Here is a 72,089-nt window from a genome sequence, read left to right as displayed (position 1 = left end):
GTTTCATTTTTTGGGGGGGTTTTGGGTTCAAAATGCGCCCCTCGGCGGACGCAGGTGCCCTTCGGGTGAGCCGCGTCCCCCGACTTTTTCTCACACGGGAAAAAGGTCTGGGGACGCAGTCCGCCTTCAGGCGAGCTGCGTCCGGACGCCCTGTGCTAAAAAGCCGGGGTGCGTCTTCCGCAAAGGGCGCATTTCAAAACCCTAACTCTCTCAAAAAACCACCAAATTTTCTCAAATTAATTTCTAATTGACTCTTTTGATGTGCAGGGGCCAAAACATGTTAGACTGGAGAGAGAGAGAGCACGTAGAAGACGATGAAGCTGCGATTAACCACCAACCCTCTCTGGATGCCTTAAGAACATGTGGATTGTACAAATATTGGACCATACCGGGCATGAGGGGCCAGGTAAGATTTTTGGAATGGCTAGTTGAGCGATGGAACGTTCAAGATCAATGCTTTTACATTGGAGGGCACCAGCTCGAGATAGAGCCCTCGGATGTATACTTTCTCACTGGCTTGCCAAACAGAGGTGAGCAACTCAACCTTGCGGGGACCAGGCCGGGTGGCCAATCCCTTGATGATCTCCGCGAGGAGTGGTGCAGACCAGGGACTCGCCATAAAAAGGGCGTAGAGATAAAGCACATCGCTCTGGCGGAACTTAGAGTTATTGCATTTACGGTCACTAGGATTTGTGGCGCGGCCGCCTTGCACATTGCTTCCGGATCCCAAATGCGGATGGCAGTTGACTGTTACCAAGGCACCATCTTCAACTGGTGCGAAGCTGTGTCGGCTCATATGAAGAGCCAACTAACCAAGGCAAAGAACGGACGACTAAAGACTTTTGGATATGGGCCTCTAGTCGTGAGCTTTGCCTTGGAGAGAGTTCCTATGCTGATCCCTCAGCAACTCACAGTTGATGACTTGGGTCCTCGGGAGCCAAAGCTTGTTCGATGGGTTGCGGTGATGGCCCGGCATCCTGACGAGGGTGCTGCAGTGGTTCGATTCTCTGACAGTTACTTCGACTGGCTAGAGGGCCAGCTTTTTGTGATACAAGACTTTCCATATGCCGGAATGGATTTCAGAGGTGATCCGGACATGGTTCTTCCACAGGGAGAACAATGGGATGACAGAGGTACTTTCATTTTCACAAGTTTTCTAATTATGTATTTTTTATTTTTCATATATATCGTCTCAACGTAACAGTAAAATTTTAAAAATGCAGATGTTGGACCACAGCGTCCAGCCAATCTCCGGCCTTACGACAGACGACATCCAGCTGCACCGGCACCGGCCTTACAGGATGCGACAGCAGAAGTACTAGCCGATTTGGAGCATGATCTAGAGCGTCTCACGGCAGATATACCTGAGACTACTATGGACGACATTCCAATGAGGCTTCAGCGCTTCGTGGTTGCAGTCCCTGGACCGTTTAGGAGATTTCTGCGCAAGATAGCCCGCGCAGTGGTGTCGTACAGAGAGCACCACCAGTGATTGACTAGTCACTTTTGTAGTCACATGTGACATTTTTGACTTTTTGCACTATCATTTTGCCGATCATAAGGTGTGTTAAACCTATGATCGAAGACGATGTATATATTTTTGGACACACTTCTATCTATATCTATATATCACTATTATCGGCTTATCTTGTTTAACATGTATGATGAAATGTCTTTAAATTTACTTGCATGATTATTATAAATGTCTGTCCAACACTTGAGAAGCAATTGCATCTGCTAATGTATTCAAAGACCTTGGAATATGTTGATATTCAATGTAATCAAATTCACGTTCCAAGAGACGCACTCTCAAAAACAACCTTAATAACACAGGATTTCTAATGGCATAAACTCTATTAAGCTGTAATACAACAAGTTCAGAATCTAACCTCACTATCAAACGTCGAATTCCAAATGAAATAGATTCGGATAATAATTCAACCACTGCACTGTATTCTGCAATGTTATTCGTTGTTTGACCGAGGCTTACCCCATGCATAGAAACTAACTCGTCAGAGGGCGAATAGATAACCCAAGCTGCGGAAGAGATATTCCGTGTACTACGACAAGCACCATCAGCAAATCCAATGTATGTTTGGAGAGGCGTCGACATCTACAATATCAAGAGTAAAACCAAGATGAGCCAAAATAATGACGAAAAACCACACTTGCTAAGCTAAGCACACTGACTAAACTAACACACTTGCTAGCTAGAAAGGAAATCTAACCTATCTAAAAATTTCTCCATCCACCATTTTAAGCATAATACCTCTTTAGGTAAAGTCCATTTCTGGGTTTGCCCAAAGAGTCCCCATCAAAATCAACTAACTCATAAGCCCCTTTTGCTAGCTTTCGCTTTACAATGTAGGGCCCATGCCACATGGGAACGAATTTTCCAGCACCTAGCTTATCGTTTGCTTGATCATATAATAGTACTAGGTCTCCTTCCGAAAAACTTCGAGGGGTTACATTTTTATCGTACTGAGCTTTCATTCGTTTCGCGTGAGTCTCGATAGCTAAAGTAGCGTCACGTCGAGTCTCATCTAATTTAGCTAAGTATAACAACCGTTTCTCCTCTTCGGAAGTAGCTGGAAGTAATTCGACAGCCATTTGAAGTGATGGGATTTCGCACTCAATAGGTAACACAGCTTCTAAGCCATAAACTAGCTGAAAAGGGGTGAAACCTGTTGAATTTTTCACTGAAGTTCGATATGCCCATAGTGCCGAAAATAACATGTTATGCCAATTCGTTCGATGGATACCAATGATCCGTCGAATCATGACGACTAGAACTTTGTTGATTGACTCAACCAAACCGTTGGCTTGCGGATAATAAGGTGTAGAGCTATCGTGGCGCAAACCAAGCTGGCTTGTAAGTTCAGTCATCATGACATTTCGAAAATGGCTTCCATGGTCCGTAATGATTGCTTGTGGGACACCAAACCTAGTTATGATATGATTGAATACGAAAAGTGCAGCTGTCTTGCCGCTTGCGTCGAATGTAGGCATCGCCTCGGCCCACTTAGTAAAATAATCAACCGCAAGGATGATATACGCATGCCCCCCGGCCGAGTGAGGGTTACAAGTAATAAAGTCAATGCCCCATTTGGCGAATGGACCAGCGGCAATTATAGGGTGGAGAGGAGCAGGTGGAGCGCGCATCTTGCGATCAAACACTTGACAGTTGTGGCATTTTCTGACGGCAAGGATACAATCTTTAAACATAGACGGCCAGAAATAGCCAGCGCGCAACACCTTCTGAGCTGTGGCATACCCAGACATATGACCGCCACATGCTCCAGAGTGACAATCATTCAAAACTCTCTCAGCCTCATCGTGAGTTAAACAACGTCGAAAAACTAAGTCTGCCCCCAGGCGATAAAGTGTATCTCCAATAATTCTGTATTGCTGGGATTGAAACCGAATTTTTCGACGGTTTTCCTTGGAAGCTTCAGGCCGAAAGGTTTGGGTTTGGAGATAGATGATTATATCCCCATACCACGGATCTACAGTGCTAATAAGAAACAAAGATTCGTCCGCAATGGACTCCTCTGCCACAGTCTCTGTGTCAGCACTCGGGAAATCACACATCAATTCCGCGAAGACTAAAGATTTCTTAGACTTGGACTTCTCAAACTCCAAGTCGAACTCTTGCAGGATGACGATCCATTTAGAGTACTTGCCCCCTAGCAGTTGTTTTGTCAAGATATAAATCATAGGGTTGCAATCCGAAATAACAGTAGTTTTGCGGAGAAGAATGTAGTGACGAAAACGCTGGACAGCTTGAACGGCTGCCAGGGCCAATTTCTCCACATGCGAATATTTTAACTCAGTTGGATTTAAGGTTCTGCTAAGGTAATATATCACATGCTCTGCCTTGAATTCATCTTCTTGAACTAACACCATTCCAATGGTGGAATGCGAAGCTGCGAGGTATAAGAAGTAGTCCTGGTTGTAGTTGGGAGGATGCAATAACGGTGCATGGGTCAACGCGTGTTTCAGTGCATCAAAAGATTGTTGAGCAATCTCGTCCCAAAAGAATTGTACATTCTGTTTCAACAACCGTGTAAAACCTTTAGTGACCTCGGCGTAGTTAGGGATGAATCGGCGTAAAAAGTTTGCTTTCCCTTGCAAGCTTTGGAGTTGGCGCAAACTCGAAGGAGGAGGCAATTGGATGATAGCCTCGACTTTCGAGGGATCGACGCGAATGCCGGTTTTGGAAACAACAAATCCCAGCAATCGACCTGTTTCTATACAGAAAACACACTTGTGGGGATTCAACCGAATTCGATAATGCCTACACCTCATAAAGATTGCTCGTAAATGGACAAGGTGATCAGCTCGGTGTAAAGAATGAGCAGGCAAATCATCGAGATAGGGTTGCACAATGTGCTTGATGTCATGAAATGCATAAGACATGGCCCGTTGAAAAGTAGCACCGGCATTCTTAAGGCCAAAAGGTAATTTGCAATAAGCAAATGTCCCCCATGGACAAATGAATGCCGTTTTTGGTTGATCGGCAGGTAGAATATTGATTTGATTATAACCTGAGAAACCATCCATGAAGGAAAACATCTCACTTCCGGCACAATCATCAATAATTTGATCGATATAAGGCGTAGGATAGTTGTCTTTTGGACAAGCTCGATTGATATCCCTATAATCGATACAGATTCTTATTGTTCCTTGTTTTTTATTGACGGGAACAATATTCGATACCCAATCCGTTAACGGGATCGGATAAATGAAACCTGCTTTCAACAGCTTTTCGACTTCGGCTTTGATTGCAGCTGCTTTTCGAGGGTGAATCTGACGCAACCGTTGCCGAATGGGTTTAGCATCCGGGTAGGTTTTGATTTCATGAACAACAATGGCAGGATCGATTCCTGGCATTTCTTCGTAGGACCAGGCAAACACGTCGCGGAATTCTTGGAATAGGGCCTTGTAAGTTTCAATTTCTTCGTCAGTACATGCGGCACCTATATGAATGTTCTCCTTGATTCCGGGCTTCACTGAAATATCAATGGGAATAGTACGAGAAATATTCCCTAAATTCAGCTCTGAATCAGAATGTTTCGTTGGATCCTGAGCGTCTTTGACATATTCAGCGGTAAAGATAGATGAAAAATCATTTTCAAAGCATCATCCTTAGGTAAAAACGAAGATCTGTGATGGAGATCGTCCCATGGTAGATCATCTACACTTAGGATTTCGCGAAGTTGTTCGTCAGATGACACTTCTTCGGGAAACGTTATCCGTTCTAAGGGTGAGGTGAAAAGTGACTCTTCACTGACCACATTCATTTGGTCGGTTGAATGAAAGTCGGTAAAAGACATAAGAGCTTCATAAGCAATCTCATACGGACTCAACGGCATAACATCACCGAGTGAGTCTAGCTCAGAGTCAGAGGGAACATACCAAGGATCATCATAAATAATGTTTTCTGACGTGATCATATGAATTGTTGCGAACGAAGGGTCTGCATTGAGTGGAGGGAGAGGAAAAGTTCCCAGTAAACCGGAATCCTTAACTAAACCTACACCAATGTCCCTATAAGGGATTGTCGTTTTACCAACATGCTGGATAGTTTCTAAAGAGGTTGGGTCGGATGAAAAGTATGTCAGCTGATCAATAGTCACGATCTTACCGTTATGTGGAAACTTAATGACTCTGAAGACCGATGAAACGACCGCTGTCATAGCATATGACCAACTTCGACCCAAAAGAAGGTTGTAGTCTAGAGGGGCATCAACCACTTCCACATCCAGACTAACGGTTTTACCTTCGACCCCTATAGGCAATTCTTGTAGAATACCAAACGGACGGAACCCACGGCCATCAAAGGCCTTAAGGATGGTGGGGGATTGGTTCAACGAAGGAGAACCAAGCGATCTCCAACATTGAATCGACATAATACACGTAGAAGCTCCCTCATCAATCACAGTCCGATGAATAGGCCTGTTTTTGACTATCACTGGAATTTGGAAAGCCATTTGATGGGGGAGACGCGGTGTACTACTTTCTAGATCAAAGATCATTAGGTTCGGGTCCTGAACATCGACAGCTCCAATAGCCGACAAAAGCAATTTTCGTTGCGCTGGACATGATTGCAGCACTTCGAGTGCCGACATTGCTGAAGGTGAAACAGCTAAATCTTCAACAATGTTGTAATTCTGGGCTGCTCTCGCATGTGGATTGAAAGCAGACCTTCGAAGTACACCCTTGGCGGGCGGCTTAATCACTAAGTCTGGGTTAGGTTTTTCGATCTGTAGTGGATCGGAACCAGGAGCTGAGGTTGATGGGTTAGAGTTAGAAGATTCTGCTTCTTTACCATCAACAGGAGCCTTACTACCATAATCTTGCGATCGAGTCGCAATCCTGACATGAGACATCATCAAAATGGGTTCTTCACTGGCATTCGAAGAAGAACCTATCATCTTATTTTCCTGCTCGGGGAATGGATTCTTTAACACAGCAGGAGTCGGAGAACCTTTAACTATTTTCACTACCTCGGCCCGATGAGGGCAGTCTCTCGTAAAATGATCTTCTTCACAAATGAGACAAGGATAACGAGGTTTGCGCTTTTCGTCATTAGTTTCCGACTTTTCCGTTTTCTCCTTTGGAGCCTTGTCTGCTTTAGCCTTCTTCTTTCCTTTCTTCTTTCCACCGTTTTTGGATTTGGCCGTAGATGACTCTACAGCGTGAATGTCGGCGGTAAGTTCAGGAGGAGAAGACTCTCCTGTCGGAGAATCAGGCAAAGTGATAATTGGAGTATTGGAGGTCTTGGAAGACTTCTTCTTACTCTTCGTAGTCACGATACCGATCATACCATCAGCGGCATGAGATCCCGAAGGAGCAGCAGCGATTTGGTTTGACTTTGGAAGATCCGGAATTTTCTCGTGTAACGTACCCGACTGAGTGTAAACTAAGTCAAGGTATTGTGCCTGAGCAATGACTTGCTCCTCAGTAACTACGCCGGCCTTAGCTACATCTTCAGTAATTCTTGGTAATAATGATTTTACAAACCATTCAGCTAAAATTTGGTCCGGGATAAAAACTTTCACTAATCTCCTTCGACGTCTCCACTCATGGATGTGATCAGAAATGTACGTGGATGTCGATTGTTTTAGCGAAGTTAATAATTCCGTACCATTATCGTATCTGACTGGTAACTGAAAATGAGTTAAGAATGAAGTAGCTAACTGGCTAAAGTTGTAAAAAGAAGCCCGTGGCAACTCAATGTACCACTTGGCTGCGAGACCAATGAGTGTACGCTGGAAAAGACGTAAGCGGATAGAATCATCTGAGATGGAATTTGATGCACACCAGAGGTGGTAAGTCATCACGTGATTAGACGGATCCTCTCCAGACTTACCTTCGAACTTGGGTATATCGCTGGGCAACTTATTTGGCATTGGCGGCCAGAACGGAAGATATTGAATTGGATCGTTCGTTAGGCGCGTCAAGTCGGGTAAATCTAAAGTCGCAATAAATGGTAACTGCCGGTTAGGATCTCTGAAACTCTGAGTCACAATACCAGCCCCAGGAGGAGGATATCCAGGATAACTAGGAACAGGATTCGCATTGGGGATATTATATCCTCCTGGAAAACCAGGATTAACCGGACCGTACTGGGGTGGTTGAGGTGGTTGATAATTGTACCCAGGATACGGTTGATACTGGTAAACCGGTTGTTGGGCAGCTTGCCCAGGTTGATACTGTCCCTGGTACGGAGGTTGAACAAATTGTGGTTGAGTAGTAACAACCGTACTTGTACCAGGTTGACCTGCAGGCATCTGGACTGTGGTTTGAACCGTGGGTCCAGACAACGGTACAGATGTCTGAGGAGCGGTTACAGGGACAGTAGAAAACGGAGCTGCCGATACTCCAGATGTAAGCATGGTAGATGAAGCGGTAGCTGCTGCAGCCGTGTGAGGTGGAGTACTCGGTGCAATTGGCGGCTGAGTAACTACAGAAGTTACAGGGGTCTGAACACTTGACTGGACAAGTTGCGGTTGCTGGGGTGGACCAGGAACTGCAGGTTGTCCTGCTTGAGGTACCGACTGTATACTTGGTTGCGACATCTGTTGACCCTGTGACGGATCCCATGTTAACATTCCAGGGTATTGACTCGTAACAGGTTGAGGATACTGAGATCCATAGCCGTATTGAGGATAGGGTTGATAACTGTAAGGTGTAGTCCCATATGATTGCCCTTGAGGTGGTTGATAACCTTGACCAGGGTATTGACCCGTAGGTTGATAACCTTGAGGTAAATACGAATACTGGGGTTGACCTTGACCTTGAGGTTGGTATCCTTGAGGTTGATACCCTTGGGGTTGATACCCTTGGGGTTGCCATCCTTGAGGTTGCCATCCTTGAGGTTGATACTGATACTGAGGTTGACTTTGGGGTACGTATTGAGGCTGGGGTTGATACCCTTGGGGTTGATACCCTTGAGGTTGCCCCCCAGTCACAAATGAAGTACCTTGAGGTTGCCCCCCAGGCATTAACGAAGGTTGCCCCCCAGGCGGTAATTGGCCACCTTGAGGTTGGTTAATGGGAGTTGAACCTGACATCATATAAACTTCACCTATACTCAATGGTACATTACCACTGTTTCCAACTAATAACCCATGATCAACAGGTTGAGGAGATGCTCCCGCAAAGGTACCAGAAAGTGACTGATACCCAGTAGGAACAGAAGGACCGCCATGTAAAAATGATTCAGGACTTTGCGAAAACACAGACGACTGACCAGACATATTTACAGGAGAATGAATTCCTCTAGGTGGAACCGGAGTACGAGGTGTAGAAAAACCTACTGAGTTGTCTAAAAAATTGGTTAATGCAAGGTACCAAGACTCACTTCTAGGAGGACTGTAAAAGATGGATTCACGCTCCCTTAGATCAAGGGTAATTAGATCTTCAGAATCAGAAACGCCTATTTCTTCCTCTGGAACAAGTTCTTCTATAGCAATTAATCCAACAGGAAGATTTTCGGTGATAATTCTTTCTATTCTTGGTGAATCAGGAACACTAGGAGTTGGAGTAACAGGTTCTGAAATTTCAGGTTCTTCGCCTGTTTCACTGGCAGATGAAAAACTACCAGCAAGCTCGGAAACTGTAACAGCTTCGGGATTGTAACCTGTTTCTAATCTTTGGTAATCTGGATGGACTACCAAAGAAGATTCTCCTTCTTCAGGTGAACCTACTCTACTGCCACTAGGAGGAGTTACAAGGACCTTTAACCCTTCTAAATGACCCGGAATGTTTTCAGGAGATTCACCCCGCGATTTACGGAGTTTTCTTAACAAATCTATCCCGGTAACAATCTCAGGAGACTTGCCCCGAAGTCTACGGGACTGTCTCGGTAATTCCGCCACAATTAAAGATTTTAACTACAACACACGAAATCAAAGTAAAAAATTTCAAATCAAACCACCTAAAGTCTTCTAAAGAACCAATCAAATTTGAAGCACACGCCTAAATAATCTAGAGCGTCAAACCACACACAAACAGTAGTCTTCCGGACCAAAAGCGCTAGTTGGTGATTAGGCCCAACCTCGCAGGATTCAGTACAGAAATAGTGGGTGGAACAGTTACCCCGGCAACCTGCTTAATGAATAGACTGGACCAAGTTCCTCCACTTTAACCGTCTCGAAGTGAAGCGAACCCCCCAGAAAATCCAAGTGAGTATAACCGACGTCTGCTCCAGGTACAGTGGGACCTTCCCTCCACCGTCACCTTGGGTAGAATCCTAGATATTATGGCCACTAAGGTTACCAATCACAACAATTACACCTGGGGGAACAGTCTAAACTCCGACAGCACGCAAGGGCAGAGTAGCAAGCTCCAATCCCCTTACCGGCTCCTTGACAACAATCCAAGGTTTACCGATAAGTGACCCCTGGCTCCTCGACAATGGTTAATCCGAGGTTTACCGTTTGTAATACGTACTGCCTGGCGTCGTTCCCAACGAGGGAGGAATGATCCCCTCACTGGTTCGGACACGAGCTCGTGTTTCTCCTTTAAGAGGAGCTTTCCCAGAATGTAACTGAAACAATTGGATTTGTTCTACTCAAGATAGACTATCTGTTTGGTTTTGTAGTCTTGGAGAGTTAAGTACTCACCTACTCCAAGACCCTAGCCTAAGCTATGTTGGTGCTTCAGAGCCCTAGAAAAATAAAGATTACTAGATTGATTTTAATTTAAGCGTTACTTTTAAGGTTGTTTCTTAAGTCAAAAGGTGATGGAAGTGAAACTAGTGGTGTGTTGACTCGACTCGAAACCACTACAAAATGCACCTAAAATGATTTATCCACTACTTTACTTTTTCGATGAATTGCTTAACTAAAAAGTTGAGAGAATGCAATCCTTATAAAAGCAACTTCTTAATTGAAGACAATCAAAGAAACAATTCGTTTTTCTTTTCCAAGCATAAAAACATAACTTCTCTTTACATGCACGAAAAAACTCTTTTCTTCTTTTGAAAACAAAAAGCTACTTGAAACAAGACTTTTAAGAAGATGTTTTTGTATTTTTCTTTTAATAAAGCAAATAAATCTAATATAACCAAAAATCAATCTTAACAACTCTTAAAATCTATGAAAATGCACTCATAAGCAAACTAAAGGCAAATTTACTCTAAGCAATCTTAACGAGGCCAAAACTAACAATGATTATTTCTAAGGTGTTTTACTTGATCACAATCAAATCAAGGACTAGCTTATTGCAGAACCAAAAACTAGTCAAAACAAAATTCTAATCTTTTTGTCCTTTTTGAAAATGGAAATCAATACTTTAAAAACAAGCAATTCGAAATTTGACCCAAAACAACTCAAATGACAAGTTGCTCAAACAAGGAGACTTTACGGCAGGCTCAACTTCTAAGAAGGTTGACTAACCAGAGATATCTAAGGCTGGACAACTTTCTAAGCTCAAAGTCACTACAAAGCCTTACCAAAAATCAAACCCTAGGTCTAAACTTCGTTGAAAACCACTAAAACACTCAAAGCTCACAAAACGAGTTCAGGTGAGAATTCTTGACAGGGTACTAAAGGATCTGGGCGGAAAACACTAAGAAAAACAAAATCTAAAAGTAATTTAAGGCAAAAATGGAATTTTCTTAACTTTTACAGGAAGACGCAGGCCAGCCGTTTTCACAGGTGCGGCCCCGCACTGTGCAGTCGACAACAGCGCGTCCAAGGACGCACTGTGCAGCACACAGAGACTGCGTCTTTCTGGAAAAAGGAAGAAAAACTAAAGCCAACTAAAGCTACAGCTAAGCCACCCAAATACTAATTCTCACAGTCAAAAACCAGAAAATAAAAATGATTTTCTCAAAGCAAAGTTCATATAAAGGAAAAGACTCTCTCATTAATGGATTCCCCAGCGGAGTCGCCAATTTGTCACACGGAATCTGTCAAGGGTGCGGACACGACTGACCTTCCTAGAAGTCTAAGACATTCTAATGACAAACAAGACAAAATGGAGTGATCTTTCTCTAAATACACCTTTTACAACATGAAAACTACAAGTGTTTAGGCTTACCTTATTCCAAAACGCTGTTGTTGAAGTCCGTTCTTGACGATCCGGATGAGCTCCTCCTTCAAGTCAATTCCTGCAACCACAAACAATCAAACAATTACCAAGCACTTGCATTTCATATAATAAAACATATATTCAACATGCAGACCAAGGAACACATGAAATAACTCATTAACACAAGCTATTGAGAAAAATAAACCAGTTTGTATTAATAACGAAACAAAGAAACTCTTACAACCTGGCCTTGGTGTTGTGCAAATTCCTCCCAGGGTCCATCAAGGGTTTTCTTCTACTTTGACAAAGCTCACCCTCTCCCAAGTAGAATCAAGTGAAGACAATCTCTCCTCACAAAGGCTCTAATGGAAGACCTAAATCCTGCAGCATTTACCCAAAGAAAATGTATAGCTCCAACCTCCTCTCCTTCTGGCTCAATGCCTTCATTTATAGTGCTGTAAAGAGGTTATTCAGGTCCACTATCAATGGGATCATCCCCCTCTATGGGTGGGATAGCTCCCTTATTGATGGGATAAGTTCCCCCTTAATAGAGATACATGAACCAACTGGAGGCGCATCCATTTCATCAAACCGACCTCTAGAATGTTCTAGAAGTAACCACAAGTAACTTTTTCAAGATAAAACTCGCGCATTTTGCCTTTTACAGAGGGACGCACCTGTCCCTTAACATACAGAGCGTCTATGGACGCGGATTTTGTGAACATGGTCAGCGTCCCCGCAGGTAAGGCTAGAGAGAACTTGCGACCCCAGAGATAAACATGATTTTTACAAGACTTTCTCTCTTCTTTGAGTTTGAGATGGATAACAGAGGCATGAGACTTGCCTAAGAGGGTAGCATGACTTGTTGATTGGAGCCATACTAACTGTAAGTAGTCAAGGTGACATTTTTTAGTGTAACAATCTGCTCATCAGTATGAACAAGATCAGGAAATGTTGTTGTAGTTGAGCTAGATATAGAAAGTGATTCCCCTTGGACCACATTCATTGGATCAATTTCGGTTGAATAGGGATCAGAAAACAACTGTACAGCCTGATATGTAATTTCAAAGGGACTCAGAGGCATCGCGCCACCAAACGAATCCACCTCAGAATCGGAAGGTACGATCCAAGGATCATCAAAAGTAAGAGTATTCGATGAAATCATATGAATAGTCGCAATAGAAGGCGATACGTTAGGAGGAGGGAAGGAAAAAGTTCCTAGTAAACCGGAATCTTTGATCAAACCTACGCCAACATCCTTGTAAGGGATAGTCATTTTACTGATGTGTTGAATACTATCTATAGAGGTTGGGTCGGATGAAAAATAAGTCAGCTGGTCTATCGTAATGATCTTTCCGTTATGAGGAAACTTGATAAGCCAAAAGACCGATGAAACAATAGCGGTCATAGCATAAGACCAACTGCGACCTAGGAGAAGGTTGTAATCTAGAGGGGCATCAACCACTTCCACATCTAGATTCACGTTTTTGCCTTCAACCCCTATAGGTAAATCCTGCAAAATATCAAAAGGATGGAACCCGCGGTCATCAAAAGCCTTTAGAATTGTCAGAGACTGATTGAGTGTGGGAGAACCAAGCGATTTCCAACACTGGATTGACATAATACACGTAGAAGCCCCTTCATCAATCACAGTCCTAAAGCAGGGTCTGTTTTTACTAAAATTGGAATCTGGAAAGCCATTTGATGAGGGAGGCAGGGTGTACTATTCTCTAAATTGAAGATTATTGGGTTCAAATCCTAAATATCGACAGCTCCTATAGCAGACGATAGTAATTTACGCTGTGCTGGGCACGATTGCAGCACTTCCAAAGCCGACATTGCTGAAGGGGAAATAGCTAAGTCTTCAACAATGTTATAATTCTTAGCAGCTCTCGCATGTGGATTGAAAGCTGATTTCCGAAGTATATCTTTAGCAGGCGATTTGATTACTAAGTCAGGTTTTGGTTTCTCGATCTGTAGTGGACCGGAACCATTAGGAGGTGTAGTTGATGTGTTTGAATTAGAAGATTCTGCTTCTTTACCACCAACAGGATTTTTACTACCATAATCTTGCGATTGCGTCGCAATCCTAACATGAGACATCATCATAATGGGTTCTTCTAAGGCATTCGAGGAAGCACCAATCATCTTACTATCTTGAGTAGGAAAAGGATCCTTCAAGACAGCAGGCGTTTGAGAACCTTTAACGATTTTCGAAACCTTTGCTCGATGTGGGCAGTCTTTGGTAAAATGATCCTCGTCGCATATGAAACAAGGATAACGAGGTTTGCATTTTTCGTCAGTAGATTCATTTTTATCTGTTTTATCTTTTGAATCTTGTTTGTTTTTCTTCTTCCTCTTATTTTTACTACCGGATTTTGTTTTGGCCGTAGATGATTCTACGACATGGATGTTGGCAGAAATTTCAGCGGAAGACTCTCCTGTCGGGGAATGAGGTAAATTTATTATAGGAGAAGAATTCTTTAAAGATTTCTTTCTACTTTTAGTGCTAACTGAACCAATCATACCATCAGCGGCATGAGATCCTGAAGGAGATGCAGTTATTTGACCGTGTTTTGGAAGATCAGGGATTTTTTCATGTAAAGTACCTAACTGCATATAGACGAGGTCAAGGTACTGAGCTTGAGCAATGACTTGCTCTTCAGTAACAACTCCTCTCTTAGCTACATCTTCAGTGATTTTAGGTAACAATGATTTAATGAACCATTCCACTAAAATTTGATCCGGAATGAAAAATTTCACTAAACGCCTCCTACGTCACCATTCATGAATATGATCAGAAATATATGTGGACGTGGATTGTTTCAGTGAAGTTAATAGTTTCGTGCCATTGTCATATCTGACAGGCAATTGAAAATGAGTTAAGAAAGCAATTGCTAACTGATTGAAATTATAAAAAGAGGCTTGTGGTAACTCAATGTACCATTTGGCAGCAAGACCAATAAGAGTTCGTTGAAAAAGACGCAAACGAATTGAATCATCAATGGTTGAATTAGATGCACACCAGAGGTGATAATTCATAACATGATTTGATGGATCCTCTACTGACTTACCCTCAAATTTCGGGATATCACTAGGCAACTTACTAGGCATTGGCGGCCAATATGGAAGATAGTAAATCAGATCGTTCGTAAGGCGCGACAAATCAGGTAAATCCAAAGTTGCTATAAATGGTAGTTGACGGTTAGGGTCGCGAAAAACTTTGAGTTGCGAGACCAGTTCCAGGAGGAGGATATCCAGGATAACCTGGAATCGGATTTGCATTAGGAATGTTATAACCTCTTGGAAAACCAGGATTAACCAGACCAAACTGAGGTTGTTGAGGCTGTTGATAAGTATAACCAGGATATGGTTGATACTGATAAACTGGGTTTTGTACAGTAGGACCGAATTGATACTGTCCCTGGTACGGTTGATACGTAAATTGTGGTTGACTTGTGGCAATTGTAGCAATCGTACTAGCTTGTCCTGCAGGCATTTCGATTGAAGTCTGAACCGTAGGTCCTGACTGAGGCACAGAGACTTGAGGAATTTGCACTAATGCAGGGGTAGTAGAAACCAGAGCTGTTGATACTCCAGAAATAGGTGTTGTAGGTTGAACAAAGGTTGCAGTAGTTGCAACAGTTTGAGGCAGAGTACGAGGTGAGCTAGGCCCAGGCTGTTGAACTATACCAGATGCAGGGGTTTGAATAGTAGGTTGGACAGGTTGCTGGGTTGGACCAGAAACCAAAGGTTGTCCAGGTTGATTAATTAACTACACATTAGGTTGCAAAGTCTGTTGAGTTTGAGACGGATCCCACACCATGTTCATTCTGGAGTATGGACCCACAAAAGGTTGTGCATATGGAGGACCATAACCTAGTTGAATGTAGGGCTAATAATTAGACGGTACATTTCCAGCTCCTTGAAAATATGGTTGACCAGAAGGCAGTTGGAAACCTTGAGTTGGGTACTGACCTTGGGGTTGATAACCTTGAGGCATGTACTGAAACTGGGGTTGACCTTGAGGTATGTACTGAAATTGGGGTTGACCTTGGGGTATGTACTGAGTCTGAGGTTGACCTTGGGGTATGTACTGTCCTAAAGGTTGATAAACTTGAGGAAGCCCTTCAGGCAGTAACTGACTACCTTGGGGTTGCCCCCCAGGCGGTAACTAACTACCTTGGGGTTGCCCCCCAGGCGGTAACTGACTACCTTGAGGTTGCCCCCCAGGCGGTAACTAACTACCTTGAGGTTGAGGATTTGGAATACTACCAGACATCATAAGGATTTGTTCTGCGTTCAACACTTGAGTTCCATTACTTCCAGATGATAACACTTGTTCAATCAGTCGAGGAGATGCTCCTGAAAAAGTACCAGAGAGTGACTGGTACCCCGAAGGAATAGAAGGACCACCAGATAAAAATGTTTCCAGTGTTTGGGAAAACATAGATGACTGTCTTGACATAATCGATGAAGGATAATAACCTCTTGGTGTAGGATGAAAAGGAATTCGAGGTGGTGAAAAACTAAGACCCGGGTTTTCTAAAAAAATTGTCAATGAAACATACCAAGCGTCACTCCTAAAAGGACTATAGAATATTGATTCACGCTCCCTAAGATTTAGAATCTGTTGGTTTTCGGGAAGAGTTACGTCTTCTTCTGGATTAACAAGTTCTTCAATAGAAATGAGGCCAGAAGGAAGATTTTGAGTAATGATATTGCTTACCCTAGGTGAATCAGGATTACTAGAAGTTGGAGAGGCAAATCCTGAAGTTGGAGTAACAGCAGGTTTAGTGTCAGGCTCAGAAATTTCAGGTTCTTCAGCTAATTCACTAGAAGGAGAAATACTACCAGTAACTTCGGAAAATGAAATTGGCTCGTGAATAGACTCTGTTGTTTGTATTTGATAATTAGGATGAATAATTAAAGATGACTCTTCGGCTTCTGGTGATCCAACTTTACTGTCACTAGGTGATACAAGAGCTCGTAGCCCTTCAAGCTGGCTTGGTGAATACTCAGGAGGTTTCCCCTGAAGTCTACAAGATTGTCTCGGTAATTCAGCCACGATTAAATTAATTAATCACACGCAAACAAAGAAAATTTCAATAAAACCACCTAAAGTCTCTAAAGAAACAAACAATTGAATCACACGCCTAAAAAATCTAAGAGTTCAAACCACACACAAACAGTAACTTCCCGTACTAAAAACACTAGTTGGTGATGAAATCCAACTTAGTAGAAGTTTAATACAGAAAGGGCAATTGGAACAGTTACCCCGACAACCTGCTTAATGAAACAGACTGGCACAAGTTTCTTCACAAAACCATCTCGAGTGAAGAGAACCCCCTAGAGAGTCCAAGTGAGTCTAGTCGACATCTGCTCCAGGTACAGTGAGACCCGTCCTTCACCGTCACCTTAGGAAATAATCTTAAGTTTATGGACACTAAGGTTACCAACAACAACAAATACAGTTGGGGGAATAGTCTACTATCCGATCTACGCACAAGGGCAGAGTAACAAAGCTCAATCCCCTTGAGGGCTCCTCGACATGATCAATCCGAGGTTTACCAACAAGTGACCCCAGGCTCCTTGACAATGGTTAATCCGAGGTTTACCATTTACAATACGTGCAAATCTTTTATCTTTCCCGATGAAACAGACTTGATTGTCTCAAAGGTTCTGACATGATCTCGTGATTGACTCCTTTAAGAGAAGCTTCCCAGAATGTATCAATTACAATTGGATTTATTTCATACCGCAAGATATATCTACTTGTTTGTTTTAACTATCTTGGAGAGTTAATTACTCCCTACTCCAAGATACTAGCTTAAGCTATATTGGTGATAAGAGCCCTAGAAATAAAAAAGATTACTAGATCAATTTTAATTAAGCGTTGCTTTTATGGGTTGTTCCTTAAGTCAATAGGTATGGAAATGCAACTTTAATGGTGTGAAGACTCGACTCCAAACACTAAAAATGCACCTAAAATGATAAGCAATTTGTTTTTCTTTCAATGAAATTCTAGCTAAAAGAAAGAGTTCGAGAATGCAATTCTTTAAGAAACAATTCCTTCTTTCAACATGGAAATGAAAAGAAAATCTTTTTGTCTTTTTCAATAAGAACTCATAACGAGACTAATAATTAATGCCCACAATAAATCCGTTTCCTCTTCAAAACTCGAAACTACAAGAAAAACAATTTTCCTTTCAAAAGAGATCTACAAGTTCTAGAAAAGCACTCAAAACTACAAAAACTAATTTTGAGATCTAAAAACTTAAAAAATCTAATTAAATGAAAGCTTCAATTCTTTTTTAGGACATTTTACTTAGTTGCTCAGTAAACTAAGGATTCATTTGTTCAGAATAACAAACCAATAAAAAAACATGCAGATATGTTTTCTTTTGTAAAAATGAAATTCAAAACTTATAACAAAGTTTGTTCAAAGATTTGCAATGAGAAAACTGAATCTATTTCTCACAAAGGATATATTTCACAACGAAGTTAGACTCATCAAGAAGACAAAAAGACACCAGGATGATCTAAAGTTTCTCAAGCTTCTGATCTTTGAGTCACTACAAAGACCAAGTGAAAACCACTCCAAGCATGCAAACTTCTAGAAAATCATCTAAAACAAAAATACTATCGGAACTCACTCACAAGAGGTTTTTGACAGGAAAAATACAAATCTGAGTAGACACTAAAACTTATAAATCAAACCTAAACCTAACTGGAAAAAGGTATATTAGATTTTTCAAAAAAAATTACAAGGTCCACAGGTTCCAGAAGTAACAGGTGTGGTCCCGCTCTGTTTACTAAAGGAAAAGTGCGAAGATGCCCGCACTGTCTGTGAAGAGAAAGTGCGGTCCCCTAAAAACTTCGAAAAAAACAAAAAATACTCCCAGATTTAAAAACTACCCAAGCCAGTATACATCAATTAAAAACCAGAAATGAAAACAATTTTCTCAAATCAAAAACAAAGGAAAACCAAAAAACCAAATTCAATCCCCAGTATGGTTGCCAATTTGTTGGCCAAATAAATCGATCTTGCGGACAAGGACGATCTCCCTAGTATCAAAAGATAATCTAGCAACAAACAGACAAACAAACCTATCTTTCTCTAGACATATGTGATTTACAAATAAATACTACAAAGGTGTTAAGATCCTACCTTAGATCCAACGCTTGTTCGTTGTAGTCATCCTTCAATCGTTTGAAAGAGTTATCTTTAAAGACCTACAATCACAAAAAAACACACATTAAATAGCACCTGCATAGTAAATATCATAAATCATGTCTATTATGGTGATCAAGGAATCCATAAAATAAACCATAAATGAACAGCTTATTGAGAAAAACAAACTTATTTGTATTAACTTTGAAGTAGAAGAACCTTACAACCTTTTCAACCTTGATGTTGAACAAGCTCTTCCTGGGGTCCGAAACAGGAATTTCCTTTACTTTGACAAGCCTTGCACTCTTCCAAATGAGATCTTAAAGGTATGTAATATATCCTCATAAAAACTCAACTAAAGAAGACTAAGTTCAAGCAGCATTTCACCTCAAAAATATTCAGCTTTCAACCTCCCTAGTAACCAGCCCAATGCTTCATATTATAGTGCAGAGGAGGAGGTTACATGTCCATCTATGAAGGGATAGAATCCTCCTTCAAAAGGATAAGCTCCTCACATCAAGGGGTTAGCTCCTTAAGGTATGGGATGCATGAACCTTAAGAGAGCGAACTTGCCACGTCAAGATTCCTTCCAGAAGCTTCTAGAAATGACTGAAAGTGAGTTTTTTAGAATGTACTCGCACCTTTTTAACTTTTACAGGGGTCTGCACCCATAACACAGATACAGAGTGGTTAGGTGCGTAGGGGACATGACCATTAGGTGCGGGACCGCAAGTAATGCAAAGAGAAAGTGCGGAACTAGAGCTTTAAAGACTTTTAGGGCTTTTCTCTTACTTTCAAGGCTTGATATGAAGAACTGAGGCTTTAGACTTGCAAAGGAGGAAAGTATGAGTGGTAATGGACTCACACAGATTGCAAAATGTCAAGGTGACAATTTTTAGTGCAACAATGACCCCGGGCGCGTCGCTACCCAATGGACTGATCTATCGACACTCTATTATAGAGAACGATGAGATTAAGAAGCATATTTAAGAGTTGTTGTAGAAAGGGCACATCAAGCCAAGATCATCACCCTGTGGGAGCTTGATTGTATTGGTACAGAAGAAGGATGGGACCTGGAGACTCTGTATTGACTATCAAGCGCTGAACAAGATCATTGTCCAAAATATTTACCCAATCCCACAAATTGACGACCTTTTGGACCAGCACAAGGGGGCCAAATATTTCAGCAAGATTGACTTGAAGTCTGGTTATCACCAGGTACCTATCGAACCCTTCAATGTGTGGAAGAATACCTTCAAATCCAAGGAGGGCCTTTTCGAATGGTTGGTCATGCCTTTCGGGTTGACTAATGCCCTCACAATCTTCATGAGATTGATGGACGACATCTTGCGACCCTTCATCAATGCATTTGCGGTGGTGTATTTAGATGGCATCTTGATCTTCAGCGAGAGTTGGAAAGAGCACCTCCACCATATTCGATAGGTCCTTCAAACCTTGCAACAACACAAGTTGTGTATTTGGAGAAATGTTATTTTGGCATGACCCAGGTTCAATATCTGGGATACATCATTGATGAGTAGGGTGTGCATGTGGAACCAGCCAAGATACAAGTCATTCAGGACTGGCCAGCCCCAACCACTCTAACATAGCTCCACAGCTTTCTAGTTCTTGCCAATTTCTACTGCAGGTTCGTGTTGGGGTTCTCTCATATTACTTGGCCTTTAAGTTAAGTCACCAAGGGTGGAGTGAAAGCAATGTTTTTTTGGTCTAAAATCCAATAGAAGGAATTTTTCGAGTTGAAGCATCGCCTCTACTTTGCACTGGTGCTCACATTACTAGACCTGCAATAAGCATTTGAGATTGAGACAAAAGCCTATGACTAAGCTATTGTTGCAATTCTTACTCAACAAGGGAATCCAATGGCTTACCATAGTGAGACACTTTCAGATACAGTTTGAAAGTATCCCACTTACGACAAATAAATGTATTCTAGTGTGCAGGTCTACCGTCAATGGAAGCATTACATTTTGGGGAAGGAAATGATCATCCACATAGACAATCGACCCATGTAGTTCATACAAACACAAGGGAGGTTGCAGAATGATCGCCATCAGAAATGGTCCACATACCTACAAAAATTCCATTTGAACATTAAGTAAAAGAAGGGTAGCACCAATAATATTGCAGATTGCCTCAACCAACCACTAATCATGGCATTGATCACTATCTCGACTCCTTTGGGCATGAGACTTTGGGGTGGCTGCATCTTTACAAGAGTGATCTAGAATTTGACAACACATACTAGACACTTCTGGAAGGTAAACAAGTTCCAATTTTTCACCTCCAAGATGCACTGTTATGCCACCTGGGACACATCTATGTTCCTTCAAGCGAGCGTGCCAAGATGACTTTGGAGGGCTACTACAGTTGGGTCGCTCGACATTTCAAGGTAAACAAAATAGTGGTAGTCCTACAGAAGTATTTTTATTGGCCGAACCTTCATCAAGATGTTGGGAGGTACATTAAATACTGCACTGCCTACGCCATTGCCAAACCAACCATCAAGAAGCTGGAGCTGTACCCTCACCTCTTTAACAGGTAGTTGAAGGCTTTTGGGGTCCAAAAGCTTCCCAATGGAGAGGCGTGATCAGGTGCTCAAGTCCTAGGTGTTGTAAAAATGCTCAAAATTCAAAGTGCTCAGAACTGGTTCACAGCTGAACAACTGGAAAGTGCTCGTCCTCCCGATTCCGGCGCCGCAAACGGTTCGGAAAACGGTCGCCGTATGAGGGAGATATGGCCAAAACAATATCTTGCCCAAAACATTAGAAAATTGATTTTTAAAAAAAAAATTTAAAAAAGAATATTCCTTGGAATATTCCTGGGAATATTCTTTCTGTAGCAGCCAATGACAGGCCCGGAGGGCGCCACGTGGCCCCATGATGACGTCAGCAAGATTGTTTGGGCGCATGTTAAAAGTTCATTTGGTGGCAGAGGGGTTTGAACCCATGACCTCTGCCCGGTCATTACAATGGCTTACCAATGCACCACAGAGGGCGGACTTGGTCAAAGGGCGGAGCACTCTTGTTTTAAATTTCAAAAGTTGCTGAGCGGGAAAATGAAGGGGGCCAGCCCCCCAACTCCATGTGACCTCGGCCCGGGAACCAGGGGCTTAAACCCAACCGCCAGCCTCAAACGGTCAGCACGAAATCCGAGGCAAACAATTAATATGACTGCAGTTTTGGCGGAAAATCTGGCAGGAGCGCCAAAATTGGTGGGCCTAACTGGCCTCCACTAAAGTTAGCTGGAGTTCTTTTAGGGGAAACTGGCAGTATGGAGTAAATGGCCATAACTTTGGCCCAGAAAGTCGGTTTTGGACGAATTTTTTTTTGATTTTGGATGATTTCGACCTTCTGAAGCCATTGGTGCAGGTCTTACAGCCATCAGAGGTCATTTGCATACGTTTTGGAGCCGTGAAAGTTCTAGGAGCCACCAGGGGCCAGTATTGGGAAGACTGTACAGGGTTGCAGGTATCCATTGGAGGTGATCCAATAGTCAATTCTGAAGGATTCATGTGTTCTGAATCCATTTCTACCATCTATTTCTCCTGTAGATGCTTCTATTCAGCTGTATTTTCAATTTGAGCATTTAATAAAAACAAGGACAAGCCCATTTGGAGGCTTTGGACCCAGCAGACGTAGCCCTGGAGGGGGTGAACTGCTTTATCAACTTCTTGTGCATATGTGGTTGGTTTATTTTGCAGAACAAATTCGTTTTTATGTGTTAAACAGTAAAAAGAAATAATTCTGCTATGCTTAAATGGGTTGTAATCAGCTGAAAAGTTCATGTGTTTCATTTCTGCAAGACATGGGAAGCTTTTAAATATGTTTATTTCTGAATTGAATACCTTGCAAACAAATTTCAAGTAGTTTCATATTCAGATCAAGTTGGTATCAGAGCTCAGGGTTTTTGTGCAAAGATCTTCTAATTGTCTTGCAAGTATTGATGCTTACCAGGTTGAAGCTTAAAAGAGGGGAAGGACAGTTGACTAGAGAAAGAGAGAATCCTCAATCAAGGAAGGCCAGAGAGCCATCACCTACACCTTCAATTTCACCCTCAAGAGTCTCAGCAGAAGCTTCAAGGATGTCTGAACATGGAGGAGAAATTCCTCTAGAGACAGATTCAAGAGAAGAAGAAAGAGTCTTCAGAAAAGCTTTCTTAGATCTCACTGAAATGGTGAGGATATTGTACCAAGAAAGAAATGAGAAATTGGCTGGAGAAGGGTCCAAACATCCACCTGAAGGAGAAGGCTCTTCAGGAGGTAAGAAGGATGATGATCATTCCAAGAAAGGACATGGAGGAAATGGTGATCCACCACCCCCATCTTCACCTTCTTCCTCTTCATCTTCGTCTTCTTCTGTTCATAAGCATAGATCCTCTGGAAAAAGTCCTTTTTTAAAGCTTGATGTAAAATTCGAATTACCTATGTTTAATGGTGAAGTGAATGCAGAAAAGCTTGACAATTGGATTAGGCAGTTGGAAGTTTACTTGAGGATCCAAAATATGCATGATGATGCCACAAAGATTCAGTTGGCTTCTTTGAGAATGGATGGAGCAGCCTTAGTCTGGTGGGAAGCCAAGACTAAAGAGGAGATCAAGAAATTTGGTAAGGTTACCTTAACATGGCCTGAATTTCTGTTAGCCATTAAAAAGCAATTTTATCCTCTTGCTCACATGCAGAAAGCCATTATGAACTGGCAAAATTTCAGACAACTGAAGGGTCAGAGTGTCCAAGACTACACCCAAGAATTCAGGAGAAGAGCTCTCTTGTTAGGGGTAGATTTACAGTCCCAAGACACCTTGCTGAAATACATTGGTGGCTTGCATAGCTACCTTAGACACACCATCTTGATGTTTAACCCTACTAGTCTGGACGAGGTTTGTGTCCAAGCTACCCATTTAGAGGCAAGGGGAAAAAACACATTTGAAGAGGGTAGAAACAAGCCCCCCAAGGGGAAAAGCAAAGAGAAAACCTCCAAGGGAAAAGGAAAAAAGAATGCATCTGTCAAACAGGAGAGTGAAAAAGTGATCTGTAAACACTGTTCTAAACCAGGCCATGAGGAGAAAAACTGTTGGAAATTATATCCTGAAAAAAGACCTCAATTTAACAAATCCAAAGGGAAACAGAAAACTGCTGCTACTACATCTACACCACAAGATTTAGGGGAAGATTCAGGTGATGAAACCAAAATTGCAGCCATGGGTTTGAAAAACTTGAAGGGAAAAGAAATTGAAACTCAAGCCAGCACTAGTACCTCAAACTGCCATGTACAAGCTCCTAATGAGGAAGAAAGAATTGAACTGTTTCATGTGAGGGTGATTTCAAAACATACTAAGATTGACACACTTTTTGATAGTGGGTCACAAGCAAACCTTATATCAGAGGACTTGGTCAAGCAGCTGAAACTTGAGACCGTTCCACATCCGAAGCCATATCCACTTGGATGGATTTGCAAGGATGCAAATTTACAAGTTTCAAGAAAGTGCACATTGCGCTTTGCAATTACTGCACACTTTATTGATACAGTTGAACTTGATGTGGTACCTTTTGATATAGCAGGAATTGTTTTGGGAAGTCCTTACTTGTTTGATAGGAAAGCTATCTTTCATCGCCATGAAAACAAGTATCATTTGTTCAAAGATGGCAAGGAGTTCATTGTTAGAGCTCATCGCAAGAAGACAAATATAGCGATGGTGAATGCAGGACAGGTAAAAAGGCTGGTCAATTCAAGTAAGAATTTTGTTCTTCTTATGATTAAGCCCAAGGTTGATGTGAATCATGAGTCATTTGACAATTGTGATCCAAAACTTAAATCAGATCTGTATGATGTAGTTGATGTATATCATGAGATGTTTCAGGAGCCTACAGGTTTGCCTCCTAAGAGGGATATTCAGCATGAAATCCATTTGCATCCAGATTGTCCTCTTCCAAACATTGGCATGTACCGCATGTCTATTATGGAGAATGCTGAAATAAAGAAGCAAATCAAGGACTTGTTGGACAAGGGTTTCATAAGGCCAAGTACTTCGCCATGTGGGTCACCGATTGTATTGATTCCAAAGAAAGATGGCACTTGGCGTATGTGTGTTGATTTCAGGGCCTTGAACAAGATAACGGTAAAGAATCGTTACCCACTCCCAAGGATAGATGATTTGCTAGACCAGCTGAAAGATGCTCGATATTTCACTAAGTTAGACTTGCGTAGTGGATATCATCAAGTAAGAATTGAAGAAAGTGACATTTGGAAGACAGCATTTAAAACCAAACAAGGACTCTTTGAGTGGCTTGTGATGCCATTTGGTTTGTGCAATGCACCTGCAACTTTCATGCGGGTAATGGATGATGTCTTGCGTCCTTTTCTTGATGATTTCGTTATTGTCTACTTAGATGACATCTTAATTTTCAGCAAGTCTAGAGAAGATCATGTCATGCATGTTAGAAAAGTACTTGATGTTTTGAAGAAGAATCAGTTATTTCTTAAAATGTCAAAGTGTGAATTTGGAAAGACTTCTTTGGTTTATTTGGGACACATAGTAGGAGGAGGTGCTTTGAGAATTGATCCTGCTAAGATTGAGGCTATTGTGAAGTGGCCTACTCCCAAATCCATAACAGAGGTAAGAAGTTTTTTGGGTGCAGCTCAATATTGGAGGAAGTTCATCTCTAACTTCTCTTCTATAGCAGCTCCTATGCATGCAGTGACAAGTGTGAAGCATGCTTTCCAATGGGGAGGCAAGCAGCAAAAAGCTTTCGAATCTTTGAAAGAGAAGATTAGTTCAGCTCCAGTCCTTGCATTACCGGATTTGAGACAGCCATTTGAGATACAAACTGATGCTAGTGATTATGCTATGGGTGCAGTTCTTCTACAGCATGGTAAGCCTATTGCATTTCATTCTGAAACTTTTAATGGTGCTGTTGTAAATTATCCTACATATGATAAGGAGTTGTATGCGTTGGTACAAAGCGTCAAAAAGTGGAAACACTATTTGATGGGCAAAGAAACTGTTATACATACCGACCATCAACCCTTACAGTACTTGCAATCACAAAGCAAGTTACAACAGTCACGACACTTCAGATGGATGGGCTTCTTGCAACAGTTCCATTTGGTAATAAGGTACAAGAAAGGTACTTTGAATAAGGTTGTTGATATGCTTTCAAGGCCTATTATTGGTGCTGTTACTTTACTTAAGAATGATTCCATTGTACATGATAGTTACATAGAACAATATGCATCTGATGATGACTTTAAAGATGTGTATGCTAACTTGAGTAAAGGGAATCATGTAGAGGAAAATGATTATCACATGCATAACAATTTGCTGTTTCAGTTGGGCAAGTTGTGTATACCACAGGGGGAGAGGATAAATGTCATGAGAGAAGCTCATTCTTCTCTTATTGCTGGCCACTTTGGTGTGAGCAAAACAGTTGCACATCTACAGAGGTATTGCTATTGGCCTCGCATGGTAGATTCTGTTTCAAGGTTCATAAGAGGTTGTTCATTATGTGCTACAAGCAAGCCTAGCAATAGGAAGCTTGGTTTGTATACTCCTTTGCCGGTACCTTCTAGACCATGGGAGAGCATCTCTATGGATTTTGTAGGAGGTTTGCCAACATCTAGAAAGCAGCATGATTATTTATATGTAGTAGTTGACCGCTTCAGCAAAATGTGTATACTTATGCCTTGTAAGAAAACTATAACTGCTGAACAAACTGCTGGATTATTTTTTCATCATGTATGGATTCACTTTGGTTTGCCTACTTCCATTATTAGTGACAAGGATTCCAGATTTGTGGGGAATTTTTGGTCCAATCTATGGGAGATGATGGACACCAAGTTGAAGAAAAGCACTGCTTTCCATCCGCAAACAGATGGACAAACCGAGGTTGTGAACAGAACCATTGTGCACCTCTTGAGAGGTTATTGCAGCAAGCATCCCAAGCTTTGGGATGAACATTTGCACTACATACAGCATGCTTACAATCGCGCCAAGCACTCCTCCACCAACACCTCACCGTTTGAAGCTTGTTTTGGTTACTTGCCAAAATCACCTCTTGATTTCATTCTTGAGAAAGATGTTGCCATTGAGGGACATAGTGATATTGACAAAGCTCGTTCATTCATTGAAAGAATTCAGCAAATACATCAGCAAATTCAAGAACAGCTTGAGAAAAGTCAAAGCAAGTACAAGGAAAGACACGACAAGCATAGAGTCGATCACAAGTTTCAAGAAGGGGATGAGGTATGGCTGTACATTAGTAAGGAAAGAATGCAAGGAGAAGGTAAAAAGCTGAAGCCTATTCGTTATGGTCCATTCAAAATCCTCAAGAAGGTTGGAAATAATGCTTTTCAATTAGATTTGCCTTCCTACATGCAAATGTATTCTGTTGTCAATGTGGAGAACTTACGTTTGTATGAACCTCCTTTGATTGCTGATCATGAAAGTGCTGTTCAGCTGCCATCTATAGAAGATTTCTCGCCAGAATTCTTAGATGAGCTGAAAGAAGATACAATCCTTGACAGAAGGACACGTACTTCAAGGAGGGGCAGTGTAGATTATGTTCGGGTTGGTTTCAAAGGCAGCAAACCGAACAAGGAAAAGTGGATGGAGGTGGACAGAGTGAGGGAGCTGTACCCTCACCTCTTTAACAGGTAGTTGAAGGCTTTTGGGGTCCAAAAGCTTCCCAATGGGGAGGCGTGATCAGGTGCTCAAGTCCTAGGTGTTGTAAAAATGCTCAAAATTCAAAGTGCTCAGAACTGGTTCACAGCTGAACAACTGGAAAGTGCTCGTCCTCCCGATTCCGGCGCCGCAAACGGTTCGGAAAACGGTCGCCGTATGAGGGAGATATGGCCAAAACAATATCTTGCCCAAAACATTAGAAAATTGATTTTTTAAAAAAAAATTTAAAAAAGAATATTCCGAAGAATATTCCTTGGAATATTCCTGGGAATATTCTTTCAGTAGCAGCCAATGACAGGCCCGGAGGGCGCCACGTGGCCCCATGATGACGTCAGCAAGATTGTTTGGGCGCATGTTAAAAGTTCATTTGGTGGCAGAGGGGTTTGAACCCATGACCTCTGCCCGGTCATTACAATGGCTTACCAATGCACCACAGAGGGCGGACTTGGTCAAAGGGCGGAGCACTCTTGTTTTAAATTTCAAAAGTTGCTGAGCGGGAAAATGAAGGGGCCAGCCCCCCAACTCCATGTGACCTCGGCCCGGGAACCAGGGGCTTAAACCCAACCGCCAGCCTCAAACGGTCAGCACGAAATCCGAGGCAAACAATTAATATGACTGCAGTTTTGGCGGAAAATCTGGCAGGAGCGCCAAAATTGGTGGGCCTAACTGGCCTCCACTAAAGTTAGCTGGAGTTCTTTTAGGGGAAACTGGCAGTATGGAGTAAATGGCCATAACTTTGGCCCAGAAAGTCGGTTTTGGACGAATTTTTTTTTGATTTTGGATGATTTCGACCTTCTGAAGCCATTGGTGCAGGTCTTACAGCCATCAGAGGTCATTTGCATACGTTTTGGAGCCGTGAAAGTTCTAGGAGCCACTAGGGGCCAGTATTGGGAAGACTGTACAGGGTTGCAGGTATCCATTGGAGGTGATCCAATAGTCAATTCTGAAGGATTCATGTGTTCTGAATCCATTTCTACCATCTATTTCTCCTGTAGATGCTTCTATTCAGCTGTATTTTCAATTTGAGCATTTAATAAACACAAGGACAAGCCCATTTGGAGGCTTTGGACCCAGCAGACGTAGCCCTGGAGGGGGTGAACTGCTTTATCAACTTCTTGTGCATATGTGGTTGGTTTATTTTGCAGAACAAATTCGTTTTTATGTGTTAAACAGTAAAAAGAAATAATTCTGCTATGCTTAAATGGGTTGTAATCAGCTGAAAAGTTCATGTGTTTCATTTCTGCAAGACATGGGAAGCTTTTAAATATGTTTATTTCTGAATTGAATACCTTGCAAACAAATTTCAAGTAGTTTCATATTCAGATCAGGGGGACAATGCCTTCAATCTCAACATTCCACTGTTCCTTGGTCTGCACCCAATATTCAATGTAGACTTCAGCCATACTTTCCACCATTGTTGAACACATCTGACATTGTAGAACAACTCACACCAACAGAGCTGAAGCCAGACTACATGGAACATGCCACAATTGATCAGATCATGGATACACAGATCAAGAACACTCAGAAACAGAGGATCCAACTACATCGGGTTGTCAAAGCAGGCCAACTCCTTCACTAGGGCAAATAGTTAACCAGGGACCAAGTTCAACAAAAATTTCCTCACCTCATGGAGGCTCTGCACACAATGGGGACCATTCCTTCCTAAGGAGGGAGGATCTAGGTGGACGTTGGTGGCCACACACCTATTTCACCTAGAGCTCCAGTCAGTTTCATCTGTTTCCTTGTTTATTTTAGCATTTACTATTTTTAGCAGTTTTTCAGGTCCTGAACTAGTTTTGACCCCCTAAACGACATTTTTTTGAGGTCTGCAGCAGTCCCACAATGACCTACCTCAAATCTTGTAGTACTCGGAGATACCTTTTCAACAAGGTATCGTACGCACCAAACAAAGATAATATTACCGAGTTACCACCCCGGGAAGTTGGTTGCCCAACTAACCCCAATGGGACCCACAAACTCTTGGCATTCCATCTCCCGAGGCTAGGGTTTTGGTAGTTTAGGGTTTTTCCTTGTTGTTCAATAATAAACATGCCCTTGAGCCTCATTGTAACACAGTTCAGAGGTATGTAACTGCCACATATCTTCTTAGAGATAAGCTACCATCACTTGAGCTAGTTTATTTCCATTTTGTTTGTAAGCATATTTCAATATTCTGATATTAATGAAATAAAGTGTTATTTTTGCTGCATCTCTATATTTATGGTTATATTAGTAATTTGTTTTGTTCCTGTTTAAGTTAAGATAAATTTGTTGCCTAAGTTTCTCGGTCTTAGTAGCCGATTTGTAAGAGTCGCTCTTCTCCCTATTTTTAAGGGTTTAGTAACAATAGTTGGTATTTACAGTGTGGTTGGTATATGTTCTTAATATCTAACTGTAAAAACTCTTTCTTCCTCCCAACTGCAGTTTTATACATTTTGTTCCCTTTTTTTTTTGTCTGTTAAAAGAGCTTCACTATATTATCTTTGGTAAAATCATGAGTACAAAAATAGGCTGCATGCCCCCTTAGATTCATGACAGACAAAGGGGAGAGCTAGGGGTGCCAAAAATAACAGTAGGTGCAATCTGATAGGAATTATTTTTGATAGGCATACTAGCCTTACATTACAAAACGATAACAAAAAAGAACACGAACCTCAGATAAACATGTCACAGCGGGTAGTGAGGTGGAAGACCAGAAGGGTCGGCATGGAAGCCGACACGGGCCTCCAAATCATGCAAGTGATCATTGAGGTGCCTCTAATTGCGACATATACTCTCAAGCAACTCTAGAGTCTCATTGAGGCATAATTGTATATCATAAAAATAGGCCATTCTAGTCCTCATACTGGTGATCTCTCATAATGTCCAGGTTAGTCTAGATGGCTCTCAACTGATCTGCAATAGTTTCTAACAAGGCTGGGGCCTCCACTTTGCCTGACAATTGCTCCTGAGGTGAGGCAACCACTTCCTCCCATTCGTCGTTGTTTGTATTATCTGTTGTTGGGCTTGAGCTGCTGTGTTGTCGCCTACCATGACCCTGTTGCCCTCCCCCATTGTGTGGTCGGCCATGCTGCTGAGGCATGGCTAGACGCACCCTTACATTGCCACCCAAAACAACCGAAGAAGGAACCACATCCCAGGAGGAGACAACTAATTACACTCGTTGCAGCTCCCAAAAACAAAAACACACACTAGACGTTGTTGCTTTATAACACTGACCAAGCCTAGCTCTCAAACAAGGCGAAAGAAAAACCACATTGTGGGATCTTCTTGTGAGCGCTACACCACTATCAACCCACAGGCAAAACAGGGGAGGGCGGACCACAATTTTCTGCCCATAGCCGCCCAACCACCTACCTGTTAGCTCACTCAACTCTTCAATACAAACAAACCTGAAACAACCAACTGGGAAATAAAATGTTGCCTTATGACCATAATTACACCCTCATTTGCTGATTTTGTTGCAAAGCCTCGACATAAACATGTGCCACACGAACCCCTGATCAACAGAGAAGGAGTTAACTTCAGAAAGCAAAAGTAGCCACCAACAGAGCCATTCTGTCCTTAAGACTATGGGCACTGTTGAATTCCAAGATTCCACTGCAATCACACCAGAGAGGACCTTAAGCAAACTTAAACCAAAAAAAGGAGATGTTCGGGAGCCCACTAGATAATAACTGCCCACCTGCAATGTCATTTAGGGTTCCACTCGTCATACCCAACCATTACACACCAGAGAAGAATAAAACCTCCAAACGAGTCAGGGTCCCAATTGAATGCACACAAATCAGGCAGAGAAGTCGCATCGCCAGAGACCAAACACTCCATGGAGGTCCAACTACCCCATGGCCCTAGCAAGCGTGCTTGGCCATTACCACTCTTGTTCGCCACCTTACACACATAGTTCATCGCCCAAGACACAAAAATCATTATGCTATCATCATCGCCTATATAATATCCAGAGGCGGGTCTAGAGGGTTCGATTGACTACCGACCCATGTCGTCATCTTAAATTTTCACATGATTACACCTACCACCTATCTCTTGAGGAGCACTCCGAGGTGGGCATGCCATCTATTACTACACCCCCATTGGGGAACAATTTGTTCCCTTTTTATTATCACGTCTAAGTTCTAATTTATTTTAAACTTTTGATTAAAACAATACAATGACTATTTGTTTGTTTCACTGTACAGGTAAGGGTTATGCGACACTTATAAGCAAACCTTACTCAGGTAATTTGCTCTATCATCACCCATTACTATTCCAACAATTTCAAGATCCTTTGATTTTCCTTGTATGCCTTTTACTAATGGTCACTAACCTTACTTGGGGTTTATTTCCTACAAGTATGGGTATCATTTCACGATAATACAATCTTATGAATGTACTCAGTTGGGGATATGCTTCTTGTTTCTGAATTATGTCTTCCATTTACCAGGTAGGGGTTTCCAACTCTTGGTCTCTTCTCCTAATTGGATGAGCCTATACTTTGCTTGAAGACCAGACATCTGAATGCCAGCTTGAGTTCTGGATTGTGTATTTTTAAATACTTTATTTAATGCCTCTCATGGAATATACTATTCTTTATTGTTTTTGGACTTTTAATATTATAATCAGGCTATGAACCTTATTTGTACTGAACTCTTAAATATTAGTGAATATAATTCTCTTTGTTTCTATTTTTTCATATACATATTATGGTTAGCAGAAGGTCTTCAAGTCCTAAATTCACACTTTATTTTTTTCTTACGTTTCATTACCAAATCTTTCTAAAAAATATATTGATATTTTTCGTTCATGAATAAAATATTGCTAGTATGTTTCTTATGTAGTTATAATTCCTTTCTTGTAAAATTTCGTTTAACTTATATCATTATTGTCTGTAATTTCAAAACCACTATTCTAAGAAGGTTCTACATGAATACTTTGAAATTTATTGTATAAAATATAATTTTATATGAATAGGAACCTTCTCGCTCGCATAAGCATACTTATATGATACATACACTATTTTTTCCTTATGGTATAGTTGTCTACCTTCTGAAAGTAACTCTGTAAAGAAATAGCGTATCCTTAAATGCATTTACAAACTACACATGTATGTTATGAGTTTAACTCATATTTAACATTTATACATTGTATTTCTATTATTGATACTAATTTATACTATTACAACCCGAATGCGGGTGTCAATCTTGTTAATTAATGCGATTAGATGGAAGACCGGCGGACAGGAGAGCCATATGGCTACCAGCATCGTCCCCCGCGCCAACCTCAAGCGAATTCATAACACATTGCAGCAGGCAATAAATGAATCCGAAAGCCGAGAAGCATTCATCTCCCTCATACTCATGGCTCCTGCAGAACGATATGCAATTCATCCTTTGCTCCAAGGCGTCTGCCCTTTGCAAACTGTTGAACCTTGCATTCGCACCGTGACTGGCAATCGATGCTGGTTACTTCCTTTCCTGGATCTTGGCAACGGATTTCATTTCTCTCACTCCAGACACTGTATCTTCGACCAAGCCCAGACCTCTCCTGCTCACTCTTCGTGTCAAAATCCTTCCAATTCCTTTGTTGTCAACTTAACTCATAATTCTGCTATGGCTCGCATTAGGCACTGTATGTGCAGCAGGCGCGACAGAACCCGCGGAGGCATCATCCGCATGCCAGCTTCGACCAGCTCTGCCACTGATTCCCTTGACTCCTCCACTGATACGCTCAATCCTCTCAGCCGCTACCCAAATACCAGAAGTGGCAGGGGTCGTGCTAGAAGCCAAGCCATTGAAGGGAGAGACGTAGTAGTCCACACTGCGGATTTCCCTCTTCCACCTTATCCTGCTCCCCATAGCACCCAGTTCCATTTCAGAAACACCTTAAATCGGCCTATAATCACTGCTATTGTAACAATTTCCTTTGCGGAAGAATCTGAGCCGCAAGCTCCTCCATCTGGGCTCAAGGGCAAGCAGAGCGTGGAGGCTTCAGGCAGCCGAGGAATCAGCATTCCTGGCAACAGGCAACAAAACGAAGGTAGAGCGACTCTGCATGGCAAGGATATAACTGGCGGTCCTTCAGCTGAGAGCGGCAAGCATAATGGCACGAAGGCTTCGGGAAGCAAACCGAACGACACTTCTGAAACGCAGATGGGCACAGGTGGCGCTGAGGAGGCTCCACCAACTCAGGGACGTGGCATGTCTAATGCAGATGATGACTAGTACCAATTTGCGTGTAGAATCGAGGAGGAACCAGCCCTGGAGGATCCACCGACTTGACGCGTGGCAACCTGTTATTGTTGTTTTCTGCCAGGTGGATATGTCTAAATCTGGGCAGTGTTTTTTTTAGGACTCCTACTTTTTTTATTCTAGACATGCTTTTTCTCTCTTAGTGGTTTTCTTTCTGGTTCATTGGGCTGGTTTCCCCTATGTTGGGGCAGTCTTTATGGTTCAATGGACTGGTTTCCCCTATGTTGGGGCAGTCCAAAACAAACAGATTCATTTTTGGTGATGATTGATGCTCATCAACTTTGAAGTCAAGCCTCTCTGTAACCTCTTTTTTGTACCATATCAATATAACAATATTGCTTAGAATTTTTTTTTATACTATTACAAGCAATCTCATTCATTAAACTTCTACTTCTAGCCAAGACAATAGACAAACAATTTAATCAATGAAGTAACATTATGCAGTACAGTCGGTGTTCTTTGATTCATTAATTTCTGTATAAGTCCTCAATAGTTCGTAACAATTTATTTATTTATTTATTATTTTTTGTTTTTACGCCATAAGGTGTTTCCCTTTGAAATGAACTCTTCTATGAGCTTCGTTGTCGTTGTTATACACCATCAGATTAAGTGTTAGATGATCAAAATGTTGCCATCCGTTGATTTCATAACTGACTCCTCCTTACCCTCCGTTGATCTCATAACCAACTCCTTACCCTCCGTTGATCTCATAACCGACTCCTTTTCAGTTGCGTCCTAACTACCCTCACTTCATTATTATTGCTCATTCTCCCCCTTCATTTCTGTGTGTTCGAATCAAATCTGAATTGGTTGTAGTTGCTGCATAATTGCCTTGCACACGCCAATCACATACTCCATCGCTACGGCCCATCACAACGACAATGACGTCTCAACTGTGTCAATTTCCAGCCTGGGAGACTCTTGAAGCGAGTCAAAGAATGTAAGGTAGAATTTGATTACATCTTTCAAGGCCTTGAAAATGAATTTTCAATGTTTGTTACTGCTCGCTAGATTATCAACAGAGATCCAACTCCGGCTCTCAGCGCAAAACCGCTCTCTGAAGATTAGTGTGGTGATTGAACAATGGCTTTTTTCCTGATACACACTGTGCAGATAGACGATGTAAAGCATTCCGCACCAACAAAGCTGGTCCTCTACTTCACTGGGGCCACCAATATACTCTACACTTTTGGTGGCCACGCCGTGACAGTGTACGTTCCCAATCATTTTTTTCTTCGCTTTCATGGGTTTCTACTGAAAATTAAAAGTCTGCCACTTTTAACAGACCTTCAATTTTGGTAACAGGGAAATAATGCATGCCATGTGGAAACCTAAAAAATTTAAGGCAATTTACATGCTGGCAACTTTGTATGTCTTTACTCTGACTCTACCCTCTGCAATATCAGTTTACTGGGCTTTCGGAGACACACTATTAGATCACGCAAATGCCCTTTCCTTGCTTCCCAAGTCGGGCTTTCGCGACCTGGCAGTCATTCTAATGCTCATTCACAAGGTCTGAAACAACAATTTCCATTATAATTTTTTTGTTGTTGCAGTGTCCTAAGCATAAATGAGAGTTTCGAAATTTGAAATGGTTGCAGTTCATTACCTTCGGGTTCGCATGCACCCCCTTATACTTTGTGTGGGAAAAGGTTATCGGAATGCACGATACAAAGAGCATTGTGAAGCGTGCACTGGCGAGGCTGCCTGTGGTGATTCCCATATGGTTTCTTGCAATCATTTTCCCCTTCTTCAGGCCTATCAACTCTGCAGGAGGCGCTCTCCTACTCAGCTTTACAGTCTACATTATACCTGCCATGGCTCACATTTTAACTTACAGGACAACTTTGGCTAGAAAGGTACGAATATTTACACATTTTATATACTCAGTAATAATTTCTTTAAAGTGAAACATTTAATGATATCTATATATTGATAATTTAATTTTTTTTATAAGTTTTGAATTTATATATGACCATCTTAGATGCAGTTTGACTCTGGATTTATGTAGTCATGAGAGGGATCATTTTTTTGCAAACTTATTTTTTGATAAGAAATTTTGAAGAAATGTTAGCAACTTGAGAAATTTTCTTAATTTAATCTTTGTGGGTGCTTGATAGATCCTGATATAAAATAAAATTAGGTTGATTTAATTATATATATATATATATATATATATATATATATATAGTTTATTTTATTTTGGTAGGTAAACACCCATGGGGATTTGAACCAGTGACTTATCACAAGGAGTGCCTTAACAGTGCACCCATTCATCGTCAATCCAAAACCCCGTGGGCAATAATAATAACTATTATTATTTTTAAGTATTATTTTAATTTTAACTTGAATGTAATTTCATTGATTCAAAATGTTTATATAATATAACATAATTTTGTAATATTTTCTCAGTATTAAATTAGAAAGTGGTTTGCCTTCCAAATTAGAAAAAGACTTTCCATTCAATTAAAATAATTAATATCACTTAAAATCAATCTGAATAATAAAAAATTCAAACATTTTTTTTAAATAATTAATTCTTCTTAGTAAAATATCTTAATATTAAGAAATAACTTAATCCATTTTATTTCTATATTTTTTAACAAATAAATATCATGCTGCAACCTCACAAATTTGGAATTTAATTCTAGATTTTTTTTAAAGCAAAATTAGATACAATTTAATAAATGTGAAATTTAAGATTAACCAATATAATAGTGTTTATATAAAATCTCACCCATCCTAAATTGGAGGTGAATATAAAATTTCACTCAACATAAAATTGGAGTGTAAATTAGGTATTTTTATTTAAATAACAAATTTGGAATTTAGAATCAACTTGCATTTATACTAATTTAAGTGTTATACCCATTTTTATTTAGCTTGGTTGTACAATTTAATAAATCTAAAATTTAAGATTAACCAATCGGAAATTTAAGATTAACATGGATTTATAATAGTGTTTATATATTATCTCACCCATCCTAAATTGGAGGTGAATATAAAATTTCACTCATCATAAGAGTGTAAATTAGGTATTTTTATTTAAATAACAAATTTGGAATTTAGAATCAACTTGCATTTATACTAATTTAAGTGTTATATCCTACCAATCGGAAATTTAAGATTAACATGGATTTATAATAGTGTTTATATAAAATCTCACCCATCCTAAATTGGAGGTGAATATAAAATTTCACTCATCATAAAATTGGAGTGTAAATTAGGTATTTTTATTTAAATAACAAATTTGGAATTTAGAATCAACTTGCATTTATACTAATTTAAGTGTTATATCCTTTTTTATTTAGCCTAGTTGTACAACTTAATAAATCTGAAATTTAAGATTAACCAATAGGAAATTTAAGATTAACATGGATTTATAATAGTGCTTATATAAAATCTCGCCCATCCTAAATTAATGCACCACACTTGTCGCACTTGACCACACTTGTTGTTCAATCTGAAATAAATCTGAAATTTAAGATTAACATGGATTTATAATAGTGTTTATATAAAATCTCACCCATCCTAAATTAATGAACCACACTTGTCGGCACTTGACCATACTTGTTGGTTCAATTTGAAGTAAATATGAAAAGTATTTATGCAAAATCTCACCCACCCTAAATCACTGAACCACGCTTGACCACACTTTTTGACACTTGACCACACTTGTTGTTCAATCTGAAATAAATCTGAAATTTAAGATTAACCAATCGGAAATTTAAGATTAACATGGATTTATAATAGTGTTTATATAAAATCTCACCCATCCTAAATTGATGAACCACACTTACCACACTTGTCGGCACTTGACCACACTTGTTGGTTCAATTTGAAATAAATCTGAAATTTAAGATTAACATGGATTTATAATAGTGTTTATATAAAATCTCACCCATCCTAAATTGATGAACCACACTTACCACACTTGTCGGCACTTGACCACACTCGTTGGTTCAATTTGAAATAAATCTGAAATTTAAGATTAACGTGGATTTAGAATAATGTTTATATAAAATCTCACCCATCCTAAATTGATGAACCACACTTGACCACAATTGTCAGCACTTGATGACACTTGTTCGTTCAATCAACATGGATTTATAATAGTGTTTATATAAAATCTCACCCATCCTAAATTGATGAACCACACTTGACCACACTTGTTGGCACTTGACCACACTTGTTGGTTCAAAACGCGTCATCCAACAAATTTCTCTTATGTGATTTCTAGAAAGACTTTGCTTAATGAGATCAATTATCTATCAAATTTTAGAATATTCTCAAAATCTATAATAAAAATGTTTTAAAGTAGACATCTTACAAAGTCTTTCGGTAATAATCACATAAAAGAAATTTTTGGCTAATGCTCTTTGAACCAACAAGTGTGGTTCATCATCATCTGGTACTGATGATGAACCACACTTAACCACACTTGTTGGCACTTGACCACACACCACACTTGACCACACTTGTTGGCACTTGACCACACTTGTTGGTTCAAAACGCGTCATCCCTTATGTGATTTCGACTTTGCTTAATTAGATCAATTATCTATCAAATTTTAGAATATTCTCAAAATCTATAATAAAAATGTTTTAAAGTAGACATCTTACTCACTCACTATCTACTGAAAGACTTTGCTTAATTAGATCAATTATCTATCAAATTTTAGAATATTCTCAAAATCTATAATAAAAATGTTTTAAAGTAGACATCTTACTCACTCACTATCCTTCCTTTATTTTCACATTAACATAACTCAATAAATTATTGATTGTACCTTGAGAAGGTTTTATACTAATAATTTTTTTTGGATCTTGATGGCTGATTTTCAGAATGCTGTGGAAAAACCACCCTAACCACCTTTCTGGACAACGGTTTATCTAGTGAACATATTTGTGGTGATTTGGGTGTTGATAGTAGGGTAGCGTGACGAATTTCGTGCGTCAGGTTGACTCATTCGGTCTCTTTGCAAAGTGTTATCAATGTCCTCCCCATGCACCATCTGCTCCAAAATCACATCTTCCTCCTCATCCTCACAAAACCTGAAAATTTGAATGGAAATTCTCTGAATTTAAGAGGGGAACAATATAAATTCTCTGAATTTAAGAGGGGAACAATATGAGATTATATAGAATATGTTTTGAGCGTGGGGTTTATTCTCTGACATAGAAGGCAATGAGTAACAATGGAGGATGGAGTTGTCAAGCCTGAGGGAGGCTCACAAAATTCATACTTTGCACATATACCATACCTGAAACTGCTTGAAAGCTTACATGCATACAATTATTTACAGGCAACAAACGAGTTTATTAAGGGAACTGCATTGTAATTGTAATTTATGCCTCTGTGTGTCTGCCTTAGGGTTATTTTTGTCTACTGTACTGTACTGGGTTGTGGCTTTGGATTCAAAGGAATGGAGACAACAACAATAGTACTCCATTTATCTTGTTAATGGAGACTGACAAACTACTTAAGCTTACTGCCACTGCTATGCAAGGCCTGTTATTCTTATTCACCCTCTGTTGTTCTCCCCAATTATTTTGTATCACCATAATGTACGTTGTTGCCAACTTATGATTTTCTGGTTATATGAATGATTGATGGAAAAGAGTGTTCAACTACCAAAATTGTTTACAATGGTTTCTCTTAAAATTTAAATGTTGTGCAATTGGATTTATTAAGTGCACTCATTGCACTAACAAGTTTGGATTTATTATGTTGCTTGCATTTTTAAAGAAAGAAATGGAAATAGTAGATAATGGTAAATGTTAATCACCTTTTAGTTTTGGCCACAACATTTTTGAGTGAATACATGGTTTTTCCATATAATATTGGTGTTGGATTTAACTTAATCTAAATAAAATTATATTTTCCAAAAGCCACATAGTAAATAAATATACATAATAGATGAATATATCCTTTAATTTAATGATTATAAACCACATCGTAAATAAATACACATAATAGATGAATATATCCTTTAATTTAATGATTATATTTTTCAACAACGTTACTCAAAGAGGAATATATGTTTTTTTATGAGTATTATGTATTATGAGTATTGATTGGCCTATATTGGTCAATTTTAATGGACTACTCTTCCTATTTTTTTATGAGTATTATGTATTATGAGTATTGATTGGACTATATTGGTCAATTTTAATGGACTACTCTTCCTAGAACTCACCATATACAGAATGAACTCATGGGATATAGATGCAAGTGTCCAATCTATGTATAAAGAATCATTCATAAAGTTGTGATGCAATTTCAAATGTGGAAATACCACCATCATGTTTTTCACATCTTAGAAGATCAAGAGCCAATCTTTATTACAAGCATTATACTATCTATAAACTTCCGATAATGTAAATAATTTAGCTTTATCTTCCACCTTTGCATGCAATTTTCTTTATTAATTCTTATTTTAAATGATCATTTACATGTCAAGATTGTTCTTCAATTTATGCCTTACGGCGTTTCCTTTGCAACATCTAGTGCAAATGCTAGTTTTATTTTTTTTATCATTACATGCAAAACATTCTTATCATTTAAATAAGTAAGACATGACAATATAAAACTTCATAAACTGATTATGTTTTTTTTTAGACTATAACGGTTATTGGAATTAAAGGCGGCAAACCAGCTGCCGCGTGCTTGAGCATTACAGCAAGCTCTGAGATTGAAATTCCTATTACATAGAAGCGGATCTCACTTTTGAAACATTTCCAGCTGAGATCAAGCCCCGGACTGTCTGATGTCAGAGTTGCAAAACACCTAGCTTAACCTTTGCGTTCCTTGCTCTGGCATGAATTGGTGGCAAACCTCCTTTAAACCAAAGTCCGCCTTAAACTTTCACAGAACCTCCTTCCATCAAAAGAGAGGTTGTACAGGTCCTTCAGCTTCCCCGTCCAAGATTCAACACAACGAATTTGAGAGGAATGGAACGAGATAGATTCATACAGATTTTCATGAGGTGGAAGCGCAAAACAAGGAATCCTCAGAGAAAGGAACCCTTGCTTTTAAAATCTATGGTCGGCGCTTTAACATCCGAGCAGAAGGCAGAGTATCGGCGGATAGAGCGCATTCAGGAGCATGGATCCAACAGGCTGTTCTGAAAAATAGTGCCTTCATCCTCTTGTTCTTTGCAGAGAGGCAGACTTTGGGAATCTGATTGATCTGCTTCAGCCATTTTAATTCTCTGTGAATCGGACTTCCCTTTTCTAGATAGATGATGGCTTATTGACCATATAGAGATCGGGAACATTGACTGCAAGAGGGGGAACAGGTTTGGTTTTGAAGTCAAATTGAGAGCATATCGACCAACAGGGGATTAAGGAATGGTGCAACAATCCTCATCAGAGTTGACTAACAGGGATCTTCTGCTACGGGTAGAGCCCAGATTGGCTTCAAGGTCAGCTTGATCGTTCAGATTGACTTCAAAACTAAACCTGATTTTCTTGAAAATGGAAGCTAAGTGGATCTGAGAGGGGTTTGTGTTGAGATTCAGCGCCTGGATGATAAGCCTGGAGTCTCCAAAGACTGACAGAGTCAGAATGTTCCTTTTGATGGCCAGATTAAGCCCTTGCCACAGAGCCAAAGCCTCAGCTCTGTTATTAGATTCGATGCCCAGCCCCCATTGATATCGAAACTCAGTAGATCCATCCGGATTCAGTAGAACCCCACCTCCACCCGCAGCTCCGGGGTTACCCTTAGAGGCCCCGTCGAAGAAGAGGCAGTGTTCCTCCAAGGCAGAATGCCATTTGATAAACATCTGTTCTTCCAGGCGGATTTCCCAATTCGCATGGGGGACTGCAAGGGACAAGGGCTTGGAATCGTAGTTTGGAACCAGTTCTTTGAGCCATAGCTCCTCCTCGCTGTCCAAAGCTGCTTCATTTTTTATTGCATGTTTGGTATCCAGAGTTTCTCCCAATAAAGCTTGGATTTTAGTTATAATTTTGCCAGGAGTACATTTTTCATCCCTGAAAATTCTATTGTTCCTCTCCAACCACAGCTTCCAGCAGGTGAATTTAGGGATCCACATCCAGGCTGTCTTGAGGAGGCATTTTTTAGAGAGATCGAATGGAGATAATGAGGCCCAGTTGTGAAGCAGGGTAGGAATATTACCAGGAATCTCGACTTTGTCAGCCCCTGATCTCAGGACCCCCCTCCAGACATCACGGGCAAAAGGGCAGAGCAATAACAGATGATTAGCGGACTCTTCCTCTGACACACACAGAGGACATCTGGAAGGTCCTTCCATTCCACGTTTTCTCAGGTTATCTCTAGTGAGAATGTTGTTATGAGCTAATGTCCAGCAGAAGAAGTCAATTTTGGGCAGCGAAGGAAAAGCCCAGATAAATCTCCATTGAGTAGGATCAGGGGGAACATTAGGAATCGCTGTCCTGCTTTTGTAACCTTCAGAAACTGTGAAATTGCCAGAGAGGGAGCCCCACCCTCTTTTGTCCTTGGCTGTTGCTTTGATTGGAGATTTTCCTTGAAGCTTATCTAACAGAAGCGAAGCTTCAACCTGCAGCTGTTGGGGAACCTCTCCCAGATTCCAACTAGCCCAACGTCTTCCAGTATCTTCCGTCCAGGTTGAGATGTCCCACAGGGTATTCAGATTGTTGGACTGTAGCCAGATTTTAATATTTGTCAGACCTTCAACATGGTTCAGTGGCTGTTCACCAAGGATTGGGTCATCCCAAATTCTGATTTTTTTCCCATTACCTGGTATCCAGTATAGATTGTGACTGAAATGCTCCATAGCTGAGAGACAGAGTTTGAAAATCGGAGAGCCTTTACTGGTTTTTGGGGGCTGGTCCAAGCATCTCAGCCGCTGTCCATTGAAGTATTTCTTCCACAACACTTTCTTACTCCAGCTAGCCTTCCCAGCAACAATACTCCATAGAATTTTGGAGCCCAGGGAGAGATTCTGGGCACCCAGATCTCTTAAATGAAGACCTCCTTCCAGAGTTGGCTTTTTAATAGTGTCCCATCTAACTAAATGAAGTCTTTTTTCATTGTTTTTCCCCCCTTCCCAGAGGAATCTTCTCAGCAGACTGTCCAATTTACTGAGGAAGGTTTTGGGAGCAAGCAGAATGGAATGCTGATAAAGAGGCATACTTGTGAGGACAGATTTCATTAGGATAACCTTCCCCGCATTATTCAGCCAAGTGGCTCCCCAAGCTTGAATTCTGAGTTTTATTTTCTCAAGCATAGGCATCTAGTGGGCCACTTTAGGAATGGTTTTGAAGATTGGAATCCCCAGATATTTAAAATACTCCCAAGTCTGAATTCCTTTCATCTCTAGAAGCCTGGCAATATCAGCAAGATCCTTGACCGAGAAGTTCCAGCTGTAGATAGTGCTTTTTAGATAGTTTATCATGCTGCCCGAGACCTCCTTGTAGATGTCCAACTCCTTCTTAAAAGATCTTGCTGAATTTATGCTCGCTCCTCCAAGCAGTAGGGTATCATCGGCGAATTGGGCATGGTTAATGTCTTTAACATTGGGAACCATTCTGAGTCCTGGCAGAGATTGGATTTGTTGACAACAGTCAAGTTGGAAGCTGAGCACCGAGGCTTGAATAGCGTAGAGGAGCGGGGAGAGCGGGCAACCTTGTCTTAGGCCCCTTGAGGCATTGAAGAACTTTGTTGATCGGCCATTAACCAGCGACGCTATCCAAGGGGAGACAATGCAGGCTTTCACCCAATTAATGAAGATTATAGAGAAGCCCAATTTCTTCATAACAACATAGAGAAAATCATGTTTCACCCTGTCAAAGGCGTTTGCCAGATCGAGCTTTATCACCATTCCTTTCTCTTTTCGTTGGCAACTTGAATGAACTGCTTCTTGCACCAGCACAATATTGTCCAGAATCTTTCGCCCTTTGATGAAGCCACCTTGATTTTCCGGAATGATGTCCGGAAAAACATTCTTGAGACGATTGGCGATTGTTTTGGTGATCAGCTTATAACTTGTATTACACAGTGAAATGGGCCGGTATCTACCAAATTCAGAAGCTCCTTTCTCCTTTGGTATCAGGGCAAGGAAGGCCGAGTTGGTGCTGCCTCCAATCTTGGAACATGATTGTGACTCCCTGACCATTCTCAAAAGATCTTTATTAATTATAGGCCAGTAGGTCTGAAAAAATCTGCCATTGAACCCATCAGGCCCAGGAGCTTTATCCGACTCCATGCAATCCAAAGCCTTCTTGAGCTCATCCATGTTGATTGGAGCGGTAAGCATAGAGTTAACAGAGTCTTGAACACAATGAGGAATTAGATCGAAGGGATAGGCTTGGGAGTCTAAAGGAGGATTATCAGGAGCCGTATAAAGCTCTTTGAAGAAGGTGAAGGAAGCTCTTTTGATGCCTTCAGGATCTTTGACCATGGCATCGTGGGACCGAATTTCTGAAATAGATTTGAATTGCTTGCGAGCTTCGGCTTGCTTATGGAAAAAACTAGTATTCTTGTCGCCGGCTTGTAACCATAAGTTTCTGGATTTTTGTCTCCAGTATTCCTCTTCATCCCTGCTGGCTCTATGGAGAGTTTTTTGCAACTCAACTTCTCTTTGAATCAGACTTTGAGAAACAACAGAGTTCTCCATTGCAGATTGGTGGGCAGCAAGGTTTTCTAAGGATTCTTTTCTCTTGGCAGCGGGTGTTTTCAGAGTTTTGGCCCACTCCTTGAGTCTTCTTTTAAGGCCCCTCAATTTTTCTTCCCATACGTAGAATGGGGATCCCAAGATCTGTCGATTCCAAGCTTCTGAAACCACTTCATGAAACCCATCTTGCTGGATCCACATAGGACTGAATCTAAAAGGTATTGGGCCAAGGTTTCCATCCAGGGAGAGCTCGAGGCTAATAGGTTTATGATCAGAGGTGCAGTTTGGGAGGATTTTAGAAGAGGCTGAAAGACCACAAGTAAGGAAAGAGGATTGGACAAGGAATCTGTCCAGGCGAGCAGCTATGTGGTTAGGCCCTAATCTTTTGTTAGTCCAGGTATATTTCCTTGCAGTGGGCTTGATATCCTCAAGATCCCAGTCTAGCATAATGTCTTCCACCCATTCTCTAACTGGGTCCCTTATTGGGGAACCCCCCTTTTTCTCATCAATGGCTAAAGTGACATTCAGATCACCTGCAATAATGATATTTTCTAGATTGTGCAATAATAGAAAGGACTGAATCGAGTTCCAGCAAAGTTTTTTCTCCGTTGGAAGGATCGGAGCATAAATATTGAACATACTTACTTGTTGACCAGAGTCTTTGTGAAGGAGCTGGGTGAAGATCCAATGAGAGCAGTTTTCTTCTTGAATCAATTCATATTTGGAGCTGTCCCAGAAGGAGGCAAGCCCGCCAGAGGCGCCCTTAGCACTGACAGCACTTCCGGGACCTTTGCGCCAGAATGTCTTACTAGTTTGGAGGAGCAGATTATCCTCCATCTTTGTCTCCTGGATGAGCAGGATTTCAGGCGAATGGATCCTGAAAATATCTTTCAGGGCTTCTTCTTTCAGTTTGCTGCCTAACCCTCTGCAGTTCCAAGAGACGTACTTCATTATTTACTGATTTGGGAGGTGGTGGCTCCTTTTGGAGCTCTGCTCTGCTTTCGTCCGGATCTGGTGTTCATTATTCCTTTGAGGGTTTTCTAGGATCCTTGCAGGACGTCCAGATAAGTTTTCTCCTCTCTCTGTTTCTTCTTAGATTTCCGACCCCTAGCCGACTTGATAGGGGTGATTTGAGAGCCATCTGATTCGGTGTCTCTCTCTTCTGACTCTTCACCCGAGTCAGAGGCTAGGCTAATATGCTCCTCAGTACCTTCGTTTCCCCTTTGATCAGCAGCAGCTAGAGGATCGGTTGGATTTTCTTCGGTTTCTTTCAGCTTATTCGATTGGTCTTCAGTTTCTTCGTGACTCTCTGTTACAATCACCTTTTCAACTGATGGGGGGCCTTCTTTTGTGATTGGTTTGGTCTGAGAGATGGGCTGGGGTTTCCCCATTGTTCCAGTTTTTGTCTGAACAACAGGCTTTGAGACTACCTTGCCTTTTTTTATCTCTTTCCATCCTTCTTCTTCCACCTTGTCCTTTGATGGGGCTTTAGGACAGTTTCGTTGGAAATGACCATGCTCATGACAGATTCTGCACTTAAAGGGCAGTTGCTCGTAGTCCAGTTTCTGGTAGTGATGCCAATCTCCAACTGAGAGTTTAACGGCTTCCGGTAGACCAGCTTCCAAGTCGACTTCCACGCAGATTCTTGCGCAGGTGTATTGGCCTCTATTGTCAGCTTTGTCTATGAATCGACCCAGCCCGTTTCCAATCTTTTGAAGGGATTGATAACTCCAGCAGTGGATTGGCAGGTTGGGGAGCCGGACCCAAACAAGAACCTATTTTGGTACATCGACTGAAGGGTCGAAATCAGGGGTCCATTTGTTCAGGAAAAGGCCTTGGTTTCCCATGAAATACGGTCTGTTTCTGAACACCAGGTCATTATCATCCTTGGTAGTGAATTCGAAAATGAAGAATCCTCTACCGATAGCATAACAAATCACGCTGTTCGACAGTAAAGGCCTCCAATTTGTTGGACCCATTCATCTGTCGATTTTGTTGAAGGCCATCTACCCATAAATTTCCCGCCCAACCCTCTGTAAGCCAAGGCAAGAGCTATTTTGATCGGTTGTTCTTCAGGCAGAGCAATCTCTGGTATTTCTTCGAGTTTTTTAATGAATGTCGGTACTTCAGGAGGAGGTCGTTTTCTCCCTTTCTGAGACAGCAGGTTCCGAAATGCGGCTGTTGATGAGTTTGGCGGGGCGGGAGAGGACTCTCCGCCCCCTGGAGCTCCCATGGCGGCGTCGGCACAGCACGCAGCTTGACCTAATCACAGAGAGGAGCGCGCGCTCGCGGGTATTCAAAAACGATGATGCATCGAAAATAACTGATTATGTTATATAACCATATTCTCTTATCTTCTTATCAACTGAGTAGATACAAAGGTTAGAAATATCGACTTAATACAAGATTTCCTTGTATGAACCACATTGGTTGGTTCGAAACGCGTTGACAAAAGAGATATCATGTGATTTACGCCGATAAATTCTCTTAAACCTGATATGGATCACAAAAGCCTCAATTCAATAACAAGATTTCCTTCCCCAAAAATTAATAATTAGGTACTTGGCTCCTCCCAACCATGACACTACTAGACAACCAATGTTCCCCCGAGCACCCAGGCTTGCAATTTTTATTTTTCTCTCTTTTTTCTACTAATTGCTTCTCTTTAGTCTCTATTCTGCTCTCATAATAATGAGACAAAAGCAAGTAAAAACAACATATATTATCCCATCTACCACTCTTTTGGTGGTTAATAACTGCCTCCACCTCACCAACAAGTGGCAGGTAGTTATCTGCTCATTAATGAGCTCTTGTTTCCCACTCTTGAAGACAACTCCCTTTCTTTTAGGAAATAATTATTGGCCAATATAATTTATTTCTCAATTAAATATAATATTTCAGATTAGATGCCTAAGATTTCTTGATGGGTAGTAACACTTTCACAAAAAATTGCATCATTTTTCTCTTTCAACCATTTGTACTCAACGATTATTTTCCCAGATTTTTCTTATTCACAAAAATAAAAACACCTAATTACAACTTTACCATCATTTATTATCAATATTAAATTTGTTGATAATTAAATTTTCCCAATGTCTTTCAATTTAACTCACTTAACCAAAAATAAAATTATGCACATTTAATTACAAAACTTTAAGCCAAGGGATATCATAATCTCCATTCCCTTGTAATTCCCTGACTCCCAATTCTAAAGCTAACGTCATTAATAAAGATATTGCCCAAAGTTATACTTCATTGAATGCCTATCTTTCCAAATGACATTCAAACATTATTTGTTGCGAGTCAAAGAAGTGTAGCATCTCCCTTGCTCCATGATCAACATGGCTTAGACTTATCTCTCTCCAAATCTATACTTGGTTGTCTTTTCCATTTTCCACCTATCACAAGGCTTTGCACGTTGTTTGTACCTTGTAATAGACCATCACAAGGGTGGTTATATTGTCTTTGAAGATAGTGAAGTTCCTAGCCAACCATTACCCAAAACATAAAATCTAATAGAGAATGATGAGTCTTCGCTGTTCATATATATATATATATGTGTGTGTGTGTGTGTGTAATGTAACAACATCTATCATCCATACTTTACCTGTTAAATACCCCAACTTCATGTTGTAGTCAAGGACTCATTTTTACAATCAAAACATCTCAAGTTACAACCCCCCAAGTAGACTTGCTAGATTGCAACAATTTTGTATACAAGAATAAAAACACAATGACATCAGTATCTTGTTGAATGACACACTTGAGGTTTTTAGTTGAAGATATATATATGCATTGGCAAAAGTTCCTAAGTTTTGGGCCCCAAGCACTTTTATTGGATCATGACTACCTCATATATACAAATGATAGATTAATGATGTGTGTACTTTAGGAAACACCCCATATTAGGGTTTTGGTCAAGAATCTATATCCGTGGGTAAAATGACATGGGCTTCACCTCCATGGTAGTCTTCATAAATTGTGACACCTTTGTGTATAAGAATAAAATATTACTAATGTGGGTACCTTGGTGAACACCTTGACTTGGAATTTTGGTCAATAATCCATATTTATAAGTAAATGAAGTCTATGAGTTCGAATCTCCAAGTGGTTTTGCTAGATCATGCTAACTCCATATAAATCGACACAGGTATCCCTCTAAACACCCTAGTTTGTTGTTTTGGTCAATGATTCATATCTATAGGGAAAAGTTCTCAAATTCCAACTCACAAGTAGTTTTGCCGAAACATGACAACTCTTTATATAAAATAATGACCTTTGTACTTTGTTGAATACCAGGATCTAGTGTTTTGTTCAAAAGGTTCATGTCCCTTGAGTTCCAACTCCTAAATGTCATGTTATTTTGCATTAATTTATTCAAAGATAATATATTAATGATGTAGTTACTTTGCGAACAACCTACCTACCTTGATGTCTTGGCCAATGATCCATCTTCATATTTAAAACATCTTAACTTCCAATTCCCCAACAATCTCGACAATAACTAATTTATGTACATTATTAATAAATCAATTATATATATAATGAGTAACTTATAAAACACTCAACTTAACAATTTGGTGAAAAATTCACATCCACAAATAAAAAGTCTCAAATTCAAACCCTAAGTAATATTGTTAAATCAGAAGTGTGCATACACAAATAAAGATTAATGAGATACTACCTTGTACAACCTAATAATTTAATTATTTAATAAAAAATTCATATAAATAATTAAATATTATCAAGTTCAAACCCAAAACAATGTTATTAGATTATAACGAATGAACTAGGTAATTGCTTGATACTTAGATCTAACGTTTTTCTTAAAGATCCATACTCAGAAGTAAATTCAAATTTGTGGACTTATATATATTTCCCGCTCGCAGCGAGTTTTGAATTTCGTCATCATCAACGGCTTCAGAGGTTTTCGTTTAATTTTTTTTGGATCTGTGTTTACCCCTTTTCAGATCTGCTTCTCAAGTTTCGCGAAACGAAAGACCAGGGTTCGAATCTAGTGGGGAGCTTGGAATGTGGGGATCCAGTCATGGATCGTCAAACGGATGTGGATGGCCTGAGCCTCATAGACGTATCTGCAGAAGATGACAGCCTCTTGTCATCCCCCGCTTTAAAGTTACATAACGACGCGGATCGTACTCTTGATTTCCATTCCTCGCCGGCAACCACAGTTCGAGTCCAGCAAAGCGCCCTTGCCTCTACCCACCATCGCATCTCTCCGTCAGGTGGCTATTTTCGTATTATTTGTAGAGTACATATTTTCATAAATTGCTCGCTCTGCCCACGGCGAAACTTGCCAGTGAATATGTGACTATACAGAGCTAGTATTAAATACATAACATTCAAAACTTGTCATCATGCTTGTCAATAAGGACATTGAAAGGGCTTCAAAAGGATTTTATTTTGCTATATGTTTCTGGGTTCCAATTTTTTTTTTTTAATCTGTTTAGGCTTTAAAAGTTTTAGGGTTTTGGGAATTTCAGGTTTCAGGGCTTGTAGGTTTATATATAGATGGGGAGAGATATGGTGGGCAAGGTCATGATTTAGGGTTAATATTTTTGTGCATTTTGAGAAAGCAGTAGACGACTGCTGGTCGTATACAACTGGAAGAAAGGGTGCAATATTAATGTCAGATGCTGGTGTCTGCCTCATTGCGTATCTAATTTTGCTCAAGTTGCCATACTCGCGATTAGGAAACCAATTTCTCATTGCGTTCTCACATCTGTTCCCATTCCGGTCTTGACACTACATGGGTGCATTATTAATTCTTAGACATACAATTAACGGAAATTGGGTGGGGGTGTTTTTTCTTATCTCCCCAGATCATGTAGCTTTATTCCGTGCCACATTTCCGTTTCCCATTCAGTTTCGCGTTTCTGCTGACTTAAATAGCTAATATACCTATATTTTCAGTTTGTTTCAGTAGATAATAATTATGCTATATTCTACAGCAGTGAATTTGATAGAGTTAGGGAATTTATTAACTGATAGACCAATTACAGCAATTTAATTGGTCTAATAGGGTGGTAGGCAGTAAAAACAAAATGAAGCGTTGACATTTGAAATTTATCCAATACCTTAACATGGTCTGAGTTGACATTATAGCAAAAACGGGATCTAGGTTCCGGCTTTTTATTAGAATAAAGTGGTTAAATTATGATGATTAATACAACATCAATTTTGGTGGATTGGCTATGGAATTCGTCTGATATCTATGACGGAAAGAACGACAGTGTTGTTTTCTAACTCACTAGAAATCAAATTATCTATCTATCCATACACACATATGCATATGGTCTCTCTGTCGCCCTCCCCGCATGCACACATGCATAGAATCTCATCTCTTTCTCTCCTGTGTACGCACACATGCGTAAAATCTATCCATCTCTCCATCTATATAAACATACACATACAGTTTCTCTCTCACACTCTTCTTCTACACCCCTTCCCTCCTCTCTCTCCCAATCACACACAGTCACACTCCCTTTCCCCTTTCTCTCTCCCATTCACACATATTCACACTCCCCCTCCTCCCTTTCTCTCTCCCACTCCCCCTTTCTCTCTCTCCCACTCACACACAAATGTGCATGCACACCAACCTACACGCACACATGTGCAGCCACTCAATAAAACAAGATATCTATCTGCCTATGCATGTGCACAAAACTTGATAATCAGCCAATGCATTTCTGCTAAATCCTAGGTATAACAGGGATGCAAGACAGCAGAGAAAGAGTACAAACATCCTGTGCAAACCAGTCTTTCTCATACATGCACGCATATGCATAGAATCTCTCAGACACACAGGGGGCTTTTTAACCTCCTAGAAATATGTCTGTCTATACGTACATAAATAAGTATAAAATGTCATACACATGCATAGAATCTTTCTCTTCTCTCACACATGTGCATCTCTTAAACACATATATATACAGGAATATGTGTGCACACCAACGTGGAGACACATACACACCCAATCAAGAAAATCCTATGTATAACAGGGAATTCAAGGCAACAGAGAAAGAGTATAAGCATACTACATCCTGTGAAAAGCCCTGAGAGATAAAAGCTGACTATAAAATCCAAAACCATTCTTTGTAATAAAGAAACAGCAGGCACTGATCAGCATGGCAAAGGGGCACCCAAAAGCATTCTCGAGAGAACTTGGACTGCAAAAGTGACAGCAGAAAAATGACATTTCGGAAGAACATTATGTAGCCCATGCCAACCAACTCTATTTCGATCCAACAGCAAGAGAACCACTGGAAATCTGCGTCTCGGGGGTAGTATTACTATTTACAATTAAGGATGTGATGAATTGTATCAATAAGCTAGCTCCAGCCTCCAAGCAAGGAGAGAGATATTGAGGGAGTACAAGTGGAGCCCTTGAAATGGACACATAATGTCATAAAATCAAATAGTCTGGGAAGGCTTCCTGGAAAAGTGGATGACAATCCTCATACTCCCCATCTTTTAAAGTAAGGGGAGAACAGTGACCTAGAAAACTACCGAACCATCATGATTGGTTGGATCTCTGCCAACCTGGTCGGGATCACGGAGAAGAAATTGAGCAGGTGGACAGAAAAAGAGAACAAGTGGGCCATCAGGCAAGCAGGCTTCAGGGCCTAGGCCCAAGCATTCTGCATTTGACCACTGCCAGCATTCCATAGTTGCCCACTGCCCCATGCTGTGGCATATGATGGAGAAGGCATGGCATGCCAACGAGGTGGAGACATGGTTTTCCTTTATGGACTTCAGGAAAGCCTTTGACATGGTCCTCGGAGAGAAGCTATGGGAGTGATCAGAGTTGGGACTACCAGAGGAAGGGCCGCAAAACATACATCATATAAATATGTCAACGCAAACATCAAAATGCAAGGTGGTCTATCCAGAGGGTTTAGAAGTGACATTTGGGATAAACAGTTCTTCCCCATCTTGCCAATACTTTTGGCTATGTTACTGGATGCACAGGGTTTTGATGCCGAATTTGCGGATCCACGTTTCGGATACAGATACAGATCCACTTAGATCCACGTAGGATTTGCCACATAAATGAATTCTTCAAACCCGGAAATGGATCCCATGCTATTGAAATGGATCCTGTGCCAACTAGCTCTCACACATCATATGTCAAGTAAATAACATTAGGGAGATTTGAAAAAAAGAAAGAAAGATATTTGCCATTTTTTGAAACCCTAAGAAGCAAATATTCTGTTTATATTTTTAGTTAGATCACTCATGAATAGTATGTAGGCTGTATAGTTGTATAAATTATCAAATACTTATAGGTTGTATAGCACATGATAATTTTACTAGGAATGTTTGATACATCAAAACTTTAATTTTCAGTTTTGGAAGATGTTAACGCTAAAGTTTTATGACAATACATACATAATAATATATGGTGTGCAAAGAATAACTGTGTCGTTAATAATTTAATTAGATCCATCCAATCGGACTCTAGGTAAAAAGTCCTCTTAGAAATATATTCTCAAACAATATTCATTTACCATTGTAATTAGATGGAAAATTTATAAATTTAAGGCAAGTGTGACCAGTGGCTCAAGATGTAGATAAAAACATAGACCTACATTATTAGATATATAAATAGAGTGATCATTAATGAGACACTCAAATTTGTATTAACAGTTTTTTTTTTAATAAATATGCTGCGTTATGATTTCAATTTTCAAATTTATGATGTAAGTAATGATTTCAGCTCTAATGTTATCATTTATTTGATTGTTAACTTTAGATATATTTTTTAAAATAAAAAAATATTAGTCTATTTTTATTTCATAGGGTTTTGCTGAATTCAAAACTTGAGGTTTGAAATTCAGCGAACCTCACAAAATTTGTTTGAGATCGTTTGGGTTTGTTCAAGTTTGTGTTTATTAATATGCTGCATTAAATTTGAAATGCCATGTGCATTCACATAGTACCCATGCAAAATCCAACAAATTTTAACAGATCAATCTGCTAATTGATAGAGCTATTATTTAAAATTTGAGTAGTCTTTAAGTACGATTTTTTGGAAAGTTTTCTGGTTTATTTTTTGATCTAATTTGTCTAGAATCTTGTAGGGATTCATTGAAATCACAATTTTGGTAGATGAACTCTTTGCAATCAATGTTTCCCAAATTTTTTTGAAGATACTGAATCCATATATATAATCAAAAAACCAGTTTAAACAATACAAATCAATATTTAACCACAATTTTTTGGACCAAATCTCAACCAGAAATCTGAAAAAAAAAAACCGCTGCTCTTTGAAATTTACTTTCAATTTCAATATATGTTTCAGTCATTGTGAAAGGAGACACCGAGCAATGTGTAAAAGCAGCGATTAGCTCGATTGGTTTGTTTCTTGTCGTGTTGTGGAAGACCCTTCCATTTGCTATGGTGTATGTACCGGACCGCTCGTGCTCTGTATTTGTATACATGACCGCTGTATATACTGGCGCTACCATGGTACGGTCCCTTTATTTACGTTTATCGGGCTCTAAGGCCAGGTGTGAACAGGTATGCCCTCCTGTCGAAAGACGTATTAGGGTAATGTTTTATCATACACATGCACTAATCTGTTGAATTTTTAACACACTAACTTATGGTCTGCCCGCTATTGAAAGTGATATATAACATACATTATAATAAATGTTTATTATATAAGTTACCAATTAATAATATAAATTTGAATATTGCTTTATAAATATAATACTTAATATAAAAAGATAGTTAAAAAAATATCTGAGTTCATATATATATATATATAATCTAGTGGATCTGTATCTGAATCCATATCTATTTCCGTTAGATGGTAACTTAGCTTTTTGGGATTTTGACAAAGCTAGAGCAACAGATGAATGACAGAGGTGGTGGATGAGTAAACACATCAGGGTTTATAATAAAAATTCTCCTCGATGCAGATGATATCATTCTAGCAGCAAGAACACTTTGCAGCACACAAAACTACCTACATGCACAGGAGACCTTTTGCGGCAAAGTGGGAATAGAAGCAACATAGGTAAAACCAAACTGGTATTGTTTTCTTTCAAAAAGAAAACAGGACAGCCACAAATTAACTTCAAAATAAACACCTAGGAATCATCCAGAACTACAAATGCCGTGTCTGGAATTCAGCAATAGGCTGGGCTGGGAGTTGTGCACAAGAAAGATGCTACAAGTGCTACTTTTCTGCTGCAAAACAGGTGCAAGGAACCAGAGGTTTGTGGGTGGGGAATCATTGGCACCTTTTTTTGGATACTTGTGATTCCAATGTTGCTAAATGGCTGCAAGATTTGGGGGCCAAGCATCTCTAAAAACAGGTGGAAGTAGATGGAGAGAAATTATTGCATCCTTCCTATGCTTGAAAGTTGAAACAACCGCTCCTTATGAGATCATGTTGGTGAAAACATGCTTATGCCCCCTTTGAGCAAGAGGTAGTGAAATAACTGATATTATACTGCCAAAATATAAAACAAATGGGTAGAAATCAAATCCCCCATAAAGTCAGGAAGGAGGTCTTGCAACAAAGAAAGGACACTTGGCAAATCCAAAGCAAAAATTTGGTTAGAGAGATGGGGGATAAAAGAGGAAGAACATCCATGGGACAAAAGAGAACTGAAAAACCACCTGAAAAGCTGGTTATATAGGATGGGAAAAAGGGAAAAGAAAGGTGTAGAAAAAGCAATACTACCTTGAGCAATTCATCCCCGTGAGCAATATCTGGATCTAGGATTATTTGAAACTAAATTTTCTTTGGAAAGAGAAACACATGCTAGCTCAATGATGGACAAGCTCCCACAGGCTGTTATGTGCAATAAGAAGGTCGAAGGAGCACAATGAAGGTTGGGAAGAGAGGACCTGCCGAGTTTGTGATTTAGAGCAGGTAGAGACCAAGCAACAGTTTCTACTCTGTGAAGCATAAAAAGACATAAGACGAAACTTTGGGCCAGAGGGAATCAGTTTGACAACAGTGTTTCATGGGAGGCAACTTGGAAACCCCAAGGATGATACACCCAAGATAAATAAGATAACTGTATTAATGTCTAACAAATCATTACAAAAGTTAGGTCACGGGAAACCCCAAGGACAATACTCCCAAGATAAATAAGATAACTGTATTAATGTCTAACAAATCATTACAAAAATAGGTCAAAGGGACTAATAGGTACATCCAGTGTTAAAATACTGAAAGCAATAAGTAGAAAGAGGAGCAAAACTAAGTATCTTGCCAAAAATTGACATCTTAGCAATAATGTACATGTAGTGCTTCGAAAAGAGGATCAAAAGCTGGAAATATTAGAGCTGTATGAGATATAGAGAGAGAAAGAGAAATTGTTGAGGATCAAGACAAAAGTGACCAATTAACATCTTAACCTGTTTGTGGTATCTTTTTTCCTTGTTATATAAAGGAGAGGAGAGTGCACTAATTATCTTAGTGAGTTGGAGTGTTCTGCTGTGATAGCTCATATGTTGGTAGCAGTGTTGCAAACATCCTGATCTTATTGTGAAAAAATAGCGGAATCCTGATTTTTTTGGCCTCGTTGATGTTTGTCAATATTTTGGTGGTATCTTAATTTTGCCGAAATTTACTGATATTTACAGATATTCTTTTGATTTTTTATGAATTTTTGGTTTTCCATACCTTGCCGATTTTATCCCAATGTTGATATTTGCAACATTGGTTGGCAGCCTGTAGTTTATTAACTTCTCTGTAATTTTTTCTTTCAGAATTAATGAAGAGATATGTGGTTTTTGCGACAGATTTTAGTATGGTGTCCCGACTTTCCAGATGTCACATTTTTTGGATCTATAATCTTTTTAACGCTGGATTGATCTAGTTTCGTGACATGTAGCCTTTGTACTGTTGAGTTATCAATCCTTTGTTTCCGTAGTTGCAGATCAGCAGTTTGATAGGTGTTTTCCTAATCCTTCAGTTTCAGTTGTAGGTGTTGGATAGGTAAATCCCCTCTGCGGACAGAGGCGATCCCACTAGCCTAGAACAGAACTAGCCACAATCAAATCACGCTGCCACGCAAGTTCCTAGTTGTACATTAAAGGTGAATTAAGAAGACCAACCTGGAATCCAACGCTATAGTTGAAGCAGAGTTGGTATTCCCGCTTCTTCGCTTCGGCAGGTCACAATCCTTGCGATCCTTGCAAACGGACACCTGCACATGCAAAGGAAGAAACAAAGACAAGCATAAAATCCACCAAGGCACCACTATATTTCAGTCAGAAAGGAAATAAATCGAACACCACTATAATAGACAATGAGATTGGAACTATAACAGCAGTCGTTCATTAATAAATAATAGACAGGAAAAGTTACAACCTAGGTTCTGACGTTGAACCTCTCCTCTGGCTGGGCGAGCAACTATATGTGTCTTGCAATGTACCTCCTCTTCGGCAGCATAACGTCTCTATGCTTCACTATCACTCACGACAAGCATAATCACAACTAGCATTCCTCCAAGAATTAAAAACTAGCTTGTCTAATGCATGAGGACAGGTATTTATAGATGGAGAAAGGAGAAAGATTCGATGAACCAGGACACCCATTGTGGATTGGCATTATCCCTAAAAAGCCACTGTGGATAGATGTCGAGGATAGATGATGACTCTCGACCTCTATTAGATGGATTTTTCCCTCAAAAGACTTCGTGATCTGAAAGGAAAAAAACAGACGGGCGTGCTTTTAGCAAAAATCATTACCAAACTGGGCTGGCGCGGGTATTGTTCTGTGACAGAGCGCCAATGGTCGCGCCCTCTTTTGAGGATCTCAGCTATTGGCGCGGGTAAGATACTTGTGGACCTGCGCCAATGGAAAAAGAGTACTTTTCAGGGAGAATTTGCAGAAGGTGTCTTCAGGGAACATGAAGTACATACTCAGGGGAACTTAATGCAAGTGTTTTTGGGTTATGTCACTGCTCACAGGTCCCGGAATTCGTCCTCCAATGTACGGGAACGGGGCGATAGGGACGGTGACCAATGGTGACAAATTACTATGTAACAGTAGGATTAATCGATTGATCTGCAGATCTGCTTATCACGTGCTGCAAAATTCAACTGCAAGTCCCCTGATTGATGTGATAGAATCTTCCTTCATTCCAAGTCCCATGATTGATGTGATAGAATCTTCCTTCATTCCAAGAGTAACATCATTGGCCGTATTGGTATCATGTCTTGTGGACCCTCTGTGGCTTATGGTTGTTATCTATGTAAAATGATTGTTATTATCTATGTAATGTATGATAAGCTATAATAATAGTGGCATGTATGATGTGATTTTGTTCCAACTAGCACATTAGTAAGTACTCTATTCCAGATTCAACGAGCTCCCACAACAACCCACATTAATGCTAATACAAAAAAATTCATTCTGTGGAGGTGGATGCATAATGTTAGCTTCATGTGACTGACTAACCTTGTTTAATCATAAAAATGGTCGTTGTGACTACAATTTGAAAGCATATTACAGTTTCAAGCACATTGCAATTGAGAGCATATTACAGTTTCAAGGAGAGAACAAGGCAGCTAACATATCCAATTAATCCACCTGTTGATTTTGGTCGATTGATTCATGATTTCATGAAATTGGATTCTATGATTCCATGAAATTGGATTCTATGATGAGGTGTTTGAGCAAAAAGCTAAAATATGAGGGAAGAAAATGCTTTTAAAACAACATTGTTGCCCGACTACTGATTCTTTTCTAAAACATGGGCAGACTCAGAATTTAAAAAACTTGGTGATTTTTTCAGTGAGTTGATTTTCAGGGGATATTTTGGCCACTTTCTTAGCCAAAGACTGACTCACTGACTTTTCGGCAATTTTGCCAGACTGGTGTGTGCGCCTTTTCAAGTAACTGATGAATTTTTTTGTAGGCTGATTTTCAGGTTGCTTCTTTGGCCAATTTCATGGCTAGAGATTGACTCACTGATTACTTGATTTTTTGCCACATTGGTGGTGGGTGTGTGTCTTTTTTTTCCAGGTACCCCTGGCTGGTGTTTAGGACCTTTTTTCCCCGAATCAGAATCAAAAGTCTAATTTGATAAGGAATTAATCAAAATTAGATTAAAATGTCAATTTTAAGTTTAACTGTTTGGTTCAAAGCTGTATGTATACAAACTCACCAGTTTGGACCTGTGTCAAATTATCATAATTGATACAATATAGTATTATGCAATTAGGATCTCTGCCATTTGTATTTTGAAGGCCGGAAAAACTTATATCATGTGTGTTCTCAGGGGTCATGCTATGTGGGCTCATTGTCTTATAAATGCAATCGAATAGAGTGGTGGTGCTTGTTGGTTAATGAATTGTGGATCACTCTAATTTCAAACAAAGCTTGATCAAAGCAGGTGCCATGTTTTCTACTCTAAATGTTTAATCTCAACTATCTCATCTTGCTAACTATTGGTTTTTGCTTCTGTGTATTTGTCTGCAGAGTGTGCTTTTGTTTCTTATCCGCTAGCTTTGTAACGTTTAAATTTTCCTCCTCATACCAAGTTCTGTTTTATCATGATAGCATTTCTTGTGTGACACTTTCTCCAAGTTTTGTGGAAAGAGAAATTGTAGTGCATCCAGCCTGTGCAAAATAGCCAAAATAATCAATATGATAGGTCTATAAAAACATGAACACCTATAACACTCAAATGTAATGTTGAAATTGCCAGGAGGAGGATTTCTTTCTGTTTTTCATGCTTGTATTAGCTTTTATAATTAAATGCTTGTAGTCTAAAAGTTTCTAGACCCAATCGTTGTAAAGTCTATATAACTGCTTTAGAATAGCACAAGACTCAAATATATGAATAACATTTGAATCCAATGTCGATTCTTCATGTTAGCAATAGTGTCAACCATCTGATATTGAACTATTGGTAACTTTGGAATGGTAGAGTCAACAGAAGGTGGTAAAGCAAATGAGAAGCATTCAACATTGCATGATGGACTTAATTGCGGGGCAGACAAACAGATCAATGATACAACTTTGGCCATGGATGGGGAACCACAACTTTGTAAAGAAGCAGTTCAGTCTAAAAGGAAAAGAAGGGCAGGACAATGTAACTTGAGGAAAAGTCTAGCATGGGACAAAGCCTTCTTCACTAGTGAAGGTCGATTAAAAATATTTCTGCTGTATCTTCTGTTGTGCTCTGTGCTATCTTTGATGTGTTTTTTTTAAATTTTTGCTATTATTAAATGGGTTTTTGTTTTACTTTTTTTTCTCTGCTATATTACTGTTTTATGTAGAGTTCTCAATCAATTATCATTTGCAGGGGTTCTCAATCCTGAAGAATTATCTCTCATAAACAAGACTTTCAAGAAGTCAAATGAGACTCCGTTGGCTGTTATTGAAGAAGACGAGTCTGTAAGAAGTTCTTTTGGTTCAAACTGCAGCCTTGTGGAAGATGATTCGGCTTTACAATGTCTCGAAGAAAAACTATTTGCAGAGCTCCAAACTTCCAAGCCTAAAATTGATAACGAAGCTGATAAGATACACAATGCTGCATCCTGTGAAACATTTCCTGCTCAACCATTAGGGCTTCCACAGTTCAATGTAACGTTTACTTAGAAAAGTATATTTTTGTATTTGACTTCTCTATTGCTTTCCTGTCTAGAATAGTTTTGATGTTGTATAATTACTGTTGTGTTGGATTCTCGATTATGGACATTTGTTTCTCTTGTTATTTTTTTGTTATATCCAGGCAAAACATTTAGCTACAGGAAAAAGGCACATTGCCATGAAAGTTGTCGAGACTCCTTTGCATAAAAAGGCTGCCCTTGGACCCCAGGCTTCCTTCACATATCCTTTTGGCATGTTAAAAATTGTGCTGCTAGCTTACAATACCCATCTTAAAGCTTAGTTAGTAAGAAAAAATGAGGTATATGTCATTATTATTATACATGTTTCCTTGACTCCAACACACTTCAAAAAGGTCAAGTGCTAAAGCCACAAAGGAACTGCAGAAGGCAAGCCAGTCAAATGATGCATATGGAAAGAATTGCGTTGCTGCACCTCCAGTAGCTACAAAGAATCTGTCTAAAGGTCATAAACGCATGAAATATACACATGGAAATGCTGTGCCAGGTTTGCTGTTACAAGCATATCATTCAGTTTGGTATTTCCTTTTAGGGATCTAGAATATGTGATGTCATTTCAGGCAGTACTGTGGTATTCATTCCAGGGATGTATGCACAAGTTCTAAATTGGTTACAGACATGCTGCTTGCATTAGTTTTCTAGGTTTTGTAAGTTTCAATTTGGAATTTTATACATAAAATTACCAAATTGCTTATAACTGTGCAGTGACAATTGCATGCAATGACCATATGCAGCTAACATGACAAGGCCTCCATCTCACAGAAACTCGCCAGCAAAGATAAAAGAAAATTCTGGCATCACAAGTAAATCCGCTCCATCGCCAAATTCTTCTGCATCTGACAATTTGAGTTCTGAAAAATGTCCAGCTTCTTCTTGTACTTCTGGAAAGCTAAGGAAGGCTCTATTTGAAATGCCGAAAGAGGTTGCAACTGGGACAGCAGACTCATATAGAAATGGGAACCTTCTCGGTACTCCTAGTGCGCAGTTTTTTCATGGGACACCTGCATTTCATTCTTCAATGGTTTCTGCTACCTTGACAGGCAGCAGTTCATCATTTCTGACTCACACATCTTGCGAGCAGTTTGCGCCCACCACAGGGGCGCGTACATCTGCAGATTCAACAGTTTCTCAATGTGGCAAGAAGAACCAAGAAATTGGAAACGCAATGGCAGTGCACTTGCCCAGAAAAGATGATTCTATAAACATTGCTGGTAATAGTATGATTTTTAGTGCCAAGAATCCTTCAGGGAATTCTGGCAATGCTTTGCCTGTGACTTTTACTGCAAAGCCCTCAGCCTTGAGAGTGTCTACAAAAGATGATACTATAGGCATAAATTCTAACAGCATGATTTTTAGTGCTAAGGATCCTCCAAGTAAAACTAGCAATGCTTTGCCTGTAACTTTTGCTGCAAAGCCCTCAGGCTTAAGAATGCCGTCACCAAAACTAGGATTTTTTGATTCGGTTAGTCCACATTCTCTTTCTCAGATCTCATGAATTGGCACATTTTATCTTATGACAATTCTCAGGGGACATTTGGCTGCAAATGTAATATCTCCAGACTAATTGTGTTTTGGCTGTTTGCAGACAAAAGTTATCCGTGCACCATTCTCTTCTTCTTTACACAGAAAATCTGCTGGCAATCGTGTTCTACCCAAGCCTATTCCCAGGGGGCCAAGCAATATCAATCAGGGTAATAGATTGAAACCCCCGTGTGTTCCTTGTGCAGTACCGTCTTCCGTTTCTGCGAGCAATTTTAGTTTTCCAAACTATGATGCTATTTTACCATCCAGCACTCCAGTGACTTCCAATTCGATGTCTGATACTGCCTTGAAGAGTTCTATCACATCCATTCCAGCTCCTCCATTTCTACCACAAGTTAAATCAGACCCTGAAGCTTCAGGTCTGGTCTTGTTGGCACAGAAAAAATTTGGTGCTTTTAAAACTCAGCAATCTTCATCTGTCCAAAGAAGTGATCAGAAACAGGTCCATTCAGATAATTGTAATGCAGCGAATACTGTAGTTGCTGAAGATATTGAAAGGAAAACTAATTTACAGAATAATATCTGTCAGGTTAGTCAGTATAACTATGCTACGATGGCTGATGGAAATCACACTCAGTTGAGGTTCTCGCAAGTAGGGTCGTCTTTACAAGACATACCACGAGGGGGTTCTGAAGCAATTAGTGTGAGTACAATTAGTACAGAGGCCTCACTGGATACAGAGCCTGGTAAAATTTCTAATGTGAGTGTTGTTAGTGATATTCTGGTTAATCGACATATTCCAAAGGGTAGGTCTGGTATAATGGCAGAAGAAAGTAAGACTCAGTTAGGGTTCTTGCAAGGAAAGTCCTGTTTGCCAGACATACCACATGTGGGTTCTGAAGCAATTATTGCAACTGAAATTGATACAGAGACCTCACGGGCAACAGAGGCTGGTAAAATTTCTACAATGAATGTTGTTAGTGATATTCAGACTAATCCGCATATTCCGAAGGGTAACTATGGTAAGATGGCAGAAGAAAGTCAGACTCGGTTAAGCTTCATGCAAGGAAAGTCCATGTCACAAGATATATGTCAAACAGGTCCTCAGCCTATCTGGAAAGATAGGAATGGTGCAAACACCTCACCAACAACAGAGATTGGTAAAGCCTTGAATGAAAATAATGATAACATTCCTCAACCTGGTCATTGTCATGGAATGGCTGTTCTTTCTGATGCTAAGACAAATCATATGTCTGAGCCTTTACAATCTAAACAATTGCCACCCCTCCCATGCAGCAAAACAGCAAAAGTATCTGAAAAGTTCCAGCTTGAGACTTGTCCTGATTTAATTCAAAATGAAGAACAGGATGGACTTTCAAATGGTGATTCAAAAGGAACCATGAGGGATGATAAAGTCAAGAATGGAGTCTCTGATCTGGGTTCTAGTTTGCAGCAGGAGAACAAAATGAAGCTTTCATCTTGCTCTGTAACATTAGAACATTTGCCATCCCCTTGGCAGAATTTTGATTTGTGTTCTAGTTTGCAGGAGAGTGAAATGGAACCTGGCTCAGGACATTTACCATCCCCAGGCCAGAATGTTTCAGTTCACATTGAAAAGCAGGATGGCAATTCCCATCAAGTTTCTCAGACAAGTATCTCTATACAAGATGCAGATTTGCATGATAATATTAGAAATGGAAATCCTAATTTGGTTTGTCAGTTGCAGCTGGAAAATGAAATAGAGCCTGCATCTCAGCTTGTACTATTTGAGCAATCCCTTCCTACAAGAGAAGGAGAAACAGAGAAGGTAACTGAAGAATTGCTCTTTTCAGAAGCGTCTAGTCTTGAGAAGGGTTTGGATCTTGGTCAACATAAAGTACCTGATAGAGCTTGCACCAAAGCTTGTCAAGGAAGTATGAATATCCAGAGTGGATATTCATGTGACAAGGTCCAATCCATATTGTCTGATGTGACTGCTAGCTTGGAATCCAAAACTGGAATGAAATTTAATCCTAAAAAGCATGATTGTCCTGTCAATTCCTTAAGTTCTTGCAACAATAATCAAGATAGTACCTCTGATACGCTTATCATTCCTTCTCTACTGTCAGGCTGCCCTTCCCGTGAAGCTGCTCCTTCAGTTATAGAACACATATCTGAAGATAAAGATGATTCTTCATTACGTAATGTGAAATTGTCTCATAGCTCTGCTACACTAGAAGCAAAAATGAAGTCTGAGCTCAAATGTGCTGGTAAAGAAGTAAAAGTTAATGGAAGAAGCCCTTTGTCTCCCAATTACAGGCTGCTGAATTCTACTGCTCAGGAAATATCACAGAAACATGTCAAAGGACGGAGGTGTTCAATGGCTGGTCCAGAGAAACTGACATCCTTGCCTATGTCATTTTCTGTATCGGATAATGCAGCAGAGAAGGAGAACAACAGTCCAGAAGGGCAAGATGGAGTTGGCATGTTAGAAGCACAGGGTGCAGATGGTCATTCACATGTGAGCTCTGGAAGAAAGTCAAAGGGTAACCTAACTGTTCAAGTACAGAAAAATACGAACCGTTTAGATGCTTCACCATTTTCAGAAGAGTGGATTGCTGCTATACAAGCTGTGGGTGAGGTCGGATACCTTGACCGCCAATAATAATGCATTTTTAAGGTCCTTTGAGTTTGTGTTCCAGTTATTAGGTTGCTTTAATCTACCTCAGTGAATGCTGACTGATACTATTTTCAGGAATGGCTTCAAATGAAAAGAGGACCGGTTCAGAACTCACCACCAAACAAAATAGTTCCCCAACCAGGTCCATGGTCTCCGGTATTTTCTCATCCAGTAGGTTTATTAATAAAATGTATGTAAACATACTTAGTAACACTTAGCTGAAAAACATTCCAGAGAGATGACTAATGTAGCTAAAATTTGTACACCTTGTTGGTTTGCAGTCCACTATTTTAATCTGCTGATGTATACCTTTTTACAGGTTCGGCGCCATAACCAGCAACTAGGTCCATTTGATTGTACTAAATATACAAATGCACCAGAGAGTAGCGATGTTTGTGAAGGTGAATAAGATGCCTGTGGTAGGGATGCTTTTCATTTGGCCGAATGGTGATCAGTCTTGTATATAGTTCTTAATTCCCAGTATGTCTGAAGTATGAAGTTATCATCTCCGGGAAACACAGGCATGGACTCTGGCTTGCAGGGAACCCTCATTGCATGCTGTGCGGCCTCTATCCTAGGGTCAGTTCCAGCAGAATCCGATGTTTATTGTTTTCAAAGATTGTGGTCGAGAGCCATACAATAGCAGGATTAAAGTCTATTGCTGGATCAGGATCTCATGGTTTATAACTTTATTGCAAGTGGCCTAAGTGCTGATCATTTTAGATATATTATGATTTATTCTGTTTACGAACTTTTCGATTAAGTGAACCCATCTCAGAGCTGTTGTAATTTGTTAGCTGAGAAAATATCTCAGAAGGATCACATTTTGAAGCATTTCAGAAATGTTTGTGCGTTCCAGAAGATGATCCGAATTACACAATGCATTGAAGGTTGCAGTTGTGTATCGGCACTCTTATTTACTTCTGTACACGAGTACTTGATGGTGCAGTTGAAATGATGGAATTCTTTTCATAAGTAGCGGTTTGGTTCACCAGCTACAGGAAATATAACTGGATGTTAAGATTGATACGATACTTTTCCTTGCAACAATCTAACAAACAAGCTTGTTCCTGATGTCTGTGGAATTTGGAATCTATAAAACCGTAGACAATAAGCGAGTTAAGTTGTTAAGTGTAGGAATTTGCACACGGTTTTCATTACTTGTTTGCTGTCATGAACAGGATTAATTTGTGTATAACATAACCCTAGCTGAAATGTCTATTATGCTTTCCACACATTTAATATGAAAGAAATGAGCCTTAGTTAATTTTCTCAATCTTGTGATGTTTCATGAAAAAATTCAGTATTGACCATTTAAAAAAATACAATATTATCAAATGTATTGTTATTATTACTACTATTTTTGTTTCATTTTTTAATTTGTGGTAAGCTGTTTCCAGAAACAATCACTGAGGTGCTGTACTAAATAGCACAGGCTTCCTTTGCTTAAGATGCCAGGTCTAAGGGGTATCAATTCGATCAAATATGCCTGGTATTTGCACCCGATTCCATTTGTTTTCATCATGCCATTCAGGTGGAGCAGATCTCAGCGCGAAAGGAAACCTGGTGGGTGGTTAATACCAACCTCACCAGTAAACCATGCCCACTCCGGCCTAAATTTTTTTGTTTTCAAATTACAGGCATGAAGTGTAAATGGCGTTGTGACCATATCAACTTGAAATAAAAGTAACTTTCACATAATCTGCACATATGGTTGGCTGTAGCTCGTTAAGATTTTGTTCCAATAACATTGTTGTTAGAAATGGTATTTATCAGGATTGTTGTTATTTGTCTTATGGACTTCATTCATACTGTAGCCTTAGGTATTGGCTATTTCTAGTGGATGCCGCAGATTAAATGTTTCTATCCTAGACATTACGGAGCACAATAAATTGTTAGGGAGGATCAAACCAAGTATATAAATATAGACAGTGTAAAGTGGTATGTTGCAACACTCAAATTTGAATGGGCCTCTACTGTCCTTGGTTGCAAGAACGAGTATTTGCAGCTGTTTTCGGTAGTGATGAGGAAGGTCATCTAAATCAACTGCCATTGGAACCACACAACTTACGCTTGTAATAATGCGGCCATTGCGTTAGGTGCGGGTGGTTATAAGACTTTATTTTTTCCTATTATTTAATATTAATATAAGTCTTTGAAGATCTAAATAAAAAAAAAGTGTATTAGTTAATCAAAACAAACTAATTATAGGTGTCTAAATATAGTAAATTCTTATTAAACTAAGAATTAAGTCGTAGAATTAATTAACTAATTAGGTTATTTGATTATTACTAGTTTAATATTTCTTCCTATCGTTCAATATAATAATATTAATACAAGTCTTTGAAGATTTAAATAAGAAAAATCTATTTCTTAGTTGAATTAAAACTAACTAATTAATTATTAACTTATTATAGGTCCCTTTCCATATCTCTTAGTCGTGTCCAGTTACCCTGTTTAATGTAGCCGTTTTTGGTCAAATATAGCCGTTAGATAACCCGGTCTCTCTATTTATACTGCAACCATGATCTGATTCTTCAAATTGTCATGATGATGAACCACACTGGTTGGTTCGAAACGCGTCGACAAATGAATTATGATATGATTTCTGCTGAAATTTTTTCAAAATAATAAAATTGAGGTAAAATAATCAATTTACCATTGGTGGTTTTTGGATTCTCATGGTTTTTTTACAGCCTAGATTCATCTTAACTCTGAATCTACTAAGCGCTGAGAGGGATCAAATATCTTGATAAAATCATAATTGATATTAAAACTCAATATGACAGAGATGCATAAGCCCTTCCTTCCATGGATTGACATCTCATTTGAAAAAAAAAACATTTCACTTTTAACTATAAACAAAATATTTTAATGTCAAAATTAAATAACATTGGTCTAGATCCATCTTAACTTCGGATCTATAAGTGTCGAGAGGGATCAAATCTCCCAAGGTGCAAACCTATTTTTTGAGTGAAACTTGAGGACAAATTTGTATTTGGAATAAATAGTATTCAAAAGGTTCATGAAACAAACTATGGATACACCCAAGCGATCTTTTCGTACACATTTGAAACCAATTCGTAGACATTTGTCACCAATTAGGTCGGGAGATTGGATCGATTATAAAAATATGAGATTAGTCGATTTATTAGTTAGCAAGGAAAAATATTATCTGGCCGAGGGAATAGATTAACGAGAAATTCTCGGCTTTTGATAGATCTGGAATTAAGATGGATCTAGGTTGGTTATACACACAAGGAAAAATGTGCTCCATGTATTTGTCATTAAGTTGTAGCACCTTTGTTCATACAAATTCAATCCACAAGTATTATAAACTTATAGATCAAGGTGTTGGTTTACATAAGATGATAGGAATAAAACTTGAGCTACCATATTCACCCACAACAAAGTTACAATGCTTGCTTAATATTTGTAGATTTAGGTATTCTTTCATTACATGTGATAGGAATAAATGTAGTTTTTGGGTTCCTTCTAAGTGGGATGTTGTGCATCTCTCGTCGATCACCAAAATGGACATGGGTACACATAACGATCATGAAACTCCCCATAGATTGTTCATTTATTGTGAAGCAAGTGGAAAACTCCCATATTGTCTTTAGAAAGCATGAAAACTTTACTAGATATTGTCTAGGATGCCTATCATGCTGCTCAAGTTGATGCAATTCATTCACTAATAGCATTTCCACTTAAACATCTTCTATAGATAAAATTTATAGACAATACATTGTGGTTTCTTTGTAGAATTCCTAGGATGAAAAAGATGTTGGATTGAGAATGGAATAAGTTTGCAAAAGTGGATCAACAAGAATAAGAAAGTGAATTTAATAATTTTTATGGATAGAAATGTTGAGTAAGTTGAATGAAGACTGTTTTTGGAATAGGTATTGTTTTGTACTTTCTTTGTAACATATAGGATGAGTGTGCTTTTAGTTATCGCCTAAATTCACACCCTTATGAAATATCCTAACACTTGCTAACTAGGGGAATAAAATGTGAAATAAAGATATCCCTATCTATGAGAATAAACCTTTTTTAATTATATTATGACCACGTAGGTTTGTGATGTACTTTAATCTCTCTCTCTCTCACACACACACACACATATATATATATATAAAACAAATAATACATAAGGATTCCAATAAATATATAGATGCCTCAAGAGAGATTAGCAATAAGAGACAAAATCATAAAGCATAATTAGATCTATTTGAAAGATAGGAGCTAGTGGAAGTGGATGTGTGTGTCAAATCTGATACGAGAGATATAATAATATAAAATACTTCAGATTTGCATTAAATAATTTAATTTAACAAATGGAACTCTAAGAGAGGCAAAGGCTCTTTCGAGCTACTATTTAAGCACATCAATAAAGGCAACAAACATGATCAATGGTACAAACGACAGTGTGCTATGATTACCAATTAATTTTATGTCAAAAAGAGAACATGCTTATGGTTGTCACTGCCCTCTACAGTTGTTATAAGATGGAAAACTTCAGATTTACATTAAATAATTTTATTTAACAAATGGAACTCTAAGAGAGGCAAAGGCTCTTTCGAGCTACTATTTAAGCACATCAATAAAGGTAACAAGCATGATCAATGGTACAAACGGCAATGTGTGATATGATTACCAACTGATTTTATGCCAAAAAGAGAACATGTTTATGGTTGTCGAGTTGTTATAAGATGAAAAACACACATTTCAAATTCAACACATGAAAGAACAATATAGAGATAGCTTTTGCAATATAGATCAAAACATTTTGGTTGGTTCCACTTGGGAAAGGAATATGCCATGCAACAAGCATTAGAAAGAAGCTCTAAGTTGACCGTACTCCTTGCTCTCCCCACTTGTGAGATGTTGACCCTATTTGTGAGCCATCTCTCTAGTTGCAAACCCTTTTGTTGTTGACACAACTCAAGCTTGTATCAATCGAGCTATTTGCCATCAACTTCGAGATGGAACCCTTACTACTCAATCTCCACCATCTTCTAGCCTCGAAGGTGGAATAAAAAAACTTATACCTTTAGAATTTGCTTAAGAAAATTCCAGTGCAAGTATCCTAGATCCACTTAATGATGCTTTACATGCAAATTTTTTTGATCTCAAAACTAAACAAGAAGACACTCTTAAACAATATGCCGCTCTCAAACAAGAAATTGAGACACATATTAAGTCACGGGCATAAGTGGTTAAGGAGAACCTCGCCTCTCATGTAGAGGCCAAGCTAAAGGAAGATCACACTACAAGGGTGCGAGAATTGAATTTGAAGGTCCAAAGATTCCCTTTTCCCTTTCCTTTCCTAGACACCATGCAAGTTGGCACCATGTTCCTTTGTGATAATCTTCAAATCCTGGACCTTGCTTTGGAGAGTGTTTGGTTCGATATTTTCGATCTGGTTGGCTTTGGGCCTGTTGATGATTATAACATCAAATAGGAGTTCAAGTGTCTATATGTGTGGAAGTTGTTCAAGACCTTCAATCTTAGCAAATTTACTTTAATTAAACGATTTATTAAAATGAAGTATTTTTATACAAAAAGTGAGTTTAATCTAATGAAATGTTAAGGTTGTTATTTGCATTTATGAATTACATGAACCCTAACCATTGATCTCAAGTGAGGTGGGATGTAATATCAACTATCAATCACTTCGGAGATTAGGGTTATGGATTTGGTCAATAACTCAAGTTTATAAAAGAAAAGCTAGGCGAAGGAAGAAGACACAACAATAATAAGCACAAGAGACAATGCGATAGTGAGCATGTCAATGATTGGGTGGAGAACTTTCATCCAAGTGAGCAGGTGTCAAAGGAATAGTGCAAGAGTGATTTTTTTACCACAAGGAGCCATTTCCAACAGGGTCGAATTGTAGATATGCAACAACAAAGTTTGTACATCAGTGTGTGATGACAAATTTGTAGGTTGAGGTTGATTTGGAAATTTAGAGGGTCGTACAACTCATATAGTTGCCCAATAATTTTTTTTGGAATTGTTGTAGTTTGTATTTTTCATCAAAGGACCATTTGCCTAGAAAGGGAGCCCTTATAGGCTAAGATATTCATTAAATTAACCACATATGTGAAGGGAAAAAAATTGTGTGTGCATGTGTGAAATTGGCTTATTTTTACTTCACTAATTTTTGATTTTATTTATTGTTAAATCCAAGTTGTGTAATTTATTCAGTAATAAATTGTTTAGTTTAATTTACAACAGGGAATTAATAGGAAAACTTTGGCTTGTTTGCTGGGGCTAAGGAAATTTAACAATTTGTGCTAAGTGCAAACTACTCTCCGTTCCCAACAAAATATTTTTAGATGAAGATCTCACTAGATCCTAAGTTGTCAAACTAAAACATTCGAGGGAATTGGTGGCGACAACTTGAAAGGAAGGGAAATGGGCAATCATTTGTAACTTTTGAGCCACCATTGAGGATTCCCCCCTCATGTTACTCTTGGATTCAGATCTCTAAATGAATGTCTTGTTGGGGGAAGCAACAAGGTTCATGTATCTCTGTTGGCTATTGGAATGCAAAGGGTTCTTTCTCATGATTTTTATGCTCTTTGTACATCCAGTAACTCTTAATCACTGAGACTCATGTGAGTCTTGTCTGACCACCCCTAGACATAAAAAGTTATCATTGGGTTTTAGCTTGTTGATAGGAGACAAGATCTTTAGGAGGAGTTAGGTGTTCAGATGGTGTCGAGGGGATTGTTTGATCAATGACTCTATTAGGGACCAGGTTTATCTTGTGGTCTCAAATGAGTAGATTCACGTGGGTTTGCTTAATAGATTTACCTCCCTTTTTAGAGACACTTATGTGGTGGTTTGTTGCTTCCCCTTTGCTTCATCCCAATTTGCTATTCACAGTGATTCAAACAGAGATATCTATTGGGAACTTTATGCTATCATCACCTGGTCCTCAATAATGGGGTGTGTCATCTTATTGGGTTACTTTAATGCCCCTCCCATGCTCTCCAGGAACGTGATTTATATTCAGTTGGATGCCATTGATCATTAAAGGATGCTTCAAGGCCTTGCACAATGTATGGCAGGAACCTATTGTAACTTGGTGGATCCCATGAGCTATTGATCCTTAATGACCTTCTCATCTTCTTAGAGTCTCACTTTTTCACATGTCAACCTCACAGTAGAGGTGCAAGTGTCATTGCTTATGTCCTAGCCAACTAGACCTTACTACCTTGCATCCACCACTTCTCAATGATTCCCATCACTCTAGTTGACCATGCCCTTCTATCCTTCTCCCTTTAGATTGATATCTCCCTCCCTTGATCACCCACCCCCCCCTTTTACATGCCTCAAACAACCCTTTTTTTGAGAGGGTGACACTAACACCTTTACTTCTTATCTCTGGTAGAGGCTCTTGCCTAATTCCATTTTCTCATGCCTCTATTCAACCGATGCCAAATACACTTGCCTTTATTTTTCCATTTGGGAAGTCACTCTCTAGTCTTATCCCTGTCACACCAAATCCACCTTTCCTTCACTGAAAAATAGAGCTTGCCCAATGAAAAACTAGTATGACAATGACAACAAACTCCATCGTAGATTTTGACATAACTTCGCTCATATTCCCCCATCCTACCCATATCTTAAATCTTCATATCATTGCATGCTTTGACATAAGAAACATGTTTCCGTATTCAAGCTTCTGTGATCCATAATGAATTAAGCAAAGTCTTTCGATAGAAATCACATAAGAGAAATTTTTGGCCGACACGTTTTGAACCAACAAGTGTGATTTCTACCGAAAGACTTTGCTTAATAAGAAACATGTCTTCATTTCCCAATAGAGACATGGGCTAAGAGCTTCCATTATTCATTCCCTTGAAAATTTTTGGTACCTCTTTTTCCTCCACCATTCTCCTATCCTTCTAGACCTTAAATTCATGTTTATCCATACATCCTCCTTGTATGGTGTCCTCGAGAAACCTCAATCCAAATCACCTCTCCCTCATCATCTTGCCATCTATTCTCATATCAAAATATCAAAGA

The 72,089-nt window shown here is 39.6% G+C and overlaps 2 protein-coding genes and 1 pseudogene across 3 annotated transcripts; all 3 read left to right on the top strand.

The window, feature by feature from the left end:
- The first annotated feature begins 34,746 nt into the window (after positions 1-34,746).
- On the top strand, positions 34,747-38,721 carry LOC149184532 (auxin transporter-like protein 4; annotated as a pseudogene). The gene is made up of 4 exons (XR_016256802.1): positions 34,747-34,874; positions 34,969-35,176; positions 35,265-35,522; positions 38,508-38,721. The product of XR_016256802.1 is annotated as an auxin transporter-like protein 4 (transcript).
- Positions 38,722-49,148: 10,427 nt separating this feature from the next.
- On the top strand, positions 49,149-60,168 carry LOC149184531 (uncharacterized). The gene is made up of 4 exons (XM_089415362.1): positions 49,149-49,524; positions 59,203-59,418; positions 59,581-59,861; positions 60,010-60,168. The coding sequence occupies exons 1-4, from the start codon at positions 49,329-49,331 to the stop codon at positions 60,166-60,168; spliced, it is 852 nt and encodes a 283-aa protein (XP_089271488.1). The 5' UTR covers positions 49,149-49,328.
- Positions 60,169-60,234: 66 nt separating this feature from the next.
- LOC149184530 (uncharacterized) lies at positions 60,235-65,080 on the top strand. Its single transcript, XM_089417573.1, has 5 exons — positions 60,235-60,392; positions 60,640-61,367; positions 61,491-64,007; positions 64,122-64,202; positions 64,366-65,080. The coding sequence occupies exons 1-5, from the start codon at positions 60,362-60,364 to the stop codon at positions 64,453-64,455; spliced, it is 3,447 nt and encodes a 1,148-aa protein (XP_089273699.1). The 5' UTR covers positions 60,235-60,361; the 3' UTR covers positions 64,456-65,080.
- The last annotated feature ends 7,009 nt before the right edge of the window (positions 65,081-72,089 follow it).

The sequence above is a fragment of the Pinus tabuliformis genome, chromosome 3_2, assembly GCF_031772625.1.
Source record: "Pinus tabuliformis cultivar Carrire ecotype Pingquan chromosome 3_2, CPIR1, whole genome shotgun sequence".
NCBI lineage: Eukaryota > Viridiplantae > Streptophyta > Pinopsida > Pinales > Pinaceae > Pinus > Pinus tabuliformis.
This window is presented reverse-complemented; position numbering and strand designations above follow the sequence as displayed.

What these genes read in the sequence shown, in the direction of transcription:
- LOC149184530 (XM_089417573.1), top strand. Translation starts at nt 60,362, where the DNA reads ATGAAATATACACATGGAAATGCTGTGCCAG. An exon ending in AACTAGGATTTTTTGATTCG is followed by an intron (nt 61,368 to 61,490) that starts GTTAGTCCACAT and finishes GGCTGTTTGCAG; the next exon opens with ACAAAAGTTATCCGTGCACC. An exon ending in AACCAGGTCCATGGTCTCCG is followed by an intron (nt 64,203 to 64,365) that starts GTATTTTCTCAT and finishes ACCTTTTTACAG; the next exon opens with GTTCGGCGCCATAACCAGCA.
- LOC149184531 (XM_089415362.1), top strand. Translation starts at nt 49,329, where the DNA reads ATGGATCGTCAAACGGATGTGGATGGCCTGAGCCTCATAGACGTATCT. An exon ending in CCATCGCATCTCTCCGTCAG is followed by an intron (nt 49,525 to 59,202) that starts GTGGCTATTTTC and finishes TTGGAATGGTAG; the next exon opens with AGTCAACAGAAGGTGGTAAA. An exon ending in TAGGGCTTCCACAGTTCAAT is followed by an intron (nt 59,862 to 60,009) that starts GTAACGTTTACT and finishes TGTTATATCCAG; the next exon opens with GCAAAACATTTAGCTACAGG.